Source organism: Onychostruthus taczanowskii, unplaced genomic scaffold, assembly GCF_017590055.1.
Source record: "Onychostruthus taczanowskii isolate IOZ18803 unplaced genomic scaffold, ASM1759005v1 scaffold74, whole genome shotgun sequence".
Lineage (NCBI taxonomy): Eukaryota > Metazoa > Chordata > Aves > Passeriformes > Passeridae > Onychostruthus > Onychostruthus taczanowskii.
Window position 1 is genome coordinate 2,155,512 of NW_024505229.1, and position 68,374 is coordinate 2,223,885.

The window sequence follows — 68,374 nt, forward strand, 5'->3', positions numbered from 1 at the left end:
AGCTAAAGCACTATGGGAATTCCATTGTCAGCTTTAGCTGCTCAGCTTTATTCCACTGCCAAGAGAAGTTCCTGTACCTGTGGACCCCTCTGGGTCTTCCCCCTGTCTGGAGATGTAGTGGGCCAGGTCAGGTCACCCTGCCACTGAACACTGAACTCTGATTCAAACTTCATTTTATTTTGATTTATAAATCAGCTTGCATTTTATATTAAGAAAAAACAAGTAGGCAAGAGGGGAATGATGTGTGCTGCTTTTATTCTTTCCTTTAACACTTATTTTTCCCTTGAAAGTGCTTTATCTGGGCCAGGTTTATTGCAGTATTTGTAGGTCTCCTGATGCTCCTGAAACCAGGGGTATCCTCAGCTCTGGGTTGCTGCTCTGATGCCACAAATCATCCTGCCAGCACCAGCTTCTCACAAAGCCACCAAATAGCCCAGCCTGGGATGAATGCAGCCCCACGGAGAGCAGCTGCACCTTGGATATATCCGAGCTGGGCATGGCTGGGGCTGGAGGACTCAGGTTTGGAGTCCTTGAGGCTCCCCAGCTTTGCCTGAGGTCACTTTGAGGACACAACCACACTGCTGCTGCTGCTGCTGCTGCCTCAGGTAAATGTTCTGTCCCTTGCCCCTGCCACTCCCTCTACATGTCCCCAAGAGGGAAATTCAGCATAAAGCCAGCTTGAAGCAGCTCCACAGGGCTGGATTTCCAAGAACAGCCAATCTTTGTGAGTTTAGTTCAAGTAAAGAGACCTGGTCTGTAAATAGCTTATGATAAATTGCAGGATTTTTTCCCAAATCCAGAATCTCTTCTACTGAGGAGAGAGAGAGGTTGACCCATGGATGCTGGGTCCTGTATGAGCTTCTGCTGCCAGGGCTCTAAAGCTGAGAGGAGGAGAAGGAGGATTTGTAGCAAGTCAGGCTCTTCATGCCCATTCCTGCAACAGATTAGGGATTTTGGCTTGTCCTACCCTAGCTGTGTGTCAGCAAGGATGGATCCTCGGCTTCCAGGGAGGCCAAACCTTCAGCACCCCAAATCAGCTCAGGAAGCAGCTGGGGCCCCATGGGGGGATGGGTCCCTAGCCAGCCCTGGAAGCAAACCCAGCACTGGGGACCATCCTCATCTCAGGACCAGCCCCAGCTCCACTGCTGCTGCTCCTGGCCTAAATTGTGTTGCTATTCCTGGCAGTTGAGGGCATTTGGGTTTTTTGTCTCCCTCTCACTGGAGCTGGCTGGGTAAGAAAGCCAGAGTGCCCTTGGTGAGCAGCGGTCACGCAGAGCAGCTCCACGTGTCCTCCTGTGGTGTCTCATGTCTCGAAATGCATTTGGAGGGGAAATAAATCAGGGTGCTGAATTTACTCGGAAAGTTCATTCTGGGGAAAATCTCCACAGAACCACTCCCTGTTAAGACCTAATTTCTCCCTGTGCTTCTCTCTGAGGCAGGACAGGTAATTTCTCAGCTCCATAACTTGGCCTGGTCCCTGGGCTCCTCTGTGACTTTGCTGAGTTCAGAATAATGTCAGTGTGGGGAGATGTGTGCCCAGGAATATTTGGGGATGTGGTGACTGTTCCTGAGCTCCTCTCAGGGTTGGGCTGAGAAAGAATCCACCCCATGGCCTGAAAGGTTCTCTCCAAGGGATCCAAAAGCATAGTCCTGAGCTTAGTCCTGAGCTTCTTCCTGGGGCTGGGAATATCAGGTCTGGTGTGAAGGAGGGCTAGGAGAGCTTTGGAGGATGTCACCCCATCCTCTGCCTGCCCTGAGGCCAGGAGTCCTGTTCTCACCCCTTTTTCCAGACCAAAGAGGTCTCCAAGGCTGGTGGACATTTCTCCTCCTGGCCTGCTTCCTCCTGGGCTGCATTCCCCAAATTGCAGTGTGGTTCCTGCTTTGGGAATTGTTCCCAAACAAAGGTTGACCCATCTGCAGTGTGCCCAGGACCTCCTGGGGTTTGACCCAATGCCTCTCCCACCTGGATCAAGGGCTGCTCTTAGCTTGGGACAGCCGTGTTTGAAACCTCCAAATCTTGCTCTGAACTTTGGATCTGCACCTGGAAATAAATGAAACGAGCCCTTGCTCTGGGATCACTGGGGAGAGGCTGGGTGGGACACCTGGATTCACCCCCCATCCTCTGCTGCTTCCTGACCTTTCATCCTTGGGTTCTATAGGTGGTTTGGGAAGAGTTAACAATGGCAAAGCCGTGCCAAAAGGGCGTGCAGGATCCAAAGAGGAGTGACTTGCTGGAAGTCATTTTGCTACTCAACGGCACTAATGCTTCCATTAAAAAACAGAACAGGATGGTGTGGCCTCATTTGTTTCACCCTGCACATGCACAGTTCAGCTCTGTGTCCCTGTCCCTTGCAGATCCTCCTAGCGTGGGGAAGGCGCGGGCAGCCGGCATCGGCCGCGGGGATTTCTGCTGCTGAGCTGATTAGCGTATGATGGACGTGGCCAGTTGGAAGGAGATGGAGGTGGCACTAGTCAGTTTTGACAACGCTGATCAGATCGTGGAGGATCCCTGCTACTCCAACGACCTCAGTCCCGCGGGGCAGTCACGGAAGGGCCACCCCAGCTGCGCCAACCTCCTGTCCAACCTGCGGATCCTCATCAACAGCGAGAACGCCAACAATGAGACCATCTTCTCCAGGTTCTCCGCCGAGTTCAGCGACCACCTGGTGGGGGAGAGGGTGGGCATGGATGAGGGGGACCAACGAGTCATCATCAACATTGCTGGGCTGAGGTTTGAGACACGGCTCAAGACCCTCGACCAGTTCCCTGAGACCTTGCTTGGGGACCCAGAAAAGAGGATGCGTTACTTCGACTCCATGAGGAATGAATATTTCTTTGACAGGAACAGGCCCAGTTTTGATGGGATCCTGTACTATTACCAGTCTGGGGGGAAAATACGGCGCCCAGCCAATGTCCCCATCGATGTCTTTGCTGATGAAATCACCTTCTATGAGCTGGGTGATGAAGCCATGGACCAGTTCCGGGAGGATGAAGGGTTCATCAAGGATCCTGAGACCCTCTTACCAACCAATGACTTTCACAGGCAGTTCTGGCTGCTCTTTGAGTACCCTGAAAGTTCCAGTGCAGCCAGAGGCGTAGCTTTGGTCTCCGTCCTGGTCATTGTCATCTCCATCATCATCTTCTGCATGGAGACCCTGCCAGAGTTCCGGGAGGAGAGGGAGTTCAGGTCCACCCAGGAGCTTTCTAAGAACGTGACAGACACCTTGCTGTCCCACAGCACCTTCACGGACCCTTTCTTCGTCGTAGAGACCGCCTGCATTGTCTGGTTCTCCTTTGAGCTCTTTGTCCGGTTCATCGTGTGCCCCAGCAAGACCGAGTTCTTCAGGAACATCATGAACATCATCGACATTGTGTCCATCATCCCCTACTTCGTGACGCTCACCACCGAGCTGATCCAGCAGAGCGAACTCAACGGGCAGCAGAACATGTCCTTGGCCATTCTGCGGATCATCCGCCTCGTCAGGGTCTTCCGCATCTTCAAGCTCTCCCGGCACTCCAAGGGGCTGCAGATCCTGGGGCAGACCCTCAAGGCCAGCATGAGGGAGCTGGGCTTGCTCATCTTCTTCCTCTTCATCGGCGTCATCCTCTTCTCCAGCGCCGTTTACTTCGCGGAAGTCGATGAGCCGCAGTCCCATTTCTCCAGCATTCCCGACGGTTTCTGGTGGGCCGTGGTCACCATGACCACCGTGGGCTACGGGGACATGTGTCCCACCACGCTGGGCGGGAAGATCGTGGGGACTCTGTGCGCCATCGCGGGGGTGCTGACCATCGCCCTCCCCGTGCCCGTCATCGTCTCCAACTTCAACTATTTCTACCACCGGGAGACGGAGAACGAGGAGAAGCAGATGCTGCCAGGGGAGGTGGAGCGGCTGCTGGCCAGCGTGGCCACGGGCAACGGCAGCATGGAGTCACTCAATAAGACCAATGGGGGTTACCCTCGAGACAAGGCCAAAAAATGATGGTTGAGGCCCTGAGGGACTGGGCACAGTCAGGTGGGATTGGCTGGAAAACATATCCAACATCTGCATGCTCTGATTTTTTTTTTTTTTTTAAATAACATGCTGCTGCTTTATTTTTTTTTTTTTTCTAGACATTTTTCAATCTCTGATTTCCTGTGGCTGTTCAAATAAATACCATCTTTCTTATCTCTCTGCCCTGCCCATCAGTCTGGTGTTTTTTATTTGATGCTCATCTGCTTGACATTTGTCTTCTCTCTTCTTCCACACTCCCTGGCGTCAGAGTGGAATTCCCCAACATACAGAGATTTCCCCATTTACTGGAGAGGAAAAAGGGCAAAATGACATGAAATGCTTGGCTTTCCAGGGATGAAGGTGGGTCCAGCTCCCTGCTTTGCTTATGAAAACAGATTTAAATGGTTTAAATAGTTCCTTCCCACCCACTACTTCAGATCTGGGGTTCTGACAAATTCCCAGACCCGCTACAGCTCTGACTGAAAAAATAAGCTGGCAAAAAGAAATGAGAAGGGGTATTTTTAGCTGGATGAGTTCCCTGGTCTGCCTGACTCATTAATTCTGATGGCACATCAGGGTGGGCAGTCACGGATGGACCCCAGGCAGCAGGGGGGGATTTGGGGTTGTTGACCAGACACGGTGGCACAGCCACCCCAAAGGCCCAGGGCACTGCAGCTCAAAGCCCACCGGGGTTTCTGCTGGAAAACTGAGCTCTGAGAGAGGGAATGGGATTTCTCCTGCAACAAATGCTTGTTTTCTGGTCTACAAACAACCCTGGGGATGAGCCACTCTGACCTTGTAGCTTTTATTGTCACTTCTGGTGCTGCAAAAGGGGCACAGAGCAATGAGAGCCAACATTTTCTGACAGCTCTTCTCCCTGATGTAACAAGGCACTTCTGCTTTCCTCAAAATGCAAATTTCCAGTGGCACATTGGATGGGAGCAGCCAGCAACAGCTCATTTTGCCATTCTCTCCAATGCCAGCAGGTTTTTGACAAAAACATTTTGTTCCCACTTCACTGTTTCACTCGACTTTTTTTTTTTTTTTAATGTTCTGCCTCCATTAAAATCCCAGCTTCTCGTGCAGTGTCTCATCCACGCTGATGTCCCACACCTGCTGCACAGATGTCTCATCTCCTGACAGATCCCCGTGATCATCACACAATGTGCCAGCATCCCTGGTTTGCAATTTCATTCAGAAAGCAGCGGTGGAACAGGGATTGGATTTATTGCTCCTGCCCTGCTGGAAAACATGGGTTTGGGCTTGCTGGCATTTTCTCTGCAGCAGAAATCCCACAGCCCTGGTGGTAGGGGGTTTTTATTTTGGGTTTAGGGGATTCAGTGCCCTGTCTTTCTGCAAAGAGGTGTTTTGCACCCCGGGAGATGGATCTGAGACTTGACCGGTACAATCCCTTTTCCCCCTGGGACAAATCCCCCCTACCACCTGCTCTCTCTGCTGTGTTTTTCCCATCCCTGCATCATCCCTTTCCCCTCCCTTGCAGCCCTCACGCCATCATCTCACACAGGAGGAACTGTCAGAGCTATTTAATCTCCTTCCCACTGTGTCCAGGTTCTGTGGGGACGCTTGGAGAACGCACAGCTGGGCACAGCTGGAGGAGGCACAGCTGGGAACAGCTGGGAACAGCACTCAAACCAACTCCTCTCTTTTCACCCCTCAGTTCCATCCAGCAGCTCTTTCACATCACTATTTTTATTTCATAGCAGGTTCTTTCTCCTTTTCTTCTAGAAAACTTGATTTTTTTCCAAATCTTTTGTATTTTTATTGCTCCCCTCCCCAAATTCTCTCCCAGCCTCTCTAATTGGAAGCACTTTTGGTGGTTTTTCCTTGGGAAATCACCATGAAAAACTCTGATGGGAAGGTTTGGGCTGGGAAATAGTCAGCCTGATCAGCCATGAGCACATTTCCACTCCTCCTGCAAACATGGACTGTAATGGTGCTGGGATGGATGGATGGATGGATGGATGGATGGATGGATGGATGGATGGACAGAAAACCTTATTCTTACAAACTTGTAAACTATCCTCAAATAAAAGAATAAATGCTTCAAAATCTGGTATGCAGAAAATATTGTTTATTTGGGCCCAAGTTTTTTGTTCCTGGCTTTGTGCTGCTCCATGACAACACAATTCCAGCTGGGAATTGCGTGTGGGAGGGTTGAGACATGGGGCAATACAGAATCCCAGAATGGTTTGGGTTGGAAGGGACCTTAGAGCTCACCTCATTCCACAAGGCAGGGACACCTTCACCTATCCTGGATTGCTTCAAGCCCTGTCCAGCCTTGGACACTTCCAGGGAAGGGGCAGGCACAGCTGCTCTGGAAAACAAATAATTGCAGCTCTCCAGCTCTGTGAGATGAGGACAAACTCTGCAGATTGGCTCACACCATTGTGGGAGGCCAGATCCAAGGGGAATTTCTGATGGTTGCCATGGGAAAGGGATCAGAGGCATTAAACCTCTCCAGACACATCAACCTATTTCCAATTTTCCAAAAAAAAAAAAGGAAAACTAGGCTACGAGTTCCCAGTGTCAACACTGATGAAAACCTGCAAGAAACCCCCTTTTCCTGCACAACCTGCAGCTTTGCCCCTTCCCAAACACAGGCCCAAAGCACAAAGCTGAATGAAATCCATACAAAGCCCTCAGTAACTGTCCTGTTCCAGAGTCAAGCCCTAATGAGCCAGTCTGTCGTGTCCTTCTGCACACAGGATGAATTCCCTCTTCAATTTTTTTACTGCCTCAAGAAATCTAAAAGAAGACAAGAACAACCTTTGCTCTATCAGAAAGGTGTCCTGGCCATGTTTTAGCCTTGGAGCAAGACAAAACCTGTGGCCAGGTGTGAAATATTTGCAGGTAGGAGTGACTCCCTCCTTTGGGCTGAAATTCCTGAGAATCCCAGACTGGTTTGGGTTGGAAGGGACATTAAAGCTCCCCCAGTCCCACCCACACCGTGGGCAGGGACACCTTCCACTGTCCCAGGTTGCTCCGAGCCCCGTCCAACCAAGGACACTCCCAGGATGGAGCGCCCAGGATCTCAGGGTTGGAGCCACGAGATGGCACTCCAGGATCGGCATTTGCCTGCCACGGGCAGCCCCGGCTCGCTCCCCGCTCTCCAACCCGCGCTTGGAAGCTTTTCCTTGGTTTATTCCTTTATTGGAATGCGAACACGGCTGCGGGAAGGGCTGCCCCGGTCAGGGGGATGCTCCCGTGGAGGAATGCCTTAGACGGGAATTCTCAGCACCAGTGCAGGAGGAGGATTTAGGAACGGCTGGATTTAGACACGGCGTTGCGGCCAGGTCGGTCCTGCCTGGAATGAAGACCAACACGGCACTCCCACCACTCCGAAAGGGCAGGTCCAGCCCCCGGCTGCTCCTCCGGGTCTTGTCCGTCCTGGCAGGGCTGATCCCTGCGCGGCTGATCCCGGAGTCGCGGTTCCCACTGCCCCTGCCTCATTTATTCTTTAGGCCATAGTGGTGCCTTGTGCAGGCTGAGCTAGAACAGAGACCAGACAGAGCTAAAGAATAAAGCAGGGATTTATTAAAAGGCCTCCATGGATCCACCTTGGGCAGAACAAGAGCCCAGCCAGGGCTGCACCCAAATGAACCAAAATGGTCCCAAAATGCAGGAGCGCTCACGGGGTCTCTCACTGTGATCAGCTCTGCTCCATTTGCAGATTGGAGTTAATTGTCCAATTCCAGCTCAGCCCCTGCACTCCCATCCTTCTTGTTTTTCTCTCTCCAGCCCACGGTGTTTGTGCTCTTGGGCTGAGATCTGGATCAGCTGTCCTTGGTCCCCAGCTAGAGAAGGAATTGTTTTGTCTCCCTGCTCTGTGCAGAGAGCTCACTGTCCCCTAATGTGAAGCCCAGACCCACACACTAAAAAAGCACAGAATCTGAAAAATAGAAAAGCCAAAACCGGAGGCATCAATAGTAATGAGAAAACTCCTGTGACAGAGCTGAGGGCAAGTCCCATGTGCCCAAAATCCGGGGTTGGGTCACTCTTGTGCTTGGACACAAGAGATTCCCACCAGCTGGGCTAAGAATCCCAGGGATGTGGGGGGTAAATCCCACTCCCACCATCCCACATCACATCCTCCTCTACAGCCAGCTCAGTTTTTACACAGTGCAAGAAGACAATAATTTAACCTCAATCACCTGGATCTCCCCCTCCACATCCCTGTTCCTGCTGGGTTTGGAATCTCCAGGCCCCACCAGTGGTGGAGCCTCCTTTACCAATAAATAAAGCAAGGAGTCCCTTGTCCCTTGTCCCTGCAGAAATGAAGACACAGCAGGGACTTGGATCTCCCTCCTGGCTTCCTGCTGAGCAATTCCACTGCAGCTGCTCCTGGGGAAAGAGGCAGCCTCCATTTTTAATAGGGTTGGAGGAGGTAATTTGCTTCAAAAAACAGCATTGTGCAGGTTCTGTGCTTCTGTACAAGCCTCACCACGGCAGGCACTGGGTGAAAGCCTTTTCCTGCCCTCTTGGGTGGTCCAAGGGAAATCTCCAGCTGAGCCATATCCTCCTGGGAGACTCCCTGCCTGGGATGGCTTTGGGCTGTCAGACACCTTGCAGGGAAAGTGGGAACAAGCCCTGTGCCCAGGGATGGGGAGCTAGCAGGACAGGAACTGGTGGGACGTGGTTTTGGGTCTACAGGGATCTGCTCTGGGGTGGTTTGTGCCTGGGGTGGAAATTTGGGGGATCCAGAATCCCCCACTTGTAGTAGTCCAAATAACAGAGCCCATCTTGGCTTCCACCCCTCAGCCCTGCAGCGATCATAGCTCCCAAGGGCCTCAGCAGAGCTGTGGTGACCAAAGGGTCCTTGGCCCCCTCAAAGCAGCTCCTTCCTGCCTCCTGCCATTCCGTCAGAAACACACACAGCCACCAGCTCAGAGCCACCAACTCTTTATTTGTGCCAAAACCCACGGCTGGGGCCTGGCTGTGGACAGAACCCCAGCCCCACTCCCATTGTGGCGGATCTAAACAGCCTTGGCCAGCCCAACGCGGTTGTTGGCCCGGTCAAAGATGCTGTAGTACACCCTGATGAAGACGTCTCCCAAGATCCAGAGGTCCCCAGAGGTGTCCTGGAAGCTGCTCATGCACGATTCTTGGTTATGCTGCATTTGATCACGAGAAGGAAATTGGGGAAATGCGGGCTGCAATCTCTCCTTGCACTGCCCTGGAGGCCCATGGCCATGCATCTCCCAAGGGAATGGGAGAAGCCAAGGTGACCAGAGCCACCAGAGAGAGCAGAAGGACCTCGAGAGGGGCTCCTGCAGCCAGGAGCAGCTGGTTCCCACCTACCTGCTCGGTGTAGGCCGAGGCAGACACGGGGTACTGGACCCCGTCGATGACAAAGATGACATCGGGCATGGCAGGGATGGAGCTGCAGTTCACACTGTGCTGCAGGGGGCAGAGGGAAGGGCTCTCAGCAGGGAAACATGTTCAGAGGGTGAGGAGTGAGGGGAGACCTCACTGGGGCCTTCAATGTCCGCCCGAGGCAGCTCCAACCTCTGTGACGGGGACAGGACCCAGGGAACACCTGGGGCTGTGTGAGGGCAGGTCAGGCTGGATCTCAGGGAAAGGTTCTTCCCCCAGAGGGTGCTGGCACTGCCCAGGCTCCCCAGGGAATGGGCACGGCCCCAAGGCTGCCAGAGCTCCAGGAGAGTTTGGACAGCGCTGCCAGGGATGCCCAGGGTGGGATTTGAGGTGTCTGTGCAGGGCAGGGTTGGACTGGATGGTCCTGGTGGGTCCCTTCAGCTCAGGACATCCTGTGATTCTCTGTCCCACTGACATAAACCAGAGAGCCCCAGGTGTCTCTGCCGGGGTTGCTGTGAGCACGGGGCAGTTTCCCCATGCGTGGCAGCAGCCTTGGCTGGGCTCTGCTGGGCCAGCTGCCTCCATGGCCAGCAGGGCGAGCTCTCACCTCTCCATACTCGCCCTGCCTGGCCCCAACTGCGCTCTGGATGCTCCTGGTGCCCGAGGGTGGCCCGGCCAGGAGGGAAGTGCCGGTGTCGATGATGGCCTGGCAGCCGCCAGCGCATGCGACCTCCTGGCTGTTCACAATGATGCTGTGGGGAGAGACCAACAGGGGCTGTGAAATAACCATCGGGCCTTGGAGATGGTTTTTAACTTCTTTTGTAAGAGTTAAAGCTGGGTAACCCCAAGTGCTGCCTGTGAGCCTTTTCCTGTCTGGAGCTGCAGAGCCAGCAGCCACCATTGCAGATGTGGGCACTGAACACACCCCAGCAGCTGGGACCCACTCCAGCCCAACAAAGGAGGTTTTGACCCATGATTTTGCCCTCCTCAGCACCAAAAACATCCCCTAAATCACAGGACAGGAACTAGGCTGTGCCCCAGGCACAAAGCATCCTCCTTTTGGGTGGCAGTTACCCAAGTACTACAGAGTGTGTCCCCTTATCCCCCTGCATCCCTCAGCCCTGGGGTGGGGATGTCAGTGGAAGCCTCTGGTGCTGATGGGCCCAGTGTCTCTTTAGAAGCAATGCTTTGAGGTGACCAGAGAGCAACAGAGCTGGTTTGTCACCTGTCCATGGAGATCTGCCAGTAGCCCTGGTAAGATACAGGGATCCAGTGGATGGGGCCAGTGAAATAGGACTCATCGATGCCCCCGAAGATGACCACACTCCCTGCTGCCTCCCTGGATGATGCAGGAAAGAAAAACAAGGGAGGTCTGCCATGTGGTTCCATTGTATTTGCAGGGACCCTCGTGGCAGGAAGGAATGATGAATCTGACTCCATGTTCTCAGAAGGCTGATTTATTATTTTATGATACTATGTTATATTAAGAATACTAAACTATGCTATACTAAAGAATACAGAAAGGATACTTACAGAATGCTAAAAAGATAATAATGAAACTCATTACTCTCTCTGCAGAGTCTGACACAGTTTGGCCCCAATTGGCCATTGAGTCAAAACAACTCACAGCAGAAATTCAATGAAACAATCACTTGTTGGATAAACAATCTCCAAACATCTTCCAAAGGAGCAAAACACAGGAGAAGCAAATCAGATAATTATTGTTTTCCTTTTTCTCTGAGGCTTCTCAGCTTCCCAGGAAAAAAAAATCCTGGGTGCAGGGATTTTCCAGAAAATATGAATGCCACATGGTTCAGTGCAGAGCTGTGTGTCCCAAGGGTGGGACACTGATTGTGTCACGTCCCCCCCTCCTCACCTCAGCACAGGGGCCAGGGCCTTTGGAACCAGCAGCCACGTGCCTGGGAACTGTTTCCCAGCGAGCCATAAACCCTCTGGAGAGGCTAGTGGCCCCCAGCCCTGGCACATGGTGACACAGACACAGCATCTGATGGCAGCAGTGACAAGGGAGGAGCCGGAGCCAGCAGCACACCGTGCCTGAGGTGCATCCCCCCTTCCCCAGCCCCGCAAGCCCCCGGGGCTCACCGGGCCAGGTAGACAGAGAAGAGGTTCTCCTGCAGCAAGCTCTGGTTCACCAGGTTGTCAAAGACAGGCGTGATGCCATCAGCAGCCAGGTTTGGGTATCCCAGGCCCAGGATGCCATCGAATTGGACGTCGACGAAGAACTGGCCGGGCTCGGCGGTGCTCAGGCCGAAGAGCTGGTTGGTGTCCACCAGAGAGGCCACCTGGGGACAGGGAGGTGACACCTGCAGCAGGCACTGGGATTCTGGGGTTAATCAGGATCCCCTGCTGCAGGTGGAGCAGGAGCTTCAGACAAAGGTTATTAAAGAAGCCCAAAAACCGAGGTAGGAGGGGCTGAGAGAGCCCCTGGATTTCTGAGCCCCTCCTCAGAGACAGAGGTCTGGAGGCTGCTGGAGCCAATGTCACCTCAGACTAACAAGGCTTTGAATTCTGCAGCCTCGTCCCACAACTTTTAATGATGGCAAATCACATGCATCTCATAAAAGACGAGATACTTAGTAGGAAAATGAACAGACAAAAGATAACGAGTGAAAGATCTCCATCAGAATTACTACACAGGATAAAACTAAAGAACTGCAAGTAGGTTACAGCACAACGTAAACAGTGCAAGGTAGCTGAGTTAAAGCTGGCAAAAGGAATAGGATTGATTAAGAGTCAGATGTAACTTGCCACCAAAACAATTATAATGTGCACAGATTCCTTCATTAATCCCTGAAGTGACATCCCCAGCCACAGGAGAAACCCCAGACATTTCCAGGAAAATGTGCAGAAGATTTCTGCTTTGTGGAAGTTTGGTGTGGCTTTTAGAGTGTCTGTCAGTCACAAACCCAGCTTATCTCACCAGATCTCACTTGAACAGTGAGATGTTCATTGGCAGCTGGGAGATGTCATCCTGGTGTTGATCCCATGGCTCCAGAATAACTCACCACAGGACACCTTGTCCTGCTTGGGTTCCCTGGTTAACAAACAGCTTTAGGGGGTGATGAAACAGGAAAGCCTTATCAATATGATTGCCTGGCAAAAGATTTTGAGAATGTGGAAACTATAAGGGAGATTGAAATGGAAGCAAGCTTTGAGATCCCAAGCCTCAGTTACTGAACAACTGGAAACCCATGGTCTGGCCAGCTGAAGGTAATCCCCTTTTGATTAGACAATACCCTCTGCTTCCAGACAGGTCCAAGGGTCAGAGCAGACCCTACTAGCTTGGCAGAAGGGGCCCAAAGAGTAGTTTTTAGGGTTTAAAATGTAACACTTTATGCTAATGTAATGATTCTTATAGGCTGTATGTAAATGCTGTAGGATCTGTATCTTATACTAGATTGGCTAGTGAAAATTAGAATATTCAGCACAGAAAAAGATTTATTCTATTGTAACGGGAACTCCACTCTCTTTACCTCTCTTTCCCCCTTGCTTTTATTCTTCACTCTCTCTCTCTCTCATCCTCTTTACCACGCTTTTGCCTTCTTTCTCTTTACCACTCACTCTCTTTACCTCTCTCCCTCTTTGGGGCCTGCTCCGAGCTGTGGCTGCAGCTCCCAGCAGGGCCCCTGCACCCACACCCTTTGCAATAAACCACAAATTCCAAGACCTGGCTCCAGAGATCTCTCGTCTCTGTCCATCCCAACTGTCCTACCCCCATCCCTCCTGCAGGTGGGATGTCCCCAGAGCCCCAGCCGTGCCTTGGGGACACTCACGGTGACGGTGTCGGAGCCCACGATGCCCTCCATCTCGCCCGTGCCGTAGTGGATGGACAGGCTCAGCCCTGTGCTCTTGTAGGTGGAGGACTGAGAGGGGTCAAACACCCGGTGGGTTTCTAGATAAGTGGAAAAATGCAGAATTAAACCTTCGGGCAAGGCCAAGCCTAAGGGAGGTGTGGGAGGAGGAGCCCTGCTGAATTGCTGTTTGTTATCCTGCCTTCAGGAATAATTCAGCTGTGAGCATCTGCTGCTCATCCTTCCCCTCCTCCAGCAGCCACAGGCATTCCCATGTCCCTTGGGCAGATGGGGAAACTGAGGCACCAAGCAGTAATCACATCACCTGAGGAATGCAGCGCTGAGCAGCCCCTACACCCCAAATATTCATCACTGCAGCTCATTGCACAGCTGCCATGGGCCCAGCTGGGTGACCCCCTCTCTCTGGCAATGTCACCCCAATTTTTGGGCTCGGTGGAGCCCTTACAAAGCCAGGACGTGCAGCTGGGCCTGGCTCCTACTCACGGCAAGCCAGGCTGGGGCAGGACACGGAGGGGACCCAGAGGTCGGAGGAGCCGGTGTCGAAGACCACGCTGAATTCCTGCGGGGGGGTGCCGATGGAGATGGTCCCATAGTATTCCACCTGCCAGGCCAGGGATGGATTTGGAGGCATGAAACCAAACCTGGAGCTTCCCCAGGCTTGGTCCCCTGCTTCATGGAGAATCCCTGCTTCCAGCAGAGCTCCTGGGGGATATTTCTCTATTCAGAGCCACCACCGTGGGCAAGGAGGGGTGAAGGATGTGAGTTGAAGGCTTTGGTATGAAGGATTTGGGTTTGGACAGAAGGATGGACATCCCACAAACCCTGCCAGGGCTGTGTCCCTGGGATTGGAGCCCATACTCACGTCGAGGGCATTCAGCAGGGGCTCAGTTGCCAGCCCGGTTCCGTTGGGAAAAGCGTGTGGGAATTTGGTGCCGATGTCGTAGTGGTGATGCTGGAAGAACTGGTGCAGCAAATCCTTCTCCCTGAGGACATCTCTCAGCTTCTTCCCCCTTTCCAAGGGCAGCCTGGCACAAGCAACAAAGGAAAAAGAAGGGTGAGATGGAATTTTGCTGCCTGCAGCTCCAGCAAACAGTCTTTGACACCTCCAATGCTCTGATCCAACAGCAGGATTGAGGCGGGGATTTCCTCAAAAATCCCCAAACAACCCTAGAAACCAGGTACACCCTCATTCTCTGCACCCCCGGAGCAGCTTTCTGCAGCCTCAGACCTCACCTGTGCTCCCAAAGCCATGAAAAGCCCCCAAATGCTCATTTCCCCCTCACTTTTCCCTGTGGCCCTGGCAGTGATGCTGCTGTGGCTCACCTGGTGACACCCTGGCAGAGGGCAGAGGCAGCACAGAGGAGCACAAGGAACCACATCGTGCCAGGATAGCCAGGGCCAGTTCCCTCTGGTTTATAAAGCCCCTGCCCACCCCACCTGCAGTGCCAAGAGCAGCCGGGACCAGCGGGAGCTGCCCCCTCCCCTGCTTTGGGCACCCAGCCAAGGCAGGTGACACCCAGGGACCGAAGGACACAGCACACACGAGCCACACGTACCCTGGCAGGGGGGAACTGTCCCCTAATGCCACCCGTGATCCGCTCCTGGGGACCCCATGCTCCCCACTAGATCCCAAATCCAAACTCTCCATCCTTTAGGCCCCAAATCCTTCATTCGGACCAGGCACTGCCTGGCTGTGGGCATGGATCCAGAATTCCAGGATAATTTGTGTTGGAAGGGACCTTAAAGCTCATCCAGTGCCAGCCCCTGCCAGGGTCACCTTCCACTGTCCCAGGTGCTCCAAGCCCTGTCCAGCCTGGCTTTGGGCACTGCCAGGGATCCAGGGGCAGCCCCAGCTGCTCTGGGCACCCTGTGCCAGGGTCTGCCCACCCTCACAGGGAACAATTCCTTCCCAATATCCCATCTGTCCCTGCCCTCTGGCAGTGGGAGCCATTCCTTGTGTCCTGTCCCTCCATCCCTTGTCCCCAGTCCCTCTGCAGCTCTCCTGGAGCTCCTTTAGGCACTGGAAGGGGCTCTGAGCTCTCCCTGGAGCCTTCCCTGCATGTGGCACTGGGTGCCAGGGTTTGGTTGAGGTGTTTGGGCTGGGTTGGACTCAATAATCTTTAGGGTCTCTTCCAACCTGGGCATTCTGTAAATTCTGTGAATTCTCCTCTCCAGGTGAACACCCCCAACTCTCCCAGCCTGGCTCCAGAGCAGAGAGCTCCGACCTTGGGAACATCCCCGTGGCCTCCCCTGGAATTGCTCCGGCAGCTGCACGCCGTGATGCTGCAGACCCCAGAGCTGGAGGCATCATTTTGGCTTTTCAGCCTGGCACCCAAGGCATTGCAGAGAGCAGTGGGAGCTCTGTTTGCAGGAGTGCCCCCCGGGCTGGCACGGAGGGGCCCTGTGGCTGCTGACGTGAGTGACCCCCGTTATCTCTGACCCCGGCGCGCAAACAGCACAAGGTGACCCCGCGGGCCTGGCGCTGGTGCCAGGCTGTGCCAGGGGTGCAAACAGGACAAGGTGACCCCGCTGGTGCCAGGCTGTGCCCGGGACACGGAGCCCCCACGGCATCCCAGCCCCTCCGAGCTCCGGGATCGGGAGACGCCCCGTCCCCGCGGTGCCTGGGACAGCTGGAACAGGGGCCAGACAGAGTGAAGGGGAATGAAAGGATATTTACTGAAGGGCCTGGCACTACCAGAGCCATGGCTTTTGTCACAATACGACACAAAATGAACGACACTCACACGCTGAGATGTCCAAGGAAAAAAAGCGCGTTTATTTCCAGGCCTCGATATTTATAGGATTCCAAAAGTGACCATGGATTGGAGGATGAAATTGCTACCTCTCAAACCACACTGGTCAAATCAAGAGCCCATTAGTCCTCTCCTCCTCCAGAAAGGAATGCAAAACAATCATTATTTACATGAAAAGTGCGTGAGAGACTCCATGACAAAAATGTAAACATCAGAAGGCTTAGAAGAACTTTAGAAGAGCAGGGTGACAGGCTTTGGCTCTGCCCAGATGGCTCCAAGGTGGAAGCAAAAGAGGGCTTGGTCACAAGATCTCACATTTTTGTAAGTTTTGGTCCATTAGCATATTGGAGTTAATTGTCCATTTACAGCCCCAGCCCATGCAGTCCCATCCTTCTTGTTTTTCTCTCTTCAGTCCACGTTGTTTGTGCTCTTGGGCCTGAGATTTGGATCTGCTGTCCTTGGGTAGAAGGAATTGTTGTGTCTACCTACTCTATGAAGAGAGCTTACCATCCCCTAATTTGAAAACCCACACTTTACCATGCCCTTATATGAAACTCAGACCTACAAGATGAAAAAAAAAGAAAGAAAATAGAAAGCCAAAACCCCAAGGTGTCACCTGGGGAGTGAGGAGCAGGACACGGATCCGGCCCCACTGCTCTGATCAAACCCCACCCCACACAGAGCCCCAGATTTGCAGGAGATTGGGTTTCCTTGTGGATGGAAGGGAAAAGACTACGGATTTTTTATATATTTATTTTTAATGGTTTAATTTCCTGTGGGAATTGCCGCTGCTGTGAGGATGCTGCGGGCAAAGCCACTCCCAGTCTGAGGACTGGGATGTCACAGATGGGTTTCCACAATGGGGGTGGTTCTTGTGATGCAGTAAAGCATGAATTTATAATGCTTTATAACAACTTATAATGATTTATAACTGTTATATAAAAATATAACAGTTTGTAATGATTTTTCTGCTGAAATTGCCCGGGTGGTTTGCAGAGGAGTGGGAAGTGGTTGGGCCATGGCAGCCGAAAATGCAACGAGGCTCATCCCAGTTTGGTGTCAGGAAGGAGTTCAAGGTGGATTTAAAGTGTGGGAAACCATCAGGGTGACTTGTAGGAACCACTTTTGCAACAAAAATTTGCTCTAAAAAAAGAGTATTAAAAAAAAAATCAACCCCCCCAAATATCAAAATAAGATAAATTATTGAAATAATAAATATATTAAAGTAATTATATTCATATATAATGTATAAGGGATACTACGAATTATAAAAACTTAAAAATATAATTATATATTCTGAATTTTAACATGATATAAATACATAAAATTCCTGAAGTCCAGTGAAAAAGAGACTAGATTAGAATAGAACAGAGAACTGAATATAAGGTAATTAGATTAGAAAAGAATTACAATATAAGATAATGAGAATATAATAGAATAATAGAATGATAAGAGAATTATAGACTAGAATAAAACACTGTTAGAGAGGAGAATAATTAGAATAGAATAGAATAGAGAACAGCATATTCCCCTGCTGTTTGCAATATAAGATGAGAATAGAATAGAATAGAATAATAGAATGATAAGAGAATTATAGACTAGAATAAAACACTGTTAGAGAGGAGAATAATTAGAATAGAATAGAATAGAGAACAGCATATTCCCCTGCTGTTTGGAAACCATCCATGCAATTATTTTAGCTGTGGAATATTCAGCCCAGGATGTGGCGTGCGTGGGTTTGTGACACCTCAGCTGTGTCCTGGTCCTACCCCAGCCATGTCCTCTCCCATCCCAGCCATCTCCTGCTGCCATCCCAGCCCTGTCCCAGTCAGGTCCCATCCCAGCTGTGTCGTGCTCCCATCCCAGCTGTGTGCCTGTTCCTTCCCAGCCATGTCCCAGTCCCATCCCAGCCATATCTTGGTCAGGTCCCATCCCAATCATGTCCTTGTCCCATCCTACCCATGTCCTAGTCAGGTCTCAACCATGTTCCTTCCTGTCCTATTCCAGCCCTGTCCCTGTCCCATCCCAGCCCTGTTCCCATCCCAGCCCTGTTCCCATCCCAGCCCTGTCCCTGTCCCATTCCCATCCCAATCCCAGCCCTGTTCGCATCCCAGCCCTGTTCCCATCCCAGCCCTGTTCGCATCCCAGCCCTGTTCCCATCCCAGCCCTGTCCCTGTCCCATTCCCATCCCAGCCCTGTCCCAGCCCGTTCCCATCCCAGCCCCGTAGCCCTGTTCCCATCCCAGCCCTGTTCGCATCCCAGCCCTGTTCCCATCCCAGCCCTGTCCCTGTCCCATTCCCATCCCAGCCCTGTCCCAGCCCGTTCCCATCCCAGCCCCGTTCCCATCCCAGCCTTGTCCCAGCCCTTTTCCCATCCCAGCCGTGTCCCAGCCGTGTCCCAGCCATGTCCCAGCCCCGTTCCCAGACCAGCCCTGTTCCCATCCCAGCCGTGTCCCAGCCCCATTCCCATCCCAGCCCTGCTCCCAGCCCAGCCATGTCCCGGCCATGTCCCAGCCCTGTTCCCATCCCAACCATGTCCCAGCTCCGTTCCCATCCCAGCCGTGTCCCAGCCATGTCCCAGCCATGTCCCAGCCCTGTTCCCAGACCAGCCCTGTTCCCATCCCAACCGTGTCCCAGCCCCGTTCCCATCCCAGCCCCGTTCCCATCCCAGCCGTGTCCCGGCCGCTCCCATCCCGCTGTGGCTCTGGCCGCCGCCTCCCCTCGGAGCAGAACATCAAAGAGCGCCGGGACCCGCGCGTTCCCCGAGGGGCTCGGCGATCCAAGAGCCCGGGCTGGCCGTCCCCGCGGCAGCTTTGCTCCTCTAGGGAGAGCTTAAAAGGGTATTCCCAAGGATATTCCCTATTTCCTGTAAGTTAAAAGGATATTCCCAAGGATGTTTCCTATTTCCTGTAAGTTAAAAGGATATTCCCAAGGATATTCCCTATTTACTGTAAGTTAAAAGGATATTCCCAAGGATAGTCCCTATTTCCTGTAAATTAAAAGGATGTTTTCTAGGATATTTCCTATTTCCTAAAAGTTAAAGGGAGATTCTCTAGGATATTTCCTATTTCTTAGAAGTTAAAAAGATATTCCCTAGGATATTTCCTATTTCCTGTAAATTAAAAGGATATTCCCTAGGATATTTCCTTTTTCCTAGAAGGTAAAAGGATATTCCCTAGGATATTTCCTATTTCCTAGAAGTTTAGAGGATATTTCCTAATCCTAAATTAAAAGGATTTTTCCTAGGAAAAGAATATTGCCTATTTTTTTTTAACAAAAACCCCCGCTTCTGAGCTGCTCTCAAAGCACATTTATGGGAGCAAAACCCGGATTTTGCTAAATTGCAGAGAAAACCCTGCAGGGATGCAGGAAAGGAGAGCTCCTGCACCACCTTCACTGTGGACAGCTCCGATTCCCAATCTGGAATCCAGCCCAGCCTGCTCTGCAGTGGGGGTGTCCCTCTATTTAATCAAGGGATTTCCCACTAAATTGTCACCTCCTGTAGCTGAAAGCCCCCGGGAGATTGGCAATTCCCACTCCTGGGGCCTGGGGAGCCCCTCCAGAACGGGAGTGAGGATGGTAAGAAGCTGCTAAAATGTTTTGTTTCTTTTTGTTGTGGTGGGAAAAAAATAATTTGCAATATTTTCCACCGGGAGATGTCCAAAAATTAAGCAAAACTCCCACATTTACAGCACTTTCTGCCTCCACTTTCACTCTTCACATTGTCTCATCCTTGATTTTTCCTGGATAAAATAAAGAGGGGATGTGGGAACTGATGGGCAGCACCCAGGAGCCAACACTTGGGGAAGGGATTTGTGAAACCACGTCTGCAACACGGAGAATCCAGGACAATTAAATTAAAATTAAAACCCCACTTGAATTTCCTTCGGCTCTGCAAAGCCCGGGCGGCGCTGCGGGGAGGGAGGGACGCAACTGGAGGAGAAAATCGAGAAAAATAAGGGAAAAAACCCAAATATCGCAACTGCGCCGCGTGCTCTGCGGGAAAACAGCCACTGGGGGAGAGCTGATTGGGGGGCGGGTTTGCTGCGAGCCCCCCGGGCACGGTGCCGGTGGGGGGTGGCACGGCGGGGTCCGGGGGTCTCGGTACCGGCGGATTTTGGGGCGTCCCCAAACCGGGGCATCCCCGAGGAGCCGAGCGCGCCCCGAGCGCTTTTGGCCGCGCGGAGCCGCCGTCGCGGGGTCACGTGGGCGGCGCGGAAGTGGAGGCGAGGGGCGATGGAGGGAACGCTGGAACAGCACCTGGAGGAGACGTGAGGGGACAGGGGGACACGGGGGGGCAGGGGGATACGGAGGGATGGGGGGGGCACGGGGGGATATGGGGGGGAACTGGGGACACGGGAGGACGGGGGAACATGGAGGCACAAGGAGATACGGGGGAACATGGGAGACATGGAGAGACACGGGGACGGGGGGACACGGGGGGATGTGGGGAAAATGGGGGGACACGGAGTCGGAGGCATATGGGAGCACGGGGAACATGAGGGGACACGCAGGGACATGGGGGGACACGGGAGACACTGGGGGTGTCCCCCGCACGGGGGGTACAGGGGACACGGGCCGGGGGCTGAGGGGAGCCGGGCGTGTCCCGGGCTTGTCCCGGGCGTGACCCGGGCGTGTCCCGGGCGTGACCCGGGCGTGACCCGGGCGTGTCCCGGGCATGTCCCGGGCGTGTCCCGGGCGTGTCCCGGGCGTGTCCCGGGCGTGTCCCGGGCTCTGAGCGCCGCTGTCGCCCCCAGCATGAAGAGCCCGGCCGTGGTGGGCGTGCTGTGCACCGACTCGCAGGGGCTCAACCTGGGCTGTGAGTGAGGCAGCTCCCGGCCTGGGGGCACCGGGGGGGCACCGGGGGGGGCTCCTGGCACTGCCCGGTCCCTCGGAGGCCTCCTGGGGCTGGGGGCAGCCGGTCCTGCCCCTCTGCAGTGAGGGTTCCCAGGGCTGGGGGCACCTGGCCTGCCCCACGGGGGGTTGGGGTGCCCCAGTCCTGCCCATTCCCTTTGAGGGGCTCCCCAGGGTGGGGATGGGGGCACCAGCCCGGCCTTACAGACCCTCCCCAGCTGGGGGTACCCCGGGGGTGCCCTGTCCTGCATCACTCTGGGGCCCCCTGCCCTGCCCTGTCCCCACCTTCGGGTGTCCCCAAGGGCCACCACCTGCCTGTGCCTACCTGACACCTCTGTTCGGGGTCTTTGGTGGAGGGAGAGGAGTGTCCCTGTGGGTGACAGAGCCTGGGGTCCCTGTGGGTGACAAATCCTGGGGTCCCTGTGGGTCACAGAGCCTGGGGTCCCTGTGGGTGACAGAGCCTGGGGTCCCTGTGGGTCACAGAGCCTGGGGTCCCTGTGGGTAACAAATCCTCTCAGTGACAAATGACTCAGTGTCATTTGGGGAGACACTGAGTCAGCCCCCAGGGAGGGAAATGGAGCTGGGAGGGAAATGGAGCTGGGAGGGAAATGGCCGGGCAGGACACCCCGGGGCTGGGGGCAGTCAGGCCTGTCGCAGAGCACTGCCCTGGCACGGGGGTTGTCCGTGGCTCCCCGCAGGCAGGGGCACCCTGTCGGATGAGCACGCTGGCATCATCTCAGTGCTGGCCCAGCAGGCGGCCAAGCTCACCTCGGACCCCACCGACACGCCCGTGGTGTGCCTGGAGTCTGACAGCGGGTGAGGCCCCAGCCTGCAGCTGCTGCTGGCCCCCCCTGCCTTCCCCAGCCCCCCCAGCTCCTGGAGACAGATCCTGGAGCAGCTCCTGGTCGGGAGCAGCCCTGGGGGGAGGCACTGCCACAGGCACTGGGTTGATGGGGAGGTAAAAGCAGGGGGAAGGAAGCCTTTCAGGGGCTGGTGGTTACTGCAGCTCAGGAGCTCTTCCCCCCTTGGGATCCGTGGGGGTCACAGAGCCTGGGGTCCCTGTGGGGGATGGGGCTGGGGCTGCTCAGTGATTCCCCTGCCCACGTCCCACCCCCAGCTGCTGCTGCCCTCCCTCAGCCCTTTCTCCTTGCTGCAGGAACATCATGATCCAGAAGCACGACAGCATCACCGTGGCAGTGCACAAGCTGCTGTCCTGAGCCCTGGGGACCAGCTCTGCTCCCGGCTCCTCCCTACACTGCCATGCCCTCTGGAGCTCCACACCTGGGATGAAGGCTCTCCCTCCCTCCCTCTCACCAGCTCCTGGGCAGCTCCCTGGCTCTTCAGTCAGTGGGGCAGCAGGGACATCTCCATCACTGCTCACAGAGTGGGGAGATGGAGCAGCCGAGGGGGATGGGGCTGGGGATGGGGGTGGGGATGGGATGGGGGTGGGGATGGGGCTGGGGCTGCTCAGTGATTCCCCTGCCCACGTCCCACCCCCAGCTGCTGCTGCCCTCCCTCAGCCCTTTCTCCTTGCTGCAGGAACATCATGATCCAGAAGCACGACAGCATCACCGTGGCAGTGCACAAGCTGCTGTCCTGAGCCCTGGGGACCAGCTCTGCTCCCGGCTCCTCCCTACACTGCCATGCCCTCTGGAGCTCCACACCTGGGATGAAGGCTCTCCCTCCCTCCCTCTCACCAGCTCCTGGGCAGCTCCCTGGCTCTCCAGCTCGCATTTCAGCCCTTGTGCTGCCGAGGATGAAGTGTGGGCACACCCCCAGACCCTGTAACAAGCAGATCCTCCCTGCTGTATTTGGGGGCCTCATTTCTTGGAGAAATCAATAAATGACCTGTAAAAAACCTTCCTTCCTCCTCTTTGCTGTGGCTGGGAGAGCTGGGCCTGCCAAGGTAACTGCTCCCACTGCCTTCATTAGCATTTCTCTGGAGAAAGACTGGAACTCGTGGAGGCTTCTCTGTAGGAAAGGTACAAAAGCTTTCCGAGGAATTTCTCCTAGGAAACATTTCACCTCCTCAAGTTAAACATTCTGTGGGAGTTCTTGCTCACTGTGCCTTGGGTTGAAGTTCAAACCTGGCCCTGCCAGGACCCTGGGAGCTGCACAGGGATCTTGGCAATGTCCCCACAAATCCAGGGCCCTCTTGCTTTGAAATGCTGCAGGGAAACAATCCTGCAAAAAGGTGGGGGGCTGCTACACCCCAATGGATCCTGTGTGCTGGGGAGGGAAAAGGAGCTGGGCTGCAGCTGCAGGAAGGGGAGGGGAGTTTCAGAGCAGAGCACGAGGGAAAACTTGGGTATCATTGTCACTGCTAGAAATGAAGGGATGGGACTTTTCATGCTAGGAACGATTTATTGCTGAGATAAACATCAGTCGTAGAGGCTGTGAGATTTCAGAGGAGCAAGCAGTCAGCCATAGCTCAAGAGCATCACAAGTTTTTTTGTTATAAGGCAATATAGAACTTTCTAAACCAATAGAAAAGGCCACAGGATTTATTTTGTTTTTCTATGTATCACCTTTATTTACTTCTGCTGCACTGCAGGTACTTTAATGGGCTTTTAACTCACAAGTTTTAACTTAATGTTTCTATTATAACTTCTAAACTCCCAAGCTGCTCTATACTATTACATTACTATAAACCTTTCACCATCTTATCAGTACATTTTCTCATTTACTTAAGGCATATTCTTACTTACACCTATAGAAACAGAAGTTTATGATTTTTCTGCTTAATATCTGTTTATTGTATTTTTACATAAATTTAAGCTTCTCCCAAGGCTGTAAATCAAATCTTTCGGTGTCTATGAAGTTTTTCCAATTCCCACACCTGGGCTGAGTCAGTGAAGTGACAATGTCACTGCTCTGACTTTACTCCTCGGAGCACTCCGTTGGGCAGTGACAGTCACAGCTCCCAGGAGCAGCCCCTGCCCTGCCAGGCTCCACACTCCCTCCCAGCTCGGCGTCCACCTGCACTGGAGCCCTGATCTTGGCTTGTCCAAGCTCTGTGGTGACCCTGGGCACTGCTGCTCCCCTCTCCTTCCATCCCACCGGGCTGGCAGCAGCTGGAGCTGGGCATCCAACAGCTCTGAGTGCAGGTGCTGCTGCCCCTCTGCCCGCCCCTCCAGGCCCTTGAACCACCCTCACTGCAAACCTGATCCTGCCTAAATAAAGCTCAGAGTACACGTTCAAACCCTGCTGTAGGGACAGCTCCTGCACAGGCTCCCAGAGATCCTGCGCTGCACCAGGAGGACGCAGCTTTGGCACTGTGTGCCAGGGAGAGCAGAGAGCACCACTGTCCCCACGGCTCGGTTTCTGTCCCCTCAGGAAGAAAGGGAGAGCAGAGAGCACCACTGTCCCCCTGCTCGGTTTCTGTCCCCTCAGGAAGAAAGGGAGAGCAGAGAGCACCACTGTCCCCCTGCTCGGGTTTCTGTCCCCTCAGGAAGAAAGGGAGAGCAAGGGAGAGCAGAGAGCACCACTGTCCCCCCTGCTCGGTTTCTGTCCCCTCAGGAAGAAAGGGAGAGCAGAGAGCACCACTGTCCCCCTGCTCGGGTTTCTGTCCCCTCAGGAAGAAAGGGAGAGCAAGGGAGAGCAGAGAGCACCACTGTCCCCCCTGCTCGGTTTCTGTCCCCTCAGGAAGGCACTGTGTGCCAGGGAGAGCAGAGAGCACCACTGTCCCCACGGCTCGGTTTCTGTCCCCTCAGGAAGAAAGGGAGAGCAAGGGAGAGCAGAGAGCACCACTGTCCCCCCTGCTCGGTTTCTGTCCCCTCAGGAAGAAAGGGAGAGCAGAGAGCACCACTGTCCCCCTGCTCGGGTTTCTGTCCCCTCAGGAAGGACGCGGGTGGCAGGCCAGGGGACGAGCGGGGCTGTGCTCGCCCAGGAGCTCGGGCAGGTTTCCGGGGCAGGCAGGGAGCCGAGCCCTGCCCAGCTGCAGAACTCCCAGTTTTCCAGCCTGTCCCCTCAGTGCCGAGGCCGTGCAGGACGGGCGGGGACAGGGCTCCGCTCCTCGGCAGGCAGCAGCAGCCCGGGCCCGGCTCCAGCCCAGCCGGCCCGGCTCTGCTCGGGATCGGAGCTTCCCCCGGGCTGAGAACTTCGCAGGCTCCCCCTCCTTTTCCTTCCCTACAGGATTTCTGCTCCAAACGCCCCGGGTTTCCTGTTCCCAGCTGGGCAAGGGGAGGGACTCCCGGCCTTGGGGCCTCAGGAGGAGGAGGAGGAGGAGGAGGAGGAGGAGGATGGGTCCGTCCCCCCAGCGCTTGCCAGGCTCCATGTCCTGCTCAGCACCATCCTCACCCCGTGGGAATGAAGCAGCAAACTGGGCTGCCAAGCCAGGAAGGGGGGATTTAATCTCTGGGGCAGATGAAGAGGCTCTGAAGAGACTGAAGAGGCTCTGAAGAGATTCCTGTTTGCTGTCGAGTGTCCCGGGGAGGATTTGCCAGCATGCAAGGCGGTAAGGAAGAGTCCCAGATCATCACCCCCGGTGCTCTGGGGTCCAGCTGCTCCCCCGGGCAGGATCCTGCCTCTGCCAGAGGCACGGGGTGGGTGAGAGGATGGAAACAGAGAAGGCTGGAGTGGAAGAGCTGGCAGAGAGCTCCGAGGTGGATGCAGGCAGTGACCCCAGGGCTTCTGGCACAGCCAAACTGCCAAAGCAGCACTAAGGCACTCGCCTGCCCTTAAAGCTGAAGTGGTTACAGTAATCTGGTGGGAATGAGAAAGAATATGAAACTGTTTCCAGACAGGAATCATTGGAATTGTCAGAGAGTCTGATGGAAGCATCATGCAAGTGAGTGCAGAGCATGGTGTCTGCCCCAGGCATTGCCCTAGGGCTCCAGGGAATGGCTGGGAATGGTTGGGAATTGCTGGGAATGGTTGGGAGTGGGAACAGGAGCACCGGAAGGTGTTCACGTGTCCTGATGCTCTCACCAGCAGGAGAAGGGAAGGAGGATGAAGAGCTGGAGGCTCCGGAGGCTCCATCCCCTGGGAAGAGCCGAGGCTCAGGAGCAGCAGGCAGAGGGTGGGCGTGGGAAGTGGTGTTTCACTTCTTCCTGGTAAGCGGGGAATGAACCAAACCCCCCCCAGGGCTGGGGCAGGGGCAGGGGGATCTCCAGCCTCGCCCAGAGCACAGCACAGGCTGACCCCAGCCATGCCAGGGCTGACCCCAGCCATCCCAGGGCACACTCCAGCCATGCCAGGGCACACCCCAGCCATCCCAGGAGACACTCCAGCCATGCCAGGGCACACCCCAGCCACGCCATTCCCTGTGGAATGCCCCCTGCAAACACCTCAGTGATGGACAGGAGGGTCCCCTTGCCAGGATGACTTTCGACCCCAGCCATGCCAGGGCACATCCCAGCCATGCCAGGGCACACCCCAGTCATCCCAGGAGACACTCCAGCCATGCCAGGGCACACCCCAGTCATCCCAGGAGACACTCCAGCCATGCCAGGGCACACTCCAGCCATCCCAGGGGACACCCCAGCCATGCCATTCCCTGTGGAATGCCCCCTGCTAACACCTCAGTGATGGACAGGAGGGTCCCCTTGCCAGGATGACTTTTCCCTACTCAAACACATCACCACGGGGGTGCACCACACCAAAGGAGTGTCAAACCCCAGAGGGGTGTCCTGTCCCCTCGGCAAGGGCATGATCCCACCTCGGGCAGTGAGGTGGGAGCCAGGCACTGCCTGGGAGCAGCACACGCTCTCGGGTGCTCTCTGGGAGGACCTGGCACCTCAAAACCACTTAAAGCCACTAATTCTCTGTGCCCCAGGCTTTCTCTTCCCACCACTGATGAATCACGGAATTGTGAAGCTTGGAGAAGACTTTTAAGGTCACTGAGTCCAATTGTAAAGAAGGCACCGTGCCCCAAGCTAGGAAAGCTTTCCTCCCTTCAAATCCACCCTGAGTAACTCACTGCCAATCATTAACCACCTGCCACCAGGGACACAACAGGAGTTAAAATTCAGGACACAAACTGCCTGTCCTTTGCCCCTGTGGCAGAGAAATCCTGGGAAACTGCCCCAGTTAACATCCATCCCTGCTGCCCTCATCCCCTCATCACCTCCCAGTGATCTCCAGACTGATCCATTTTGACCATTGCTGCAGTACTAAAAAGTAACTTCAAAGGTAAAAGCATCCTACAAGAGCTGAGCTCTAGGATGGGAGGGAAAGGGAAAGGGAAAGGGAGAGAAACTTCGTTCCTTTCCTTTGGAAAGTGAGTTTTCAGAGTGTTTTCTGAGGGTCTACTGAGACCAAAGTGCAGCTCAGCCACGACCAGCCCACCCTGCTGGCACTCCCCAGCACCAGTTCAAGTGTCCCCGTTTGTTTCTCCCACACCACCACAAAAGAAGCAGAAGGAAAAGCTTTTCCTCGCTCCCGACACCCTGTGGCACCTCACCTCCACCCCCTCTCACCTCAGGTCAATGTGCTGGTGATGGGGATGCTCAAGACCTTTGGCATTTTCTTCGTGGCTTTCCGAGATGAGATGGGGGGATCTTCAGAGCAGCTCAGCTGGATCGGCTCCATCATGTCCTCCCTGCGCTTCCTGGGAGGTGAGCTGCTGTCCCCGGGCTGGGGCTGCTGCACCCTGGCTGACCTGGGCCACTGAGGCTGCTCTGCATCCAGCTCCCATCCCAGACTGCTCCAAACTGGATGTGGCTGACACCCACACGTGTCTGAGCAGGAGTGTGCTCTAAACACTGGGCCATTCAGATGGGATAGGGGGAAAAAATTAGAAATTGGGAAGAAATCCTTTCCTGTGAGGGTGGGCAGGCTCTGGCACAGGGTGCTCAGAGCAGCTGTGGCTGCCCCTTGATCCCTGGAAGTGTCCAAGGCCAGGCTGGATGGGGCTTGGAGCAATTTGGGCTAGTGGAAGGTGTCCCTGCCATGGCAGGGCTGGGACTGGATGAGCTTTAAGGTCCCTTCCAACCCAAACCATTCTGGGATCCCCTGAACTTCACTGCAGGTTTATTGTACAGCTCCAGAGCAAACAACACTTGTGTCAGCTGTGGAATACCTTGGAGCCGCTGGGCACGGTGTGATTGAGGAAGGAGCTCAGGAGAGCTGAACCTTTGGGCTTTGCCTCCTTCCCTGCCCACTCCCCGAGCTCAGGGTCCAGGCAAAGCCTCTCTGCTGAACACTAACCCCTCCACACCTCCTGTCACCCCCTGCCTCCCGAGGCTTCCCAGTGGTCCCAGCCACGTCCAGGAATACCTTGGAGCTGCTGGGCACGGTGTGATTGAGGAAGGAGCTCAGGAGAGCTGAACCTTTGGGCTTTGCCTCCTTCCCTGCCCACTCCCCGAGCTCAGGGTCCAGGCAAAGCCTCTCTGCTGAACACTAACCCCTCCACACCTCCTGTCACCCCCTGCCTCCCGAGGCTTCCCAGTGGTCCCAGCCACGTCCCCAAGCCCTGCCAAAGCTGCCTTTGTCACGCTGAGCCTGAGCTGTGTCCCTGTTTGCCTTGCAGCCCCGCTGGTGGCCGTGGTGTGCCGGCGCCTGGGAGAGCGGCCGACCTCCATCCTCGGGGCCGGGCTGGTGGCCGGGGGCTGCCTGCTCAGCACTCAGGCCACCAGTGTCCCCTTCCTCTGCTTCTCCATGGGCTTCCTGCTGGGTGAGATGGGCGTCGAGGAAATCAGCTCCTTCAGCCTTAAACCTGGGGAAGGGTCTGCAGGGGGTTTTGTTCAGCTGGAGAAGAGGAGCCTGAGGTGATCAGGGACAGGATCCAAGGAAGGAGCTGTGTCAGGGGGTTGGGATGGAGATCAGGGAAAGGTTCTTCCCCCAGAGGGTGCTGGGCACTGCCCAGGCTCCCCAGGGAATGGGCACAGCCCCGAGGATGCCAGAGCTCCAGGAGTGGTTGGACAGTGCTGCCAGGGACAGGGTGAGATTTGGGGGTGTCTGTGGTTGGGGTTGGATGTGATCCTGGTGGGTCCCTTCCACCTCAGGATATCCTGTAATTCCATGAACCTTCAGTGCCAAAGCATCCCCAGCTCCTTTCTGTGAGACACTGTGTGAACTCCCAAAGCTTCATGCTCAGAATAAAACACCAGTTTCAACATCCCAGTCCCAGCTAACCTTCATTTTTTTCCTGGATCTACACAGATCCTGGCCTTTAAAATCCCTTATAAAAGGGCAGAGCCTCCAATCCCCCAGACACCAAACTCCAGACACCAAATCATGCTCTCCCCTGACTGTGAGAGCAGAAATCCCCTCCTTTCAGCCTGGGAACACTGCAGAGCCAGGGACTGCCAGCCTGGGATTGCAGGACATGGAATCTCCACACAGGAGTCCCTTTTGGGACTGGAAGGGGTTTGTGGCTTCCCTTGGCCTCAGTGGCTGTTTCTGAGGAGGAGCTCTCTGGGCTGGGTTTCTGCAGCCTTCCCAAGGCAGATGGATTTGTTGGGTCAGACATCTCTGCCATGGGCCACCACGAGTCTCTCTGTGGTGGCAGCCTTTATTCTCATTTTCCCCCTTCCCTCAGGGATGGGCTTTGCCTGGTGGAGTTTCTCTGTGGTGGGAGCCCCTTATTTTAATTTTCCCCCTTCCCACAGGGGTGGGCTTTGCCTAGTGGACTCTCTCTGTGATGGGAGCCTCTTATTCTCAATTTCCCCCTTCCCACAGGGGTGGGCTTTGCCTAGTGGACTTTCTCTGTGGTGGGAGTCTCTTATTCCCATTTTCCCCCTTCCTTTAGATATGGAGTCTCTCTGTGGTGGGAGCCTCTTACTCTCATTTCCCTTTCCCCAGGGATTGGTTTTGCCTGCTGGAGCCCCTCACTCTCCTTCCCCAGGGATGGGCTTTGCCTGCTGGAGCCCCTGACTCTCCTTTCCCTCTCCCAGGGATGGGCTTTGCCTGCTGGAGCCCCTGACTCTCCTTTCCCTCTCCCAGGGATGGGCTTTGCCTGCCTGTACCAGGCGGCCGCGGTGATGACGGCCAAGCGCTGCCGGGCTCGCCTGGCCTTCTGCAACGCCCTGGCCCGCTCCGGCATGGGGCTGACCTTCCTCATGGCTCCCTTCACCCAGCTCCTCATCGAGGCCTACGGCTGGCAAGGTGAGGGGGCACAGGGTGCCCAGAGCAGCTGTGGCTGTCCCTGGATCCCTGGCAGTGCCCAAGGCCAGGTTGGGCAGGGTTTGGAGCAGCCTGGGGCAGTGAAGGTGTCCCTGCCATGGCAGGGGTGGAATGGATGGGATTTGAGGCCCCCTCCAACCCAAACCCTTCTCCCAGGATATCTCTGAATACCCAGGACTCTCTGATCCGGGTAGGGAGGCACCATTATAATTTGGCATTTCTCTCTGGAAGGCATTCAGAGTTTCAAACTCCCTCCTCCCAGTCTGGCAGCTGGAAGGCAGAGAAGCATCTCCCATCCCAGTCATTCCCACACCTGCCTCAGGGAGGCAAACGGGTTCCAGGCTGGATCAGACCTACAGGGGCAAAGTCCTTCCAAAGCTGCAGCTGAATCCTGTTCCTTCCAATTCACCAGCTCTGAGAGGGAATTTGGGGAGATCTGCAGGCTCTAAGAGGCTCTTAAAAATTCAACACTCCAAGGAATAACTCTGCCACTTCTAGGATAGTTTGGGGACATCTTGTTAATTATTAAGCACTTAGTCACTCATTAAAATCAGAGTCAAAGCACAGATCTCAGAAATCAAAACCAGAAATCCCTAATCTTACTGTAGTGATTCAAGACCATCTTGAAGGTGCATCATGACTTTAAATGAGGAAAAGCAAAACATATCCCAGAGGTAGCTGTGGATTTATTCTGCACATCACAGCAAAATGAACTTCCAGCTAGAAAAACAGGAGTAAAAATCCCTGTTTTGTTAATTCCTCCAGAAGGAGAAGGCAAACAGAGCTTTCTCCATGGTCAGTGACAACCACACCCTGTTTTACAAAGGCCATTTCCTGCTGCTCCCCCCTTTCCAATCCAAGAACAAACCACCTTTTGCCTTCCCTCAGGTACTCTGCTGATTTTTGGAGGCATCATGCTGAACCTGGTGCCTTCCAGCATGCTGCTGTGGCCTGCCAGCCCCCAGCTGCCTCGGGAACCTGCCGAAAACCAGCACCGGGGGTCTTCAGGGGCAAAGAAAGATCCAGAAACTCCTGGTGGATGTTTAGATGGAAGCACTCAGAGGGAATTACAGCTTCTCCACGCACAGGAGGCTCCCACCACAGAGAAACTCGTGATGTCTCATGGCAGAGATGTCTCTGACCCAGCAAATCCATCTGCCTCGGGAAGGCAGCAGAAACCCAGCCCGGAGAGCTCCTCCTCAGAATCCCCCAGCGAGCCCCAGAGCCACCAGCCCCCTGCAGCCACCAAAAAGGAACCTTCTCAGCCTCTCCTGGACTTCTCCCCGCTGAAGGATCCCGTTTTCTTCATCTTCACCTGGTCTTTCCTGTTCAGCCACTTGGCCTATTTCGTGCCCTTCTTCCACCTGGTGGCCAGAGCCAGGACGCTGGGCATGAGCAGCAGGGACGGCTCCTACCTCATCGCCGTGGCTGGTAGGCAGAGGGGTCCTTGACACCCACAGCTCACAGAAAAACACCCCCAGTTCTGCCAAGAAATGGCCCCAGATGTGTCCTGGCATGGATCCTCCTGCACAGGTTTAGCCCTGACCCCATGGGGTGCTGGGTGCTTCTCCCAGTGCCAGCTGGATGATCCCACACCCTCCCTGCTCCCAAAAACTCCAAATCTCCACTTAAAAGGTGCTCTCTGCTCGCCACAATCCCTGCTGGGCTTAAACCCACAAGGCACCAGAATCCAGAGGTGCATCCAAAGCCCTCCAGTTTGACCCAAAAGGGAGAAATTCAATATTGGGGGAAAACCCCCCACATTAATGTGGATCCAGGCATTTGGATTGGCACATCCACCTCCCAAGTGGGGAATAAACAAGGCACACTCCCCAAAAATCAAACCCATGCCTGGCTTATAAAGAACACTCCCCAAACCAAACCAAACCCATGCCTGGTTTTAAGGCACACTCCCCAAAAACCAAACCTATGCCTGGTTTTAAGGCACACTTCCCAAACCAAACCCATGCCTGGCTTTAAGGCACACTCCCCAAAAATCAAACCTATGCCCAGATCCAGGCATCTGGATTTGGCACATCCACCTCCCAAGTGGGGAATAAACAAGGCACACTCCCCAAAAATCAAACCCATGCCTGGCTTTAAGGCACACCTCAAAACACAAACCCTTGCCTGGTTTTTAAGGCACACTCCCCAAAACACAAATCCATGCCTGGCTTTAAGCCGGGACTAACACTAAAGCCATGCTGGCGTAAGAAAGTGGCTCCAGCCTCAGTCAGCAGCAAATATTTTATTGTACAAAAATGCATTTTATTTCTGCCGTGCTGGGGAATATTCAGCAGTGAGGGGATGTTGAGGGTCAGGAATCCCCAGAAATTAATGGGATATTTGGGATTAGGAGTGGGAGGGACAGGGGTCAGTGGGACACGAGCTCACTCGAGAGCTCCTGTGTCTTTGCTTCATAAAAATGTACCAAGACATGTAAAAAACAGCTCTCAACACCCAAACTCTCAAAACCCCAACAACGAAAAGGCTGCTGAGCCTCTAAAATGTCTGGGTTTCTAGAAAATGCCTGGGTTTTTGGAAAAATTAAGTTTTAGAATTTAACTAGAAATAATTTTAGAAAAATCAAAATCTCAGCCACGTTTTTCTTCTTAATGTTCAGATTTTTCTCTTCAGCAAGTTCCTCTGTCCTGATTTAGGGCATTTCAGGCTGCAGACACCCTGAAGGGTGAAATTCCCCCCTGATGGGAATTTTCCCAGAGCCCTTTGGTGCCCCTGGGAAGAGCAGCACAAGGGAAAAGGGGAAAAACCCAATCCCTGGATTTTACAGCCTAAAACCACCTGAACTTTTTGGCATTTTAGCCCTTTGTGGTCATGTCCTCACAATGAACAGGGAAACTGGGATGTGACACAGCCAATAACAGAAATAATACTGAATAATAGAAATAGGGAATATTATAAAAATCAGTAATAAATAATAAAGATAATAATGTAAAACTATATAAATAAACATATATAAATAATGTATATAATAATATAAAATATCAGAAATAATTAACATTATAAAATAAATAGAAGAATAAGTTATATTAGGGTTAATATAAATAATCAAGTGTATACAAATATACAAATAATGTATAAAAATAGTATAAATAATATAAAATACTGTAAAATAACTATTAGAATATATAATATGTAATATAATAATGTATAGTAAAAATTTAAAATATGCAAATAATAATAAATATAGTAATGTGAAGAGAAGTATAATTTAACTATATGAAATACAGTTAATTATATAACGTAATATGGATCATATAATATAAAAATATACTATAATAAAATAAAAATTATATTAATTATATCTTACGATTGAATAATAAACTATAATAGGAATAATATAGAATATGAATAATAAAAAATAAAAAACACTGTATCAATAGAATATACAGAATACAAATAATAAAAACAGTAATATAAAATACCATAAAATATAGCTAGATTTATAATATCTTATAAACTTAGATGAAGTAATAACATATAAAAATATCTAGAAATAATAGAATTTAAACATTATACAATGAAGCATCAATATATTACAAATACTACAAAAAATAAATTTATATAAAATACTATAAAATATAGCTAAATTTATAATATCTAATAAATTTATACGAAGCAATAATATAAAAATATCTAGAAATAACAGAATTTCAACATTACTCAAAGTATCAATTTAATACATATACTAAATAAAAATACTATAAAATATAGCTAAATTTATAATATCTCATAAATTTATATGAAGCAATAACAAAACTATCTACAAATAACAGAATTTAAACCTCACTCAAAGTATCAATTTAATACATATACTAAATTAAAAAATAATAGAAAATATAGTTACATTTCTAAAAATAATAATATAAAAATAGAGTTAAATGTATAATAAAACAATAATATGAATATAGTTAAATTTATAATATCTAATAAAGTTATATGAAGTAATAACATCTAAAACCACCTAGAAATGACAGAATTTAAGCACTTACACCACGGCAGTGTCCCCTGAGAGCTCCTGTTCCCCCAGGCATCACGGAGATGCTGAGCCAGCTGCTCTCGGGCTGGCTGGCCGACCACAACTGGACCAAGAAGTACCATTTCCATGTCACCTACCTGCTCCTCAGCGGGGCCACCAACCTGCTGGGGCCGCTGGCCACCTCCTTCCCGCTGCTGCTGGCCTACACCGTGGCCTCTGCCATCTTCTGTGGAGGCTTCATGGCCCTGGTGCTGCCCGTGCTGGTGAGTGCTGCTGTGCCCAGCCAGGCTCTGCCTGCTGCTCCATCCCACAATCTTCTGGAACAGCCAGAACCAGAACCATTCCAGAATCACCCGGAATACCTGAACCAGAACCATTCCAGAATCTTCTGGAACGGCCAGAACTGCAGCAGGATCCTGCTGGATGCTCCACAGGGATGCTCCCAGGGCTGCAGCCAGCCTGGAGAGCTGGGGGTGCCCAGCCTGGAGAGGAGAAGGCTCCAGGGAGAGCTCAGAGCCCCTGCCAGAGCCTAAAGGGATCCAGGAGATTCCCTAAGAGCCCCTTCCAGAGCTGAAGGGGATCCAGGAGATTCCTTAGAGCACCTTCCAGAGCTAAAAGGGATCCAGGAAATTCCCTCAGAGCCTTTTCCAGAGCCTAAAGGGATCCAGGAGATCCTCTCCCCTAAGAGCCCCATTCAGAGCTAAAGAGGATCCAAGGAGAGCTCAGAGCCCCTGCCAGGGCCTAAAGGGGACCGAGGAGATTCCATTAGAGTCCCTTCCAGAGGTAAAAGGGATCCAGGAGATTCCCTTGGAGCCCCTTCCAGAGCTAAAGGGGATCTAGGAGAGCTGGAGAGGGACTGGGGACAAAGGATTGAGGGACAGGACACGAGGAATGGCTTCCCTGCAAGAGAGCCAGAGCCAGGGCTGGGTGGGATTTTGGGAAGGAACTGTTCCCTGTGAGGGTGGGCAGGCCCTGGCACAGGGTGCCCAGAGCAGCTGTGGCTGCCCCTGGATCCCTGGCAGTGCCCAAAGCCAGGTTGGACAGGGCTTGGAGCAGCCTGGGGCAGTGAAGGTGTCCCTGCCATGGCAGGGGTGGAATGGATGGGCTTTGAGGCCCCCTTCAACCCAAACCCTTCTCCCAGGATATCTCTGAATACCCAGGACTCTCTGATCCGGGTAGGGAGGCACCATTATAATTTGGCATTTCTCTCTGGAAGGCATTCAGAGTTTCAAACTCCCTCCTCCCAGTCTGGCAGCTGGAAGGCAGAGAAGCATCTCCCATCCCAGTCATTCCCACACCTGCCTCAGGGAGGCAAACGGGTTCCAGGCTGGATCAGACCTACAGGGGCAAAGTCCTTCCAAAGCTGCAGCTGGACAGGAAATTCCCCAGAAAAAAAAAAAGGAATCAAATCATCTCCTGTGCTTAAAAAAAAAGAAAAAAAAAATCAATTAATCTGTTGTGCATATGTAGTCCTATGAGCCCAATCACTAATTACCCATTTTGGTTTCCAAACAGGTGGATCTGGTGGGTGTAGAGAAGCTCCACAGCTACCTGGGGTTTGCTGCATTCTTTGCAGGGCTAGCAGCCATGGGAGGACCCCCTTTAGCAGGTGAGTGATGTTATATAAACCCACACCCACCCCAGAAATCCAGGGATAAACCATGCTGCTGGTTCACTCTCCTACAGGGATCCATCCCAGGATGGGTTTTCTGTTCAAACAGAGAGAAAAAAAAATCCTCTTTCAGAAATGTATTTTTATAGACAGGCAACATTTTGCTTGGGAATTTGCAAAATCCACCCAGCAGCTTGGAAAATGCTTCCTGGAGTATTTGGAAAATGCTGCCTGGAATATCTGGAAAATGCAGTGAAGCTGCATGTGCAGAGTTCAGCCCTGACCACAGCAGGGTAACAAGCACATTTCCATGGATTCTACTCCCAAGCACATTCCCACGGATTTTACTCCCAGTGGTGTTAAAATAACACTGAACTTGGACTGGAGAGGAAGCAAGGACAGACTCAGCAAGATTCCCACCAGGCAGAGGCACTGAAACATCAGGAGAAGCCTCAGTAATCTCTTGTTTTGACAGAGATTACACAGCTCAGCCACCAGAGCTCTGGGCCCAGAGATAAGGAGCATGAAAAGCATTTGCTCTTCTCCCTGTGCCAGGAAAGCAAGGCAGCTGTGAGGATTTGGGAGATTTCAAGTGCTTAGAAATGAGTGTCCAGCCTCTGCTAAGGAGCAGGGGACTTGTTCTCCTCCAAACAGCTTGGCCAGGACAAAGCTTTTCCTTCCCTGCAGCCCAACAAGCCAAGTGCTCCTGGGCTGAGCCCCCAGCCTGGGCAGCAGGGGAGAGGGATCCTGCCCCTCTGCCCCATGCAGGTGAGACCCCACCTGCAGAGCTGCCCCAGCTCTGGGGAACAACATCAGGAGAATTTGGAGCTGCTGGGGAGAGCCCAGAGGAGGCCATGGAGATGCTCCAGGGCTGGAGCCCCTCTGCTGTGGAGAGCACCTGAGGGTGCTCACCTGGAGAGGAGAAGCTCCAGGGAGAGCTCAGAGCCTGAAGGGGCGCCAGGAGAGCAGGAGAAGGACTTGAGACAAGGCATGGAGGGACAGGACAAGGGTCAGTGGCTGCCCACTGCCAGAGGACAGGGACAGATGGGATATTGGGAAGGAATTGTTCCCTGTGAGGATGGGCAGGCCCTGGCACAGGGTGCCCAGAGCAGCTGGGGCTGCCCCTGGATCCCTGGCAGTGCCCAAGGCCAGGCTGGACGGGGCTTGGAGCAGCCTGGGACAGTGAAGGTGTCCCTGCCCATGGCAGAGGGTGGAATGGGAGCAGCTTTAGGGTCCTTTCCAATCCAAACCATCATTTTTCATTCCCTGCCCTCCAAATCAGCCGCCCCCAGCCTGCAGAGGCACCTGGCTGGAAGCTGCCAAGGGTTCTGTAAATTCTGGCTCCATGCAAAGACTCAGCAACGCTGCTGTTCCACCAGCACAGGAAAAAATTTATATTCCCAATCAATATCCCTGGGCTGGTTCTTGCTCTGTCTGTGGATGCAATTTCAAGGAGCCAAAACATTTCATTGACAAGGAGCTTCCCAGTGTCAGGGTGATGCACAGCCTGGATTCCAGCTCCCTGCTGCTGGTACAAGGTGTACACTGAGCACAAAGCAATCCCTCAGTCCCCCTGAATCCCCTGTAACATGCAGCAGGAGCTAAACACCCTGGCTGTCTCACCATAAAAACCTCACACTCACATAGCAGTTAAGTTTCCATCCACCTGCAATATATTTGCACTGATGGGGAGCCTTTTGCTTTCTGCAGTGGGTTTGTAAAGCAAGCAGGTTTCCTGCAAAAAGCTTTCCACAGAAATCAGGCTTAATGCAGGTGGGATAAATAAAGGCCAGATAGAGCCAAGAAGCAAAACACTTCCTGATCCATCTCATTACAGGCAGAGCAAGGTGGAAACAGTCCAGAGCTCAGGATCCAGCCCTGAGATCCAAGATAAATTCTGCAATTTTCTCTTGCAATGCAGTTTTAAGTGTGAAAACTGAGGGAGACCAGAAACTCCTGATGAAGTGTCCAAAACCACCTGCTCCTTACAGAATGCAGGATATAAATACTCTGTGAGACCATGGGATTTGGTGCTTTCACCTCCCCAAAACCTTGAGTTTAGAATTACAATTTCATCAAACTCAAGTGCTTTTATGCAGTGGAAATAATGATGATGCATAATGAGAACTGCAAAGGTTAAAACTGCCTAATTTGCAAATAAGACCAAAGCCTAATGCAAGGAAAAGGTGACTTACCTGCAGATCTGTTCAGCTGAAAGCCCTGAAATCCAGGGGCAGCTGGCAGCACCCAAAGGGAAAGTTTGGAGTCTCCTTCAGAGCTCCCCATCCACTGGCACCTCTGGATGCTGCCACGCTGAAAAAACCCAGCCCAAAGCAGAATAAACATTATTTTGGCAGCCAGGAGCAAGCTGAGGAGAGAAGGGCACGCTTAATTTCCACAAGCAGTACAAGTCACTGACTCAAAATGCAAAAGAGCTGAACCAAAGTATGTAAAGCAAATTCCAGAAGGGATTCCAGCCCCCAGAGCACAAACTCCAGTCCCAAGAAATTTGGGTGGTCAAAAGGAAGAGGATGGAGTTACCCAAAAGCTCTGCTGGCACGTGTATTTAGATGTTTCCTAAATTTCACCTTCCCACTGAATTTTGCTCCTCAGGGCATCAGGAATAAATAAAACTTCTGATTAAAGATCAGCACTACCATTTAAACAGCCTGGTAGCACCAGCAGTGCTGGGAAGGTTTAGTTTGGATTACATTGCTGGGATTTACCAGCATTCCTCACAGAACTGCTGCTTTGCTGGGGTTTGAACACCACAAGCTCCTAGTTCAGCTTTCTGCAGCAGCAGTGATTATTGTTTTGTTTTGGAAATAAACTGGGGGCACAGACTGGAGTTGCTCCAAAAGTTTGGGGTGTGATGGAAGAGTGATTTTTGTTTTGTTTTGGAAATGAATTGGGGGCACAAAGACTGGAGTTGCTCCAAAAGTTTGGGGTGTGATGGAAGTTGGTGGCTGTGCTGCCAGTGAGGCAATGCTGGTAAATCCCACTTCCCCTAAATCCCATTGAGCACCAAAAAAACTCCAGGAAAATTAAAAAAAAAAAAAATTAAGAAATATCCCGAAGGACATTTTAAAAATTGCAATAAGTCAGAGCTCTACTGGAGCACTCTGTCCTGTTCCTCTCACAAATAACTACGTCAGCATTCCTCTCCAAATCCCAGAGACTTCCAGGCAGCAGAAAGAGATCCCAGCCCTGGGAATGAACCTCAGGGTCATGGGAGAGGCCGACAGTGCAGCACCAGGGAATGGATCCCAGCAGGGGATGGATCCCAGCAGGGTGTGGATTCCACCACAGGATGGATCCCCAGCAGGGGATGGATCCCAGCAGGGTGTGGATCCCACCATGGGATGGATCCCAGCAGGGTGTGGATTCCACCACAGGATGGATCCCCAGCAGGGGATGGATCCCAGCAGGGTGTGGATCCCACCATGGGATGGATCCCAGCAGGGGATGGATCCCATCATGGGATGGATCCCAGCAGGGTGTGGATCCCACCACAGGATGAATCCCCACCAGGGGATGGATCCCATCATGGGATGGATCCCAGCAGGGTGTGGATCCCACCACAGGATGAATCCCCAGCAGGGGATGGATCCCATCATGGGATGGATCCCCCAGGAGATGCGTCCCAGCAGGGGATGGATCCCAGCAGGGGATGGATCCCTCAGGAGATGCATCCCCCAGGAGATGGATCCCTCTCTCCAGCTGCAGCTCCCCAGCACGTGGCTCACAGGACATCCCTGAGGAGCAATCACAGGGACTCCCCCCGAGACAGCAGTGAGCCAACAGAAACTGAAACTCAAAAAGCAAAAGCAGCTGTTCCTGTGCTTTATAAAGCCTCCTGTGGAAATCCACAGCAGGGAATGTCAGTGCCTCTGCTCCAGCCAGATCCCAAACTCCACTGGCTCCCTCCCTTTCCACGTGCCCGAGCCCAGGACCTCAGGGACTGTATCCTGTCCCTTCCTGGCTTTAAGAAGCTCAGGTTTGGGCCAGATCTGCTGTTTGTGTAACTCATGGAAGCCCCTGGATGTCTGGATTCCATGGATGTCTCCAGAGGAATTGCATTTCACACCAGCAGCAGATCTGGCCCAGCTGCTGCCCCACCCCACATCTGGGACTGGATTAGGGTTTTTATGTCTAGCAGCATCTCCCACCACTTTGAGAATTTTAGATTCAAAGAGAGGAACTCTCCACCTTTCAAAGGACTGCCCAGACCCCAGATGATTTGCCAGGACCAAAGCCAACACTTGGAGGTCACTTTAAAAGGCGACCTGAATCCTCCAGACATTCCTGAGGCTCAATGGAATTCAGCTTTTCCTTTTAAGTCCTCCCAGAGCTACTTTTATCAAGTTCACTTCCAGCTCCTGGCCTGGGGTCTCTCCTGTTAGACAAAGGACATGAAACTGGGTCTGCTCACAAGACAAGGCTGGAGAACAGGGGGTTTGCAGCCCAGATGTTGCAAACACCAACATGTGCAAGTCATCTCTTCAGTCCAAGGGGATCCTCCATCAGCCACTTTTGGCCCACTTACTTGAACAGGAAAAAAACAAAATTCAGGGATTAAATGCAATCAAATTAAGCACCATGTCCACTGCAAGGATCAAAGTTGGCTCTGGGAAAAATGACCTGCACGTCATTTCCTTACAGGAAATGCTGCCCAGGAAGAGTTAAAATAATTTAAGGGAAATATCTGAGCAATTCTTAGATGAGAACGCACATCCTTTGCCTCCCACCCACCTCCCTGAATTATTTTTTTCACTGAGAAAAATCCCCCAGCTTTAATAACAACCTTCTCTCCTGCAGGGTGGCTCTATGACTACACCCAGACCTACGCCTGCTCCTTCCTCTTTGCTGGAGCCTGTGCTCTCATCTCACCTATCTCCTTCTTCTTCGAGCCTGCAGCCCAAAAATGGAAGATAAAAAAAGCCAATTTGAACAAGAGCTGAAGTTTTAAAGGCTGGGATTTGATCACATCTACGTGGGAAAGCCATTGCCTGTACTGGGAAGGATCAACAGCAGCAACACTGAAAAGTGGAATTGCTGGATGTCGGATTCAGTTTGGATACCTGGATATTTGTCCTGATTAAAGCCAGCTGAGAAATGCACAGTGTGAATTGTATGGGGAAATGCAGCCCATGGTGCCTCTGCTCCTGAGCTGGGTTTTTCTGCCTCTCAGACTGGATCCTCAGCTCTGTCCTTCCCAGAGCAGAGCTGACTCACTCACCTCGTGGGATGAGCAGCCAGGGAGCTCCCAGTGCCAGAGCACAGCAGGGATTTCAGCTCATTCTGCTCCCGCACAAACAGCTGGCCCTGGGGAGGGGTGCGAGCAGGGACAGGGAGGTCAGGGTGATCCTTCCACGAGGATCAGCTGCTCCAGGAGCTCCTCTCTCTGGGGTGGACGCTGCAGTGGGGCCATTCCACATCCCAGGCACACTTACTGCCACAGCACAGAGGACCTGGAGGCAAAACCAGTTTTAATTAAAACCAGAACCAGGACTCCAAAGCCAGAGACCAAACCCACCCCTCCCCAGCTTCCCAACCCTCCAGAGACTCCCAGGGATTCCATGCACACACAGAGGCAGCTCCAGTGCTGAGCCTGGATCCAGCCAGCATCCCACAGATTTAATTAGGATGGATAAGACACAACACAGCAGCCTGGACTTTCTTTCCAGTAGTGAAGGTGCAATTTTTTGAAATTTGGTATTTGAAATTATTATGGTAAAAAATTTGGTATTTGAAATTTTTATGTCAGCCTGAGATATTCATTCCAACCAATGGCATTATCCTTCTTTTTACCTTGCCTTTTTTTAATTATTAAGGAGATTTAATTATCCTGTTTTTTTCTTACCCCTTTTATTCCTCATCCCTTTATTTAATATTAAGGCAGCAAGAGAGTTGTTTCCCCTATAGAAACACTCCTTTAAAGTGTGAAACAGGTTATTTCAAGCCCAAATGGTCGATATTTAATGAAAAGCTACAGAATATTTTAACAGTTTCAAGGAGCTCCAACACTGTCACAGGTAAGAAAGTTCCTCTACAGATGATGGGCCAAATCCAGCAGTTACACAATTACACAGTGCCAAAGAAACTGTGCTTAAAAGAGAGGAAAATACAGGGATTGGGGAATATCAGTGCTACAAAACAGTTCATTTTTCATCTGCTGTTTGACAGCTTCTCCCAGGAATCTGCAGGCAGCAAGTGCTTTGGGAATGGTCCTTTCCACTGTAACCATCATCCCTTTACACCTGAAACCTCAGCATCCACCACTCTGGGGTTGGCATGGACCAGTGAATATCTGATCCAGGACTTAAAGGATCCCCAGGAGGGAATTTTCCAAGCCCTGGAAATTCCCTGGAATTTCCAATCCACCAGGATTTCTGGATAAGATGATTATTTCTGAGGTGTTTAAGGCACTGGGAGTTGCAGGGGGATGAACCATACTCAACCAATCCTGCACTGAGGCCTCAGCCAAGCCCTTCTGCAGCAGGGATGAGGCTTTCATTTTAAAAAAATTGAGTTTTCACCTCGTGAAACAATAAAGTTCCTCACTCTCACCAACTCAAACATTACCAGCAGCTTTGGTTTGCTGCTGTAACAGGAACCACGTGGGAGGTTTTCCAATCCTAAAGCTTTAGGATTTTAGCATTTCTTTCTGGAAGGCATTTTAGGATTTTAGGTGTTTTCAGCATCTCCCTCAGAGCAACTGTGCTTCTGGCTTTTAACAGAGCAGGACTAAAGCTCTGTGGGGATGGAAAGAGCCACCCAGCAGCTCCTCACCCTGCTGCTCCCACTCTACACAATTCCAACACCTTTTAGGCTCTGCTCTCTCCCTCTCCCTGTAAACGAAGCCTCTGCTCAACACCTTCCTCCTTTCAACACAAGCCCTGTGATATTTTCACCTCTTCTGCCACCAAGAAACAACTTGGCAGGATGTGGTGTCCACACCTCCCACCCCATCTGTTCCAACAAAGCTCCCCTCCAAACCTGCAGGATCTTAATGAGAATCCTGCCCTCTCTCCATCAGACCAATATGTCACCAATTCCTTACTCTTATTTAGCAAAATTGGAGCCCTTGTCTCCCCCTCTTTCCTTCTGCAGAGGAGCACACAGCTCAGGAGCTCCCATTTCCCACATCCCAGCCCGTGGATGGGCACCACCAGCCTTTATTTGTCCCCAGAATAATCCTGCACAGGCAAAGCACCTTTCTCCAGCCACAATTACCTCTTGTTTATCCAAAATTGCTGAGGAAACCAATGCCCACAACGAGAAACTCCTCCCAGGAGCCCTGCACCATCCTGCCAGCGGGCTGGGAGGGGTGTGAAGAGTCTTCAAATCTTTGTTTTTCCACTGAGCAGGCTCAGGCTGGTGGTCAAACACTTCTCTGCTCACACCTGGCGCTGGGAAGGCAAGCACAGAACAGATGGTTCAGTTCCCCTGGCAGCTCTGAAAACCAAAGGCATTTATTTACTGCAGGATACACCACGTGCATGAGAGAGAGCAGCAGTGAGGATGGGAACATCTGGCCCGGGAAGGTTTTTCCATCCCACTGAAGCCATGGTGCAAATCACTTCCTAAAGCTGTTTTTGCACTGTGCAGAACACGACAGGGTGTTCATGTGTGGAGAAATGCAAGAGCAGGGGTTGCTGGGACACAAATGAGGTTAAAAGCTTCAATCTGAAGTGGACTAGAAAATCCCTTTTGTGGGAAAATCCCTGCTCCCTTCACAGAATCCCAGAATCTTTAAGGCTGGAAAAGCCCTCCTGGATTGTTGAGTCCCAGCTGTGCCTGATCCCCACCTTGTCCAGCCCAGAGCTCTGAGTGCCACTTCCAGGCATTCCCTGGGCACCTCCAGGGAAGGGCACTCCAAACCCCCCTGGGCAGCCCCTGCCAAGGTCTGAGCACCCTTTCCATGGGGAAATTATTCCTGAAAATTTTTCCCTTACATTCCCTTAATTTTCCTTACATTTCCCTTACATTCCCAACATTTCCATTACATTTCCTTACATTTACCTTACATTCCCTTAATTTTTCCCTTTCAAAGGAAATTCTTCTCTTACTCATCTGCAGTAGAGAAAATCAGCAGCAATGGCTAAAATTGATCCTCAGCATGGAAAATGCTTTGTTGGGGGTGGTGCCTCGCAGGGATCCCTCCTGCCCCTGGGCAGGCAGTGGAGAACTGGATCCCTCCTGCCTTCCAGCCCTTGTGCACCTCACAGGCAGCATCTCCAGCCTTTGCACCGGGAAGAAATCACCAGCAACCTCCTGGATCTTTCCAAGATTTCACTCACAATAAATCAAACCCCCTGGAAAAGCAATGCCAGCCTCAGCACTGTGCCCTGAGTCACCTGGGGAACATTTTCCTACCCAAGCTCATCCCCTGCACATGGGATAATATGCCATGGCCAGCTGGATCCTGATGGGAAACCAACATTTGGAAGGACTTTAACCAGGATTCGTGGCTTTAAAAACCTTCTGAAAATCATGGTGCAGAGAAACCAAACGCTCAAGAATTCTCCAAAGATCCAGCAACCTGCAGGGAACCAGAGCTGCCTGGAAGGAATCTGAGTGACCAAAGGAACTCAAGAACACATCCTTCAATTTTCACTGTACCCCAAAGACCTGCTAAAACACCTGAGTTCCTCTGAGGAAAAAAAACCAACTTTAAAACTTCATTTAGATCATTAGTTTTCTGAGCACTGACAGACAGAGGACTGATACCCTGAATCCTGATTAATTTTAGCACCACAGGATTAAAAAAGCAAAAAGAAAATATGGAAGTGGCTTCTCCAACAAGACAAGGATCACTCCCGGGTTTGTGCCATCCACAGAGCTGGGCTGCAGGGGTGCCATCCCTCCTGGAAGGAAAAGCTTCTCCACTGCTACCAGTGATTTACTCCCAGGTGTAATCCTGAAGGAGGAGCCCAGGCAGCCTCCAGGACCTGCTCCCACATCTTGGCAGGACTGATTTGTGGGGTGGGCACCTGCTGGGTCTTAAACCTGCTTCAAGGCATGTTCCACATGCCAGGATAAAAAGCTGCTAAGACTCAGCTCAGGTCTGTCAAAGGAATGGAAGTTGGTGCAATTGGAGCTCACATCAGGAACACACTGCACCCTCCACACCCACTGGAATTGTTTTATATTATTTATACATTATTTTAATTCATTTATACACATTATTTACATTTTATATAATTTTAAATATTTCTAGATATAAATATTTATCTACAAATATTATTTATATTTTATAATTTCATATAATCGTCTATACATTAATATACAATTATTTATTTTATTTATACATATTACTTATATTTTATATAGTTTTCTATAATTATTTAATTAATTCACACATCTTGTTAATATTTTATACTATTTTGTACTTATATATTTATAAATAATAAATATATTATTTCTAGATTTATAATTTATACGGTCATTGTACACCCCGAGTGTCCTGGCTACCAGCTGCAGGTTTCCCTTCCCTGTTCTGTATTCTGCCTCATTGAAAGGCAGGATACAGCTGCTAGAACACGGATTTAGGCATTTCAAAGCACAAAATAAATTTTACAAAACAACCGTCTCGGTGCCCCACACTCTCTGTGGTCAGGCTCTGCCCTCGATAAGAACACAACCTGCTGAACACCAAGGCTGAGACTTTCCCAGCGCTCCTCTGAAGGCAGGCACCGGGCGCAGAGAGGTTTATCATGTAATAAGGAGCAATGCTTATCTCCTTCATGAGACAGATTCCCTCCGAGGCCTGGCATTATTCCGGCTGCTTCCCCACCGTGCCCCAGCTCTGGGGTTGCCTGGACTCTCTGGGAGCCCCACACTGAGCAGGGTGAGGGTGACCCCGTCGCCGGGATCTCCTCTGACCTTCCAGGGCCTGTCTGAACCCAAAGCAAGGCAAAGCTGCTCCTCTGCACTCAGCAACCACAGGGGGAAATCTCCATCGTTCCCATTTTCAAGGGGAACAAGAGGCTTTTCCACAGCTGTGGCAGCACAAAAAGCACCCCAGACAAGGTGCTTCAGCTGCCAGCACTGCTGGGGTTCCTGTGTGCACCTTAAGCCACGTGAAGAAAGCCAAAAGCAATTTAAAATAGCTGGGTACGGATGTGACATCGGGGCCTTCCAGCAACAGGAAACGTGGCTGTTCTTCCCTCCCCTGTTTGGCAGATCCCTCGTGGTCTGGGCTGTTTACTTGCCCTCACACACACTGATAACAGGAACACTCTTTTTTTGGTGCTGGTTTCCCCCCTGGCCTGGAACATGTCCTGCAGCTGTGTTTATGAAGCACAGCGTTATTAGGCTGCAATTCACCAGAGCTCGAATTAAAAAGTTTCACTTCTGAGAAGCTGGAAGCCTTCTTAGGTGGTGGGAGTTGTTTGGAAAATAATAACAAGAGTCTTTAAAGATACTGTAATGGCTCCCACTGAAGTCCATGGGAACTTAGCAGTGACTCTAATGAACAAAAATTAAAGCAGATGTTGAAAACCCAGAAGTTTTAGCTTTAGCTGAGATCCTCATGGGAAAACTTTCCAGCCTGCAGAAACCACAAGGAGGACGGGAGCTCTTGCTCACTCTAATAGACAATTCCAGAAGTAATTAATGGGTCAAAGTCTCTTTTCCAAAGCAGACTTTGCCTCTGAAGCCACCACCAAGCTTTGCAAAACTTTCCCCTACAGATATCCCTCACGTGGACAAGATAGAGCCAGGATTGTACTCTGGAAGGAAGAGGCAAAGGGTGTCTTTACAGCACCCTAGGGACAAAAAAACCAATAAACTGAGCTCCAGCCCCTCAAGCCTTTGGACAAGCTAGGAAGGGTCACAGCCACCCTGGCTGACACAAGGCGGGTGACAGGGATGGGGTGTCTGGGACTGGGCTCTCTCAGCCTCAAGCTGCTCTTGGGGTGCAGCTCTGAGTGCCACGAGGAACAGCAAAGGCACCCTCAGATACCTGAGGGCTCAGAACAGGCTGTGCCTTAGTGCCAGGGGGGAAAGCTGGGCTGGAACAGGTGAAACACAAGGTTTTAGAATCACAGAACCCTGGAATGCTTTGGGTTGGCAGGAACCTTAAAGCTCATCTTGTTCCCCCTCCTGCCATGGGCAGGGACACCTTCCACCAGCCCAGGGTGCTCCAAGCTCCATCCAACCTGGCCTTGGACACTTCCAGGGGTGGGGCAGCCACAGCTGCTCTGCGCACCCTGTGCCAGGGACTCAGCACCCTCACAAAGAAAGGATTTTTTCCAATATCAAACCCGAATTTTCCCTTTTTCAGTTGAATCCATTCTCTTTTGTCCTGTCAGTCCAGTTCCTGATGAAGAGTCCCTCCTGGTCCTCGTTCACAGCCTTGTCTTCACCCACCCGAGGAGCAGCATGAGAAACATCAACATCCCCTTTTCTCACCACCGGCTCCCACAGGCCCCCACAGCAGCAGCTCAGGCAGTTCAGGACCTCATCCTGCCCTGAACCTCTGCCCAGGTCAGAGCTGGAGCAGCCCAGGCTGGCAGGGACCAAAGCAATCCCTTGGCCAAGGGGGCTGCAAACACCTCCATGGCCGAAAGGACATCTCTCCGTGGGCAAACAGCTCAACAACCACCCCGGGAGACCTCACTGGCTTCCCTTCACTCAAACCCTTCTACACCCCTCATGTGTGCTCAGACACACATCTGTGTCCCCAGCCATACCTAAAACGTGCAATTTTAGTTTCCAAGCCTGGAAATGCAGCACATGCATCTGAAAGGAGAGGCTGGCTGCAGGATCCAAGTGCTCGCCTGCACGAAGGGCAGCAACGCCAGGGAACGCTGCCAGCTCGGGGCTGGGTCAAGCTGTGTGCATTGCTAAACCCTGGCCTGACCTATCGCTGCATCTGGGGACAGGAAATACTGAACAGAGCCAAAAACCTCCAGCCCAATCTTCAGATGCAATAGCAGAACTAGGCATGAAGGTCAAGGCAGGCAGATAAGGAGATGAAATAGCTGTGACCCACAATTAATCCACAGCTCATCTGCTCGTTTTGTGGAGTCCACCACATCCCACCCATCCCCTTCCTGGGACAACACACACGAGCTCAAACCCAAGAGCTGGGCTGGGAGGTGGCAACTCATTAATGCACAGCCCAGCAGCATGTGTGACAGCATCCACACCCTGGGTTCCAATGTTTAATTAATACATCCCTGGAGCGGGGTACAAAGGGGGAAAAAATAGGCAACCTTTGTGCCACCATCCACATTCTCTGCTCCTGCTACAGGCACCTCCAGCACGTGGACAAATAGGATGAGCAGCAGGAGGCTCCTGTCAAACCCATGACAGCACGTGCACTGACCCAGTCCCTCAGAGCTCACTCTGCCTTAGGAGTTTACCTCACCCAGTTCTCAAGGCAGCTCTAATTACACTCAGGCACAGGGCTCCGAGCCAAGAACCACAGGAAACACAACGGGAATCACAAAGCCAGCAGCCCAAGAGCCTTTCCAGTGCTCTGCCTGTCTGACCAAACCCTTTTCACTCTTTGCCCCAGACCTCGGGACACGAGGTGGGAGCATATCCTCCAAGAGCATTTGTCATTTCATAGTAAACCAGCAGCACGAGGCCAACACAAGCTTGTTATTGGCCACAAGCAGAATCTGGGCCATCTGATGCTTTAAACTTATTAATTCAGATGCAGCTGGTAAAAGAACAGTTCTAAAAAAATGTGTGAATTCAAATAACCTGCTCCCATCTAATCCGCTCGCATTGCTCTCTGCTGCAGTGCAGTTAATTAAATGGTTCTCGTTATAAATCCACTTTCCCCAGAAGTCTCATTAGCCAAATTAATATGATGCATAGAGAGCACTTAACCCTTCCAAGAGAGTGGTTTTAACAACAGCCTGGCTCTACCTGGCCACTGGAGCATCCCTCTAAGCCCTTTAAAAGGCAGAGGGGCAGACCCAGCACCCAAAAAACAACTTGCTAAGGCAAAGTGACTGCAGGAGAATCATCCCACAGCACATCCCACAATACCTCCGAGTCTCTGGAATAAATGCATGATGTAAAGGAGACAGGGAACCATCTCCCAGTGAAACAGACAGTGAAATCTGACTCAGAGAGGCAGAACTCTTCTGGAACAGCCACTGTCACTTCAAAGCACACCCAAAAAGTGGGATAGTGCCCAAGGCCTGACACAAACACCTGAATACCTGAGCCGGTGACCAGCTTACCAAAAAGATCCCCTTTTTTGGGGTACACTGACAGATCACCCATCTCCTGCCAGCATCAACGCCCCAGCCCAGGCAAAGGGGCTGAAACACATCTCCCATTATTGCTCCCAGCCCCAGACCTACTGTACAACACTTCAAAGGAGATTCAGAGGCTGTATCTCAACAGCACAAGTAATACATGGCAAAAAATAGGAATTTTAACTACAAACACCAACTTCTAGAAGAAAAGGCGTCTTCTCAGTCTCCCCTCTCAAATTCCCTTCCCTCATAACCAGCAATATCTACAATTGCTCCCATTTACAACAAAAAGTTTCATTTAAATTATTACACCCGCATCCCACAAACACAGACAATTTGCCAAATCATTGGCTTGGCTTTCCTTATCAACACATACAAATTATAAACACTACTCTGGGTTAAAGCAGTGTTAATTCAAGCAGTTCATGAAGTCACAATAACAGCTCCAGCTTGCCAAGCTGAGAACATGTAGCTTTATGTGCACGGCCCCGTTTCCTAACGGGACTCCCCAACAAACAGGGAAGCACATCCAAGAGTTGGCTCCTTCGCCCCCATTCCCGAGCGGGTGGAGCAGCAGGGCGACTGAAGAAACCACAATTAGTAAGCATTAACAATCAAGGCAACAAAAAGTGAACAATCTTCTTTTACATTACAACTCAGTCCAACCTCTTCCAGCGCCTTACCTGTTTTAGGGATTTACACAGCGCTTTGCCCCGGGAACAGACACCTTGCAGAGCACAATCCGTCGGCTGAGAGGCATCTGCAGCCTAGCAAAGCTCCTGCCCGGCTGCAGGGGGTTATCCACGGAAGTTAAAGTGTGTCAAGGCAAACAGGGCAAGCGTTCAAGGTATCTTCATGGCACGTCACAGGAATTCTACCACGAGCACAGCACGGCAGCTCCCGAAGCCGACGACGCAGCAGTGGCAGCTTCCTCTCGACGGCCGCGGTCCTCAGGCGCGCCCCGAAGTCTCCCGCAGCAAACACGGAGTTGTGCTCCTGCACGGGAACAGCTTTCCAAAGCTCAGGAGCCCCCGGGACAGGAGAACTACAGCACACAACGTTTTCGGGCCGCCTCCGGCTGTTCCTCTCCCCGTCCGCACTACACCGGGAGCGACTGCACGGAGCGCGCGGCGGGGCCGGGACGCGAGCAGGGCACATGCACATCCGAGGCGTGTGGAACCACTGGCTTCAAAACCGGTCAAAATAAGGCACTGAGACACCACGCAAAGGTTTAAATTACCGCCTCCAGCTCTCAGGAACTCTTCATCCATTCAGCACTAAACCCACAACTGCTGAAAAGCCCCTGGAGATGGAGGAGCGCCTCGCGTACGGCAGGAAAGGCTTTATTAACAGCATTTAAACACTTTTAAGGACTCATTTCTCTTTTTCTTTTGGCAATTTTGGTGCAAAGGTTTTACGTGCAAGATTCAAAGCAATTTCAAAACTTTTTTTCTTCAAAATTAAAAAAAAAAAAACCAAGAATCAAAACTAAAGGCAAACATGTTGGGTGAACAAAATAAATCAGAAACTTAAAATTCAGGAACTCCAGCTCTTCCAACCAGCGAAGCCCCAGACTTGGCCACCGTTCCGAGGCGCAGGGTGGTGCTTCCCTGCTTCTTGCGTGCCAGCAGCAGCACCGCCGCCCCGTCCCGCTGAGGAGAAACGCAGCAAGCGACCCCTTTTTCACTGCAAACACGGGGGCCACAGCAAGGCCATCAGATACAAATTCTTCTGACTGGTACCACAGGTCGATCAACGCAAAAGTGTCGGTGCTCTCCCTGCTTCTTGCTCAAGACCCACAACTATCAGCTCAATTGGGCAGCAGCAGCAGGAACCCCTCCGCTGCCAACACAGGGGCCAAACGTTTGTCGTCAATTCACTTCCAGGCAGAAAAACCATTTTCCTCAAAAGAAACAATTTATTTAGAATGAAACAAAATCAGCTCAACTGTGAGCGCATGTTTGAGTGACAGCTACTTTTAAGCTGTGTGAGCCATAAAAAGGGTATTCCTTTACTTTTCCAGCAATCTTGTGTACACAGCACAAAGCAAAGAGGTCATTTTTTTTTTCCACTTAAAACACGGGCATTGGCATCACAATAGCAGATACACAACTTTTTTTTTTTTTAAAGCTGCCATTTTAGTAAAATGCACAAATACTAAACAGATAAGCTTTCTTCCACCAGGAGGCCCATGTAAATTCCACATAAGCCACAGCTTCTCTTCCCAAAGGTCCATTAGAGCTTGGTATCCCATGCAGTTGTCTTCTGCAGTCCACCAGATTTGCTTGCAGGAGGAAAAAAAACGTTATTTCAATACAAATGTGTACACCAGATTTGGGTTTTTCCCCTCCCTACATTATACAGATGAACATAAAGAGCTACGAGGCCTTTCTGAATATTCTACTTGGACTTCAAAAAGCACCAATACCACCCATGGGCATGAAACCTCGGAATGAAGTTGCCTTCTAGGGATAGATGCAAAACAAGTAGTGCAGGGCTTCTTTTTGGACCAGGATAAAACTAGGCTTACAGTATGGATGATTACTCAACTTGCAGTAACATTTGTTGGGGCACATTGAAATCATTAACCAGGAGAAAAACCAACCTAATTCTTGCTAATTCGGTTGACTTTCCTCACTGGGTATTTCCTGAAGGCAACTTATCAACAAAACCATGCAGTGTAGTGTTACACAGCTCTTTTGCTCTCGCTCTGCTGCGCAGTTCTAACAGCAGACAATGCCAATATTAAAAGGTCAAATCAAAGACACACCCAATAAAATTTAAAATTGTTACTATTCAAGTCATATCTCCTAGCCATCGTTTTCACACAATCAGAACTGCGGGAAGATGAATATTCAATGAACCATTCTCTGCACCACCCGGTCTGCTTTAAGCCTGATACAAAAATCACCTCATCGTTCAGTCTACCAATCATTGGAATATCTGTCCTTCAGTGCTATAAAGAAATAAACAGGGGGACAAAGGGGAAAGAACCCCAAAAGCTCTAGAGCCACACGGCAACCGTTTCTTCCCCTCAGGGCACACAGCACTCCCCAGGAGCGCTGCCCTCAACACTGTTTTGCTTTGAGCCAGGAACTACCATTTTCCAAGGCATTTTTCCCTGAGTCCTCAGAGTTTTTGAACTTGTCTTCACAATTTTGATTCAATCCCCCTCCCCATTAATACCTCAGGCCTTTCACCTCAGTTACCATCAACCAGAGGGTTCCCAAAGCCACACAAGAAATTAAAACTCGTTCTTGATAAGAGTTGGCTCTCCACAGAGGCCAAGAAATTGTCACTGAAATAGTCCATCTTTAACATCCTTGTAGGAAACAAAAGAGAGAGGGCAAAGCTTGTCTGCCTGGCAATAATGCCCTTTTCTCTCTGGGAGGCTGACAAGGATGTGTTGGTATTTGTGCCCCTAAAACCTCTGGATTGAGGATAACCTCAGTGCTCCCGTGGCAAACAAAGCCAGTGGCCAGGGGCCAAGAAGTTGCGCAAAGTTTCCAATTGAAAAAAATAAACAACAAACTAAAATCTCAAACAAAACTACGAGTCATTTGAGGTTCTTTCCCCAAAGCATAAAGCACAAGGATGAAATGATTCAGGAAAAGGACATCCTTTTTCCAGACTAATTCAACACACTAATGAAATAGAAGAACATCAGCTGCACACAAGGTCGGGAGGGAATACTGAGCTCTCACCAGAGCAACTTAATGCCAGACACGAGGAGAGAGCCAACAACTGCTACATCTGGTTTGCTCTACACACAGTGGTATCACCCACAGGCTTCTAAACCTTCAGCCCTGGCTAAGCCAACTTCAGTGGACAGTTACTCCAATGGGAAACACCTCAGACCAAGGAGGAAAGCACAGCCCGCCCAGCCGGGATGGCAGCACGGGAATTCAGTGCCAGCAAAAAAAACCTTTCAAAGTTTTGCCACAAGAACCCTCAAAGGGTGTTTAAAATCCTTGCTTACAAAACAGAGCAGCAACCACAAATGAACCAGATTCAAAGAAGCAGGTGCTCCATTAAATAAGGAACCAGAAAAACTTGGAGTCAAACACGGCCTCGCCTGTTCCTGCTCGCCCTCCAGCACAGCACAATTTCACAGCCAGTGGCAGGTGGAACCACCGTGACTTCCCAAGGAAAAATGGAAGTGCACCTAACATGCTCTTCCCAAAAGGCTTCCCAAACCAAGCTGGCTTTGACAAGCTATGCTGACCCCAAGTTTGATGGGTTTTTAAGCAGGTGCCTGCTGCGGATCAGCGGAACAAATGCTGCTCTCAGTGTCCAACACAAACTTTAGTGCTTTTTTTCCCCCCGGTTTTGGGCAGATTTAAATTCCCAGCTGTTCAAGTCTTTCCTAGAAAACTCTTGCAAGTGATTTCTGTCAGATGACAGAAATCTCCCAGAAAACTCCCCCTGAATACAAGCAGCACTTGCAGCATTGCTCACCTGCTGACACACAACAGGCACCTGCTCCAATTAAAACATTCTTTGCAATAAGTGGTAAACACGCTTTATCTTCTTAAACACAGTGATTTGCATTTCTGGTGTCATTCCCAAAAATTCTCATTGTTAATAGTAAGCTGAACAGCTGAATTCTGCCATCTCTTACATTCACATTGAAGGACAACCCAGAAATCCTGGATTTTACTCTCAAATTTAAGAGCATTAAATGAGACTTTCACCTTTTCATTTAGAAAGAAAAGCAGCTATAAAAAACAAAATCTGTGTTTAAGAGATGCTGCCACATTGGAATTCTCAGTTCACCACGTTTGGGATGCTGGGTCCACTCATTCTGGGCAGATAAAGGAATCAAAGCCCTCTCTGACAAGTGGTGCAGTAACAAAAATTCCTACTTTTGTGACAGAAACTCAAGCAAGTTCAGTTACACCCATAAAATACATTCAAGACATTTCCTCCTTTGTCTCCTATCGCATCCTATTCCACACTTTGAATTTGATTTTTGCCATGCAAGTTGTAACAGAAATCAACTCATGCCTGTATCAATTATCCAAGGAATCTACTGGAGCATGGACCGAGAGAGGCAGCGTCGCTTCTCCGTTGCCCAAATCCCTGAAAACATGGCTAAGTGCAAGATTACATTCTGGGTTTAAGTGCAAGATTACAATTTTAGGGCCTGTAAAGAGATACAGTGAGATTTACACTTCAGTTTAGAAGCTGCTGCAACATCCTTTTGGTTGTTAAACTGAATATCATGGAGTTAGATCGCATCAGGGATTGAGATCCCTTCTCCCCTCCTAAACGCCTGAATTACCAAAGGTGGCTAAGACAACTGGAGAAAAGTGCCCAATGATTAGGGAAAAATAAGAAAAAATTAACTATGTTCTTTTGGAAAAAAAAACCCCCAAAAACAACCTGCAAACTGTTTCATCCTTGAATCACAAGAACAAGAGCTCAAACCTCAGCATCTTGGAGTATTTTTAATATTTCTCCAAGATGCTAAAACCACTTTACTCCAGGTGCCCATGATAAACCTCATGTAATGCCCACTGCACACTGTACCTGAAAAGTCCCTAGCAGACAGCAGTTCCTTGCTATTAACAAAGAGGTAAAATGTTAATGAGAACTTTTATGTAATTAAATTATCACAGAATGAAAAGCATCTCTGGAGAGAAGCACTTACTTGCTCAGTTTGCATTGTGGAACCAGACCCCACTGAACCTGCAACTCTTGCAAAACAAAACAAAACGAAACAAAAAAAGGCAGTAAAACCAAAACCCCACAATATAACTCAAGTTCTCCTTAAAGCACCTCCTTGTTTCCTGCACACCAGAGTGAGCACAAGACATTCCTGGTTTGCAACAAAGTCCTCAGCTCTTCACCTAGTCACTGCTACAACCTAGTCACTGCTACAAACCCAAAGTGCACATATGGGATACACTGGGAAATCAGGGAAATACACCTGTTAAAAAGCCCAGTTTCAGTGCATGCACCTGGGGGGGCTGGATGAAAAAAGGAATCCCTTTCCAAAAAGGAATTCAGTGTTCTGCTGTGTACCCGAGAGCAGCTGCTGCTCACCTGAAAAACGTCGACCTTGAGCCACGCGACTCAACGGGGAAACCGCTGCGGCTCCCGAGGGAAGGGATCCCGCGGGCCAAAGGGCCCCTGGCCTGAGGCCCACACGGAATTTCAAGGACTCAAAAGAGGAGGTGACACCAGTCTGTTATTAAAGTATGGTTTTCCGTTTCCACTGAGTGCTTTAAATCTGGTCTGTTCAGTTTGGAGCTCTCTCGAGGGCGAGCTCTTGGGACTTGCTTTAAAATACATGAAATGAAAAAAGGACATGAATCTAAATTAAGAAGACAGGAGTTTTTCTTTCCCCCCCCCTCCCCCCCACCCCAGTTTTTATTATTTTTCTATTTTCTGTAAATCAAAGCAGGCTGAGCCTCCCTGCTGTCCCCACTGATAGGGAATTCTCAAAATATCCTATTCACTCTACTCCTAACCAACCTCTCTGGCTTCTATCTTTATAGAAAAATGTAGTAACAGAAAATCGGCCCGGGAAAGTCACCTACAAACAAAGATCTATTTAAAATAACGACAGGGCTGGCTAAGGCTGTATCCCATAGCACCTGGCACACGCTGGAGGGGCTGCATGGAGGAGTAGGCAGGGTTGGGAACAGAACACGAGGGCCTTAGGATGCCCCACGGACAATGATCATGACCAGATAGTCGTCCTCTGATTTGGCCAACGCCTTGGCCGTGGAGTCCAGGAACTGCTGGGAGAAGTCGCAGGGCGGAAAGGCGTGCAGGACCCCGCTGTTCTCCTTGTCTTTGTTCCCCCCCACAGGAAGGCTGATCACCCCAGCAGCCTGCTTTTGCTTTAGGTAGGACACCAGATTCCTGAGCGGCCTCTGCGTGGAGGTGGTGGCGGCCTCGGCAGCTCCGGCTGCGGAGCGGTTGTCTGAGGCGCCGGGCACGGCCAGAAGGATGGCGTATCCGTTGGGACCCGCCACCTTGATGCGCCGGTTGACCTCATCCAACTTGGGCTGGTCCAGACGGAGACGTTGGGTGATCTTGAGCTGAGCCACTTTCCCCCCAGTCGCTCCCTCCACGAGGAGGCTGCTGGCGACTCCGAGGTCCCCCTGGAGCAGGTGCATGTTGGACGGGAAGTTGCTGTTCTTCAGCAGGAGCATGCCCTGCCAAGCTAAGCACAGCTTGGGCGCTGCCCCGGCCTGCGCTGTTCCATCCTGCTGCTGTTTCTGGGGAGGAGGTTTGAGCCGAGAGCCTCCGCCACCCCCCTCCGCCGCCCGCTCGTCCTTTTTGGCCGGACTTTTGCACTCCTGGGCGGCGGCGGCGGCGCGATGCTTGCGCTCCCGCTCTGCGGAATTCTTGCGGTCGCGCTTTTCGTTCTGCCCCCGCTCCAGGCTGCCCCGGTGGGACTCCCGGATGGGGGAAGGTCGCTCCAAGAGGAGCAAGCGGGACGAGCGCTCAGCGTCACTACTGTAACGCTCCCGGCCTCCGAGAAGCTCGGGGCTGCGGTCCGGGGGAGAGGTTGTGGCCAAGCAGTGGCGCTTTCGGGAGGAAGAGGAGCGCTCGCTGTCAGGGGAACGGTCCAAGTGCCGGCCTCCATCCTCCACCAGCCTCCGTTTCCTAGGCTGATCCCTACTGCCCAGCTCCCTCTCCCCGCGGTCCCGCTCCAAGGACCACCCATCCCGGCGGCGCTCCAGGCTTTCCAGTGGGTCATAGGCAGCGGCCCGATTACTCCGGTCCCGCACAGGGGGCGGCGGGGGCACCCACTCTGTCTCAGGATAAAGGTCTCTGTCACGGTCTCTATAGAGCAACGGTGGTGTCCTGTCCCGGGCCCCCCGCAGAGGGTCAGGAGGGGCTCCCCGGTGAGCCCCAAAAGCAGCCGCCTCTGCCACGAGCTCATAATGAGCTGGGGGCGGCAAGGGCAGCGGCTGCAGGTAGGGCTGCTGGTACCGATGCTCCGTGTCGGCAAAGTCTACGCGGAGCCGGCGATCCGGCCCCCCCAGGGGGAACCCCCGCATGTGGGTGCAGGCTGCCTGCGCCGCGTCCAGGCTCTCGTACTGGATATAGGCCCAGGAATCCCCTTTGCGGTAATCGATGGTGCGGATCGTGCCAAACCGATCAAACTCCCTGGCTAAGGCAGCCAGAGGCACCCAGGGCCCCAGGCCGCCCACCCAGAGCCGGGTGGTCGGGGTGGCTTTCCCGTACCCGATCTTGATGGGGTTGCGCAGCAGCACCTTCCCTGACATGGCCAACTTGGCCCGGTGCGCCATGTCCAGATTCTCAAATTTAAGAAACCCATAGGTGCTGGTCTGCCCACGCCCCGGCCTCTTGATGTCCACCTCGGTGATGACCCCAAAACGGTCAAAGGCTCGCCGCAAGTCCGACTCGCTCACGGTGATGTCCAGGTTGCCCAGGAACAGCGTGCGGTTGGCTCTCTGGTCGTCCTCAGGGCTGATCTCCTCCTCAGCGGCCGCTCCGGCACCTCCTCCTCCTCCTCCTCGGAATCCCCCGGCCGCCGCCACGCCGGCCACGCGCTCCAGCCCGTAGGCCGGCCGCACCCGCGCCTCGTAGAAGCCACCGTAGTCCCGCTCCCTCTCCAGCTCCCTTGGCAGCGGTGGCGGCGGCGGGAGCCGGCCCAGGGCGAGCTGCTGCAGCCGGTAGTCCCGGTATCCCAAAGCTCCGCCGCTGCCCGCGGGGGACAGCGCCCGCTGCGCGGCCCCGGCCGGCGGGTGCCGCACGGCGGCCGCCACCGCCCCGACCGCAGCCGTGCCGTAGGGAGACTCCTTGTCCAGCAGCGCCGGGGAGCGGCTGCTGCGCCGGCGGCCGCTGCCTCCGCCGACATAGACGGCCTCGATCTTGAGCGGGCGGTCGTAGAGCACGAGGCGGCCGCGGGCGTGCTTGGCGGCGCGCGCGTCCTCGGGCCGGCGGAAGTTGACGAAGGCCACGCGCTCGTCGGCGGCGCCGGCGCCGGGCGGGAGCCGGCTGATCTTGACGCTCACATCGCCGAAGCGCTTGAACTCGTGGAAAAGCCCGTCCTCCACCGCCTCGTCGCTCAGCGCCGAGCCCAGCTCGCTGATCTTCAGCGTCTTGTACTCGCCGCCGCCCGGCTCCGACGAGGAGGACGAGGACGAGGCGGCGGCGGCCGCTCGCGATTCACCGCCGCGGCTGCTGCTGCTTCGCGACGCCTCCGCGGTTTTACCGCTGTAGCCGTGCCGGCCCCCGCCGCCCGCGGCCGCCGCCGAACCGCTCTCGTACTCGCGGCTCCCGGCGCGGCCGCCCTTGTCCGCGTGGGCGCCGCGCCGGCCGCTCCCGCTGTTGCTCTCGCCGGACGCCGCCGCCGCTTTCCCGCCGTTGGAGCCGCCGCCTCCGCCGGACGAGCCGCTCGGCTTCTTGCTGCCGCGCGAGGAGGAGGAGGAGGACGCCGAGTCCTCCCCGCCCCGGGAGCGCTTGGCCTTGGCGGGCGAGCGCTCCTTGCCCTTCATGGCGGCGGCGGCCGCGCTCCCGCCGGGCCTCCCCGACCGCCCCGCTCACGCACCCGCCGCCATCTTGGGAGCCGCGCCGGCAACGCGCGCCGCCCCCCCCGCGCCCATTGGCTGCCCAGGGCGGCGCCCTCGCCCATTGGCTGTCTCCGCGGGGGTGCTCCGCCCATGTCCTGGCGCTTCGCGTTCCCATTGGTCCGCTGAGCTGTCGGTCTGCCAGCCAGACCCGTGCTCCCGCGGGGGGGGCGGGAATTGCCACCGTCGCGCGCCTCCCAGCCCAGCTCGCTCATTGGGCAGTTAGAAAGGGCGCGGCGATCTCATTGGACCGTCCTATCTGTCAATCGTGGCAGTTCAACCATGGGAGGATTTTCGCTGCCCATTGAACACTGGGCCGAACTTAGCTCCGCCTTCTGATTGGCTCTCCTATCTGCCAGTTACAATAATAGTTCTGCGGCCCCGCCCCGCCCTTTGCCATTGGCTCTCTCGCTGAAATGTGGGTTCCCATCGTACCTCACAAAGTCTCGCGAGTTGCTCTGTCCCCGCCCCCTTTGCTCATTGGTCACTAGTCCACCCATCGAACTGATATGATTGGCTGATCCCTACGCCGCTCACGAAAAAGTACTCCCCCCCCTCCCTACTCAGTTCTTGGTTTATCATTGGGCGAGAAAACGTCCCCAGGCGTCTGATTGGGTGCAAACAGTCAGAGAGCTGATTGGCTAGGACAAAAATCAATCAGGCTTCTTCTGGCTCTAATTGGTCACCGCGGGGAGGGGGGGCGGTCCCCGGCAGAGCTCACGGTGCGGCGGCAGCTGAGGGCTCAGAGCGCGGCAGGCCGTGGTGCGGTGCGGAGCTGCGCCAGTGCTGCCTGTTCCTGCCCTCAGCGGGCTGGGCTGAACCCCCCGCGCGGCGAGAGCAGGGAGCTCTGCTGCATTCAGTGCCTGCCTCACCCTCTTCCTGTTTCCTTGTGCGTGTTCGCACCAGGGATGCCGGACAGCGCTGCCGGCGGCTGCGGCAGCCCCTCAGCTCTCTGCGGCTCCCCGGGGCCGGGCGCTGCTCTGCCGGGTCTGGAGCCGTGGAACCCTGCGTAGACTGTCTGAGAGCACGGTCACTCCTTGCTCCGGGACAGCAAACCGCTTGAAATATTTCCCATTTAAAGCTTCACTTCACAGTGGTTATCCTGCTACATTCCCGCTCTCGCCAGCAGTGCCATGTTTGTTTAGGGAGTTGGAGGTTCTCAGCGATGGGGAAGAAGTTTGGGTTAGGTCTGAGGTGAAGGAGGCCTCAGGGTCAGGGAATCCCAGCTCCCGTGGAGCAGGAGCACCTCTAATCCTGGTATTTTGTTAGGATTTCTCTATAATCCCTGTATTTTGTGAGGATCCCTCTATAATCCCTGTATTTTGTGAGGATCCCGCTGCCACCTGGGGCCCTGGGCGCTTCCTCCTGCCTGTGGGAAATGGAGGTGAGAAAGAGAAAGGTTCAAAGGGGGAGAAAGTTGGGTCCAACAACCCTGCTGGCCCTGCTGCCCCATTTCCAAATTGAAACACCAATTTCCCCCAATAAAACCATAAATTCAACAGCCAAACACCAATTTCACCCTCAACCCTCCAATTTCACAACCAAGCTGGATTCCCCCAACCCCCAATTTCATTCCAAACCCTCATGTCAGCCCCTCCAAACCTTCATTTCTCCGCCCAAACCCAAAATTCATCCCTCAAGCTTTAATTGTCCTGCCTAAACTCCGATTTCACACCTCAACCCCGATATCTGCTCACCAAACCCTAATATCACCCTCTTCTATTCCATCCTTCAAACCCCAGTATCATAATCCAGCCGCTCATTTCACCCCCTAAATCCTAATTTCATCCCCTATAATCTAATTTCACCCACCAAACCCTCATTTCATTTTCCCAAACCCTAATCCTGACATCCCAAATCCCAATTTCTTCCCCCAGGCACGAATTTCATCCCACCAGATCCTGATTTTTATCCTAAACCCCTACTTCCATACCCAAACATTAATTTTGTGCCAACAAACCCTAATTTCACCCCATCATACTCCAATTTGATCTCATCAAACCCCATTTTCACCCTCCAAACTCCAATTTCACCCCCACAACTGCAATTTCACTTCCAAATTCCAATTTCACCCCACCAAACCGCAGCTTTATCCTCTCAAACCCCAATTTCACCCTCCAAACTTTAACACCATCCCACAAACCCCTAGTTTTACCCTCAACCCCCAATTTCCCTCTCCAAACTCTTAGTTTCAGTTTCTAAACCCGAATTTCACCCCACCAAACCTCAGTTTCATCCCAACCCCCAATTTCACTCTCCAAACTCTTAGTTTCACCTTCTAAACCCAAATTTCACCCCACCAAACCCCAGTTTGATCCCCCCAAACCCCAATTTCACCCTCCAAACTTTAGCACCATCCCACAAACCCCTAGTTTTACCCTCAACCCCCAATTTCCCTCTCCAAACCCTTAGTTTCACCTTCTAAACCCAAATTTCACTCCACCAAATCCCAGTTTCACCCTCCTAATTGCTATTTTCACCCCCCAGAGCTAACTGGAGAATTATCTAGTTGTTCTTCTTGTCTGCCATCTAAACACATCGAAATCCAGCAGCTCCTGAGGAGGAATTCCCTGGAGCTGCACTGGAGTGGGAAGGGCTCCGTGGAAAACTGATGCGCCAGCTCCTCTGGACCATGTTTGACAATCCCAGCCCAAGTGGTTGGAAATCAGATCAGGAGGTACAATGTTCCCTCACTGAGTGCAGTGCCCTCACGTCTCTGTGTCACCCCCCAAAAATCCCATGTCTCCCAGGAATTAATCCAGCTCAGGGAGGGTGGAATGGGGTTGTTTTAGCAGTGGCAATTAGCTGTGGCTGTCCCTGCTCTGTCATCTTCTGACACCCTGAAATCATGGGAGGGTTTCAGTGGTGGTGAATGGCTCATTGTGAAGTCATTCAAGGTTGGAAAAGCCTTCCAAGACCATGGAGTCTGACCTGTGCCTGATCCCCACCTTGTCACCAGCCCAGAGCTCTGAGTGCTGCCTCCAGACATTCCTTGGGCACCTCCAGGGATGGGCACTCCAAACCTCCCTGGGCAGTTCCAAGGCCTGAGCACCCTCTCCATGGGGAAATTCCTGCTGATGTCCACCCTGAGACTCCTCTGGCCCAGCCTGAGGCCATTCCCTCTCCTCCTGTCCCTGTTCCCTGGGAGCACAGCCCGACCCCCCGGCTGTCCCCTCCTGTCAGGAGCTGTGCAGAGCCACAAGGTCCCCCCTGAGCCTCCTTTGCTCCAGGATGAGCCCCTTTCCCAGCTCTCTCAGCCCCTCCTGGTGCTCCAGACCCTTCCCCAGCTCTGTTCCCTTCCCTGGACACGCTCCAGCCCCTCAATGTCCTTCTTGTCATCAGAAACCCAAAATTGACCCCAGATTGGAGGTGAGGCCTCAGCAGTGCCGAGAGCAGAGGGACAATCACTGCCCTGGGCCTGCTGGACACACTGTGCCTGACCCAAGCCAGGTGCCACTGGCCTTGTTGTCCCCTGGGCACACCTGGGCTCATGTCCAGCAGCTGTCACCAGCACCCCCAGGTCCTTTTCCAGCTTTCCAGTCTCTCTGCCCCTGGCCTGGAGTGTTCCAAGGGGCTGTTGTGATCCAAGGGCAGGACCTGGCACTTGGCCTTGTTGACCCTCAGCCCATGGATCCAACCTGTTCAGATCCATCTGCAGAGCCTTCCTGCCCTCCAGGAGATCCAGAGGTGTTGTCTGTGAACTGAAAATGGTGCCTTTGACCCTCTTATTCAGATCATGGGTAAAGAGATTAAACAGGACCAGCCCAAATCCTGAGGCTGGGGGAAGCCCACTAACAGCTGGCTGCCAGTGGATGTTGAATCACAGGATCCCAGACTGGTTTGGAAAGGACCTTTAAGTTCATCCAGTGCCACCACCTGCCATGGCAGGGACACCTTCCACCATCCCAGGTTGCTCCAAGCCCTGTCCAACCTGGCCTTGGACACTTCCAGGGATACAGGGGCAGCCACAGCTGCTCTGGGCAACCTGTGCCAGGGGCTTGCCACCCTCACAGGGAACAATTCCTTCCCAATATCCCATCTATCCCTGCCCTCTGGCAGTGGGAAGCCATTCCCTCTCATCCTGTCCTACCATGCCATTGCCCCAAATCCCTCTCCAGCTCTCCTGGAGTCCCTTTAGTCCCTGGAAGGGGCTCTAAGATCTCCCCAGAGCCTTCTCTTCTCCAGGCTGAGCATTCCCAGCTCTCCCAGCCTGGCTCCATGGTGGAGATACTCCAGTTCTTTCAACAACTTCATGGCCTGCTCTGGACTCACTCCAACACTTCCAAATCCTTCTAATGTTGAGAGCAGCAGAATTGGATGCTCCATGATCTTTAAATACAGACCTTGGAGTGACAGGAACTGTGTTTGGAACACAACACTCATTGAGTTTCTGAAACTGAGATTCTTCTGTGGAACCAGCTGAACCCAGCAGAGCCAGAGCTGTGGTGGCTCAGGAGCTCGGTGTGTGTGGATCATCACGGGGACGCTGAGGGACACAGGTGGGTGGTGTGATTACAAGAAGGGATGCAAAGATTTGTGCAGGAGGAGCCATGGCTGATCTGTGGATCTGTCACAGGGCTTGTTCCAGCTGCTGCTCCCAGCTGGATCCAGCTGCTTCCCACAGAGACACAGCTGAAGGATAAATCTCAGGCTTATGATTTTCCTCTGGAAAAGTTGTTTTTCTGTAAAGGTGGTACTGTTTGACAGCAAAACCTCCCTTCCAGAGCTGCTAGAAAGGGTTTTGGAGGCTGAGTTGGATTTGACTGAGGAGTGAGACCCAGCAGCCAGCATGCTTTAGGGAGCAGAATATCCCAGTACAAGAAGAAAGCATCACTGCAGTCTGGATCAGATGCCCCCACATCCCCTGCAGAGATTCCCCCCACCCTCCAGCTCCTCTCCTGGATCTCCAGTTGTGTCTATAGGATTATGCAACCCCAGACTGGTTTGGGTTGGGAGAACCTTAAAGCTCATCTCCTTCCACCTCCTGCCTTGGGCAGGGGCACCTTCCACTAGCCCAGGTTGCTCAGAGGAGCTGAAGAATCACTTCATGAGGTGAGAGAAAAGTGCACCAAAAAACCATAATGTGCCACATTTCAGCTTCATCTGAAATTTTTCAGTTACATCTGCTAAAACTTGGCACAGCTCCATGGCTGAAGAAGAAATGCATCACGTTAACAACAAGTGATAGAGACTTGTCTCCAAGGTCCTCTCCTCTTCCCAATGGTGCCTGGGGTTGGGAGAGAAAGACAGGGATTAAAATTCCTCAGCAGATGAGTCACAGGGTAAAAGACACCTTGGGGGGGAGCACTGGGCCACATCACCACAGGAACGGGCCCTCTTGATAGACATTTAATCTGATTTCACTCCTCCTGAACTGCTCCTTCCAAGGGGAGACTTCTCCTCCTGGATTTTTCCACCTCCGCATCAGCTGCTGGGGATGTGGATCGCTGTGGATCTGCATGGATCTCTGTTTGGCAGCTCTGGTGTGTTTTGGAGCAGGTTTGGTGCTGGGAAAAGGCATCTCAGCACTGGGAAGGAGCTCTGGAGAGGATCACATTTGTCAGGCCATGAAAAACGATCTGGCACAAGCAGGAATCTTCCCCTGGGCCCAGGCTGGAGAAGGAGCGCTGTGCTCTGCTCTGCCTGTGCTTAGATAAAAGTGTATGAATAATTCAGGTGCCAGATGGCCCTTGAGCCCCTGGCCTAGATCTAAACATCTAATTACAGCTGGTGTCCCTGGGACTTGGGCATCCAGGTCCCTCTGCAGAGCTGGGCTCATCCCACAGGATACTTGGGTGTCGCAGAACCACAGAAATTGGCCATTCCCTGGGGAAAAAAAAAACCTAAACAACAAAAACAAACCCCATTATCTTGGGGTTTAACTATGTGTTTTCCTTTCCAAACCCAGCAGGGGCAGATCACAGATGGGCAGGTGGGCCTGATGGAGGAGGAGACTCAGTGGGCTCCTTGGATGGATCCCAGAGCTCCTCTCCAATCCCACTGATCCAGGCAGGCCTGCGAGCCCCTCTGCTGGGGAGGCATTTGCCTGTTTGCAGTTTTGCATGCAGCCGAGCTGCCGAGATGTGCTCGTATCCCAGCTGGCTGTTGGAGACATGGAAATCCATTAGCTCCACTTAGGCGAGGCCACAAGAGCCCTCCCGGGAGCGGAGCTGCCACGCTCTCCGACCTGGAACCGAGGCGAAGCTTCCCCTGGAACGGCGGCTGCGATCCCCGCAGTGGCCCGGACCTCGCCTTGGCCAGCAGGAAAGAAACTGGAGAACATCCACGCTGCGGGATGCCGGGGAGGTTTGGCAGCGAGCAGCGAGGCGGCACCTCGAGGAAAGACGGGAAGGAGCAGATTTCTCCCCGCAGCCGGGAAAGCTCTGCCCGGCGGGATGCGATGGAGACAGCTCAGGATTCCTCACCCTTGCCCGTGCCGCTGCCGGGTTAAACCGCTGCTAACGCCAAGCTCGTGTTGCCGTGAGCTCTGCTCAGCATCGTCCCCGGGGGCTTTGGGTCCCCAAGCAGCGACTTCTGCGGAGCATCTTCAGCACCAGCAGCCCCCGACACCTCGCGGCTCCCCCCTCGTGGCCCCGGGGTGTCGGGGCTCTGTCCGCAGAGCAGGGAGGGCAGAGCAGCGAAGAGCAGGGCAGGCAGCCCCCGGCCGTCCCGCTGCCGGCAGAGGGCAACGACAGCCCGTGAATTACCGCGTCTGAGCCGGCCCCGCCGCCGCAGCCCAGCCCGAGACCCTCTGCCCTGGCTCCTCACCCCCCTCCGCTCCCTTTTCTTCTCCATTTCGTCTCTTTTCCTCCGCTGCGTGGGGAGGGCTGGAGTTTAATAAGTAATGAAGGAATTTATGGAGCCATTAGCACGGTAATTGTTCGCTTTCCACCTAATATTCAGAGATTAATGGAGAGGGAAGAATAAACCCCCAAAGTACAGGGAGAATTAAGGCAGGATCAGGGATTGCATTGCAGGGCCACATCCTTCTCTAAAGCCCTGTATCCTGAGGAGACCTGGTGCACGGACGTGAACCCAGAATTCCAGAGCTTGGGCACCCAGGGGTCCCCCGTGCTCTTGGTCCCGTTTCCCTCCCAGGGACTTGCTGAGAATGGCCCCACTCAGGACAGTGATGTCTGTACAGGATGGAGCCACCTGATTTTGGGTGCCAGCCCCGATGCCTCCCTCGTGGCCGAGCCCTGCGGCTCCTCCCACAGGGATGCAGCCCGAGGAAGCCAAGCGGAGCCCTGGGAAGCTGCACACATCCACGGGCTTCAGGTGCTTTGGCTCTGCTCTGTCTCCGGTCCATCTGCCCCCTGCAAGCTGCTGCCTTTGCCTTCCAAGCGTTACCTGTGCTCAGAGGAGCCCAAATTGACATCCTGCTCCCTCCCAGAGCCTTCCACCGAGAGGCAGGGACCTGGTCCATGGCCACGCCTGCCTCAGTTCCTCCCCGTGCTCGGAGGAGCCGCAGGGCCCAGGAGGACTCGGCCCATCTGTGCTCCCGCAGCGATCCCGGCAGGCGGGCACCTTCAAACGCTGGAGCCTCCTCTGGAGCCATTTCCATGTCAGCGCACGGTGACACGGCCAGGAATGACGGACGAGCTGGGCCTTGCTGGGCAGACACCAGACAGGTGGCAGCTCTGGAGGGGGCACATCACACAACCATAAGTGCCCAAAACGACCCAAACACCAGAGACTCCATCCCAGCCAGGGGCCTTGGCTGCCTTTGGCAAAGGATTCTCCTTGGATAGGGAGAGGGAGGGAAAATGGGGGAGACCCCCCCCCAGCCCTGGTCTGAGCTATGACGTCATGGCTGCGTGTGACGTGTCTGCAGGACAAGTGGCACTTGCTCCGGGAGGGAGAGGCAGCGCTAAGGATGCTCTGAGGAGCCAGACAGAGAGACCAGCAGCGAGACCTGTGCCCTTCCCTGTATCCCAGCGGGGAGGAACAAGGACACAGCCTGCGGCAAAAGACATTTTCCAACCATTTGCACAAGCAGCCGGGAAGGGAGGCGCTGGGCAGGAGCCTGCGGAGCGCCCGGCGCTCACACAGGGAGACAAAGGAGATGGCCCCAGGACACAGCTCCATGTGCCAGCCAGCTCCAGGCACCTCACACCTCTCTTCCACACCTCTAAGGATCGTCCCCATCTCCCTTCACCTTCAGGGTGGTGTGTGTCACGTCTGGCAGCTCTTCCCTGTGACAGGCTCCAGCCACGGGGGGAGTGGAGCATGCCATGCCAAGCAGCACGTCCTCCCCTGTCCCTGTCCCTGTCCCTGTCCCTGTCCCTGTCCCTGTTCCTGTCCCTGTCCCTTCGGGGCCTTGCCTGCAGCCCTGGAGGAGAACAGACCAAATCCTCCTGACACCTTCCTTCCTCTCCAACACCCTCCCAAGTGCAAAAGGTGGTGTGCTGAGATGCATCAACCCAGGGCACAGGTGAGAGCCCAGAGAAAGTGCCTGGGATCCCTCAGCTCTGAGGAGATGTGCTCACCACAAAACTCCAGTTTTTTTCCTTTTTATCTGCCCTTCCCATCCCCTGTGATGCACAGGCAGCCCCAAACTTGTTTCTCATCCCATTCATCTGCAGATAATTTCTCACCTCCTCCTAACCAGCTCCAGTGCCTCAGTTTCCCCACACTGGGGGGGTTCAGGGAGCAGTTTTTCCATATGCAGAGGTGGGTGATGCCCCCACCAAGCCCCCAGCACATCCTGTCTCAGGTGCTCCAGCATGGATTCATCACGTCTTTGTGTCACCAGAGGAAGGAAAAATGGCAATTAAAATAAGCCAGAGGCTGGCAGCTCCATTTGTCATCTCGAGGGGAACAGTTCCAGCCTGGATGGGGAGGGAACTCAGGCAGGAGACAATCAATAAGGCCGTAGGTCTGTAAGGAGACACCCACCAACCTTCAGTCAGGGCTCCAAAGTCAAAACCTCGCCTGACTTTGCTGTTGGAGCAGTGCTGGGCCTGAGGAAGAACTGTGTGAGTTCAATTCCCTCAAGATCTTGTGTTTCCAAGCCGACAGCTCTGGGCAAGGCTGTGCTGCTCAAGGAGACCCTTCTCCAGGTGTAAGGGGATCCTCCACCCTATGGAGGAGCTGTCAATAATTCATGGTGCTGGCTGGTGGCACAGCTCCTGGGCAGACCTGGGCTGCTCTTCAGAGGGGGTTTTAGCCCAGGATGATCCAAGGAACAAGGGAATCTTCTCATTTCCAGAGAACTGGGAGCTGAGCAGTGCTTTGGGATCTCAATCCCAACTCTGCAAAGAGCACAGTCACCACAGGCCACCCCAGTGATTCACACCCACCAAGCTTCATCCCCGTGGTGGCTCCATGCTTTTCACCCCATGGGACCATACCTGCCCCTTGTGTCTCCTCATGGATGCTGCATTATGGATTTCATTCCATGCTTTCCCATCCCTCTGGGTGGTCCATCAGCAGTTCACTTCCAGAAGGGCTGGGCTCACTCCAGCACCTCCTCATGTTCTCCCAGCCTTCACAGGGACAAGGACCCAAGCCAGGCTGTCCTTGTCCACCAGAGGCACCAGGAACTGTTACTGCCAAAGGAGAGCCATGAAGAACAGGGCAATGTCACCACAAACCTGCGCTGGTGGGACCCACAGGGTCTCCACAGGTTGGGTGCCAGTCCAACCCCATCAGCAGGATACCTGCTGGGAGATCCTGATGGAAAAGGATCTGGTTTTAGAGACCCAAAAGGTTCAACATGTGGCTTTATGCAGTGTGGGGGCAGTTCACAGGCACGGGAGCAGCCCTGCAGCCTCCTCCTGCCCTGGGATCTCCCTCAGCTCCATCCCATCTCCATTCCTCCTTCTTCCCCTCTAAGCTGTGATAAATCCTGTGGGTCTTTATCAAAAACCACACTGTACATTTGGTGCCTGGAGCTCCTTCAGCCATGGACTATGAATTCTTACTAAATATATATTTAAGGCAGTCGTGGGGATATTTTTAAATGACCCCTGAAGCTATTTCTGCTTAATTTCCCTCACTTTTTCTCTGTGCCTCTCCCTGATCTTCTCCTCCAGAGAGGACGAGAGCTCATTTTCATCTCTCCTGTCTGGGAGATGGGGTGTCTGACTGGCTGAGGACAAAAACCAGCCCAAAAAAGAGCAGACAGGGCTGAGCAAGAATAGCAA

At 52.7% G+C, this 68,374-nt stretch overlaps 5 protein-coding genes across 12 annotated transcripts; 3 read left to right on the top strand and 2 right to left on the bottom strand.

Moving 5' to 3' along the window:
• Positions 1-2,347: 2,347 nt before the first annotated feature.
• On the top strand, positions 2,348-4,172 carry KCNA10 (potassium voltage-gated channel subfamily A member 10). The gene has a single exon (XM_041422693.1). It carries the CDS (start codon positions 2,430-2,432, stop codon positions 3,978-3,980), a length of 1,551 nt encoding a protein of 516 aa, XP_041278627.1. The 5' UTR covers positions 2,348-2,429; the 3' UTR covers positions 3,981-4,172.
• A 4,814-nt stretch (positions 4,173-8,986) lies between these two features.
• Positions 8,987-14,538, bottom strand: LOC121345619 (embryonic pepsinogen-like). Its single transcript, XM_041422706.1, has 9 exons — positions 14,483-14,538; positions 14,022-14,184; positions 13,643-13,760; positions 13,121-13,239; positions 11,430-11,629; positions 10,552-10,665; positions 9,934-10,078; positions 9,312-9,410; positions 8,987-9,124 (listed from the first exon to the last, which is right to left on the bottom strand). The coding sequence occupies exons 1-9, from the start codon at positions 14,536-14,538 to the stop codon at positions 8,987-8,989; spliced, it is 1,152 nt and encodes a 383-aa protein (XP_041278640.1).
• Positions 14,539-20,080: 5,542 nt separating this feature from the next.
• On the top strand, positions 20,081-22,597 carry LAMTOR5 (late endosomal/lysosomal adaptor, MAPK and MTOR activator 5). Its single transcript, XM_041422594.1, has 5 exons — positions 20,081-20,182; positions 20,669-20,730; positions 21,464-21,581; positions 21,922-22,079; positions 22,463-22,597. The coding sequence occupies exons 1-4, from the start codon at positions 20,148-20,150 to the stop codon at positions 21,980-21,982; spliced, it is 276 nt and encodes a 91-aa protein (XP_041278528.1). The 5' UTR covers positions 20,081-20,147; the 3' UTR covers positions 21,983-22,079; positions 22,463-22,597.
• Positions 22,598-24,616: 2,019 nt separating this feature from the next.
• On the top strand, positions 24,617-41,604 carry SLC16A4 (solute carrier family 16 member 4). Of its 6 annotated transcripts, XM_041422764.1 has the most exons (9): positions 24,617-25,221; positions 25,698-25,819; positions 27,190-27,322; positions 28,237-28,380; positions 29,652-29,813; positions 30,720-31,262; positions 33,883-34,094; positions 35,347-35,440; positions 40,262-41,604. In XM_041422764.1, exons 1-9 carry the CDS (start codon positions 25,212-25,214, stop codon positions 40,402-40,404), a joined length of 1,563 nt encoding a protein of 520 aa, XP_041278698.1. In that variant the 5' UTR covers positions 24,617-25,211; the 3' UTR covers positions 40,405-41,604. The 6 variants fall into 6 exon arrangements, with proteins under 6 accessions (XP_041278698.1, XP_041278693.1, XP_041278694.1 ...); XM_041422759.1 differs by lacking the exons at positions 35,347-35,440; positions 40,262-41,604 and having other exon boundaries at positions 33,883-34,850; XM_041422760.1 differs by lacking the exons at positions 35,347-35,440; positions 40,262-41,604 and having other exon boundaries at positions 25,701-25,819; positions 33,883-34,850.
• An 8,963-nt stretch (positions 41,605-50,567) lies between these two features.
• Positions 50,568-58,245, bottom strand: RBM15 (RNA binding motif protein 15). Of its 3 annotated transcripts, none has more exons than XM_041422758.1 (2): positions 55,272-58,245; positions 50,568-54,953 (listed from the first exon to the last, which is right to left on the bottom strand). In XM_041422758.1, the coding sequence occupies exon 1, from the start codon at positions 58,152-58,154 to the stop codon at positions 55,335-55,337; it is 2,820 nt and encodes a 939-aa protein (XP_041278692.1). In that variant the 5' UTR covers positions 58,155-58,245; the 3' UTR covers positions 50,568-54,953; positions 55,272-55,334. The 3 variants fall into 3 exon arrangements, with proteins under 3 accessions (XP_041278692.1, XP_041278689.1, XP_041278690.1); XM_041422755.1 differs by having other exon boundaries at positions 50,568-50,953; positions 54,718-58,245; XM_041422756.1 differs by having other exon boundaries at positions 50,568-50,953; positions 54,323-58,245.
• Positions 58,246-68,374: the final 10,129 nt, after the last annotated feature.

Bases quoted from the DNA above. Each gene is read 5' to 3' on its own strand.
- KCNA10 (XM_041422693.1), top strand. From the start codon at position 2,430: ATGATGGACGTGGCCAGTTGGAAGGAGATGGAGGTGGCACTAGTCAGT.
- LOC121345619 (XM_041422706.1), bottom strand. From the start codon at position 14,538: ATGTGGTTCCTTGTGCTCCTCTGTGCTGCCTCTGCCCTCTGCCAGGGT. The intron at 13,761-14,021 runs GTGAGTATGGGC...CTGGCCTGGCAG, and splicing joins CCCTGCTGAATGCCCTCGAC to GTGGAATACTATGGGACCAT. The intron at 9,411-9,933 runs GTGAGAGCTCGC...TGCCCCCTGCAG, and splicing joins GGCAGGGCGAGTATGGAGAG to CACAGTGTGAACTGCAGCTC.
- LAMTOR5 (XM_041422594.1), top strand. From the start codon at position 20,148: ATGGAGGGAACGCTGGAACAGCACCTGGAGGAGAC. The intron at 20,731-21,463 runs GTGAGTGAGGCA...GGCTCCCCGCAG, and splicing joins GCAGGGGCTCAACCTGGGCT to GCAGGGGCACCCTGTCGGAT. The intron at 21,582-21,921 runs GTGAGGCCCCAG...TCCTTGCTGCAG, and splicing joins TGCCTGGAGTCTGACAGCGG to GAACATCATGATCCAGAAGC.
- SLC16A4 (XM_041422759.1), top strand. The intron at 27,323-28,236 runs GTGAGCTGCTGT...TTTGCCTTGCAG, and splicing joins CTCCCTGCGCTTCCTGGGAG to CCCCGCTGGTGGCCGTGGTG. The intron at 28,381-29,651 runs GTGAGATGGGCG...TCCCTCTCCCAG, and splicing joins CTCCATGGGCTTCCTGCTGG to GGATGGGCTTTGCCTGCCTG.
- RBM15 (XM_041422758.1), bottom strand. From the start codon at position 58,154: ATGAAGGGCAAGGAGCGCTCGCCCGCCAAGGCCAAGCGCTCCCGGGGC.